Source organism: Rhinoderma darwinii, chromosome 10 (assembly GCF_050947455.1).
Source record: "Rhinoderma darwinii isolate aRhiDar2 chromosome 10, aRhiDar2.hap1, whole genome shotgun sequence".
NCBI lineage: Eukaryota > Metazoa > Chordata > Amphibia > Anura > Rhinodermatidae > Rhinoderma > Rhinoderma darwinii.
In genome coordinates this window covers 88,524,180-88,596,268 of record NC_134696.1, presented here as the reverse complement: position 1 = coordinate 88,596,268, position 72,089 = coordinate 88,524,180, and the positions used below count along the sequence as shown (strand labels likewise).

Here is a 72,089-nt window from a genome sequence, read left to right as displayed (position 1 = left end):
TTCACGTCAGTCTTCTCTGTGGAGTTTTGCTGCTGCTCATGGAGCTGCAGTCATGTGACCAGCAGGTCTCTAATCAGTAGTAAGAACTTCAGAGATAAGATCATGTGACCTTATGCCTTAGGCTGGGTTCACACAGAGTTTTTTGTAGGTGGAAAATCTGCCTCAAAATTCAGTTTGGAATTTTGAGGCAGATTTTGCTCTGCCTGCACGCCGATTTTAGCGGTGTTTTTCGCCTGCGGCCATTGAGCGCCCAGGGCAAAAAACGCAGCAAAATACGCTTTCTCTAGTTAGAGGCGTAAACGCCCGAAGATAGGGCATGCCGCTTCTTTTTGCCACGAGACACTTTTTCCGCATCCACCTCACCTTGAAATCAATGGGAGGCATTTTCAGCTGTATTTTGACGCGTTTTCCGACGCGTTTTCCGCATCATAAGACTTGTCAAGGAACTCTGTGTGATCTCCCCCTAAAGGTCCTTTTGCAGGACATACACAATGCAGTTTCGTCGCGGTTTTTGCCGCGATTCGCGGCAAAATCGCGGAAAAAAACGTGACAAAACTACATTGTACTTTGGGCGGCCATGGGCCCCCCGGGAGCCTCGGGCCGCGGGCGGCCGCCCAAAACGCCCTATGATGATCCGCCATTGCTCATCCGAGCGTGCTCAGACCCCCACCGATCAATACTTGTGACATGCCACTATGGCATGTCAAAAGTTTTTAAAAGTTTTGTTGCCCTATAAAATAAAAACAAACATCTTTTTAAAAACCAAATCATCCAAAGATATTTGTAGAATCCGTGCTCGGTAATTTCAGAATGCAGGGGCTCTATAGAGAGCGAGAACACTTTTACACTTGTCATGCAGAACCGTGTGCACGGGTCCTGAATGGCATCACCCGGAGGAATCACAATTGTTCAGTACAATGGACCCATAGGCACTCCATGCACCTTTGTTCTAGGAGGGAATATCTGATGGAACATGGCATGATTTTTTTTGCCTTGGATTGGGTGGCCGATATGGGTGCTGTAGTATGGCTGTGTGCAAGTGACCTTACCAGAAATTGGACATAATAGTCTAAGCAAAAAAACATTCAAAGCTTTGACAGGGTGCTGAGAATGTTTTGTCTGATTTCCAGTAACATAAATCTCTGGGCAGTGCCAAAGGGGTTTTCATTCTGGAAATTAGTTGTGACCCGAGATCACAGACTTTACTAATTGGATCTTCTCATTGTCTCACAATTAGGCTGGGTTCACACGACCTATTTTCAGACGTAAACAAGGCGTATTATGCCTCGTTTTACGTCTGAAAATACGGCTACAATACATCGGCAAACATCTGCCCATTCAAATTTGAATGGGTTTGCCGACGTACTGTGCCGACGACCTGTCATTTACGCGTCGTCGCTTGACAGCTGTCAAACGACGACGCGTAAATTGACTGCCTCGGCAAAGAAGTGCAGGACACTTCTTTGCAACTTAATTTGAGCCGTTCTTCATTGAAGTCAATGAAGAGCAGCTCAAGATTACGGGCGTCAAACACGCCTCGCATAATGCGAGGAGGAGCTTTTACGTCTGAAACGAGGCAGCTGTTTTCTCCTGAAAACAGTCTGTCTTTTCAGACGTAAAAGACAGCTCTCGTGTGCACATACCCTTACCGGTGAAGTGAGGGATTTTTTGAAGAGTCATGACTCAAATAAGTAGAGTCGCTTCTCCCATCAAGAAATCTACCCATTACTCAAAGCAGACACTGAAACAGAGTTGGATTTTAATGGCCACAGCAGCCGTTTATTATCTTAATAACAAGGAATTTTAAATACCATAACTTTCTGAATCCCCAAAAAGGAATTCTTCATAACATTAAATAACCAACTGCGACCCTATCAGGGTCATAACATTATTTAACAACCAGAATGACAGGGGCAAGTTCTTGAAGCCACCGATATTTTATTTACTGGTCATCTGCCCACCAATACCTTACCGTAACCTGGCTCGGGGGCACCAATTACCTTTTGCAGATGACCACCATATATAACACAGCCTTCAAAAGGGGTAACACCCTAAGAAGCCGACTAATTGGGGGTGCACCCCCCCCCACCACTTTTTACGACCTACTTCAAGGACAACCCCCCCCCCCCGCAGCTGCAATGACAAAATATCCTGGCCACTGAAGACATACATCATCAGCGTAAAAACTTCTGGCCGGGAGAAAAAACCACCAGCAGCAACCTTTTCTGCAATACACTAATCCACTCCAGGGCGGGTGGGCAGAAACATGTTCTTGCTTCTGTGTCCTGGTGAAGAGAGGGAAGATGACCACAAGGAAACAGGTACAACCCCCTAAAACTCCTCCCCTAATCCCAATAACCCTCCTACCATCCCTATCCTTAAATTCCCATAGGCCAACCAACTCACTATCCCTCCCATCTATTTTAAGTCATGGAGGCCTCCCCTTATTTCTTTTTTCGTCTGCAGTACGGCCTCTTCTTGTATGAGTGGTTTATGGCTAGCGCTATCGAGGAGGCCATACCTTGCTCTTACATAGGAATCCTCTGTTGTCAGTGCCTGTTTTTTTTTCCAGCTATTGTGACATCACAAGTAGGTTCATGTCAGGTAAGCTATAGTGACATCACAACTGTGCTTTTGTCAGGCAGTCTGCAGCAACATCAGAAGTGAGTTTCAGTCAGGTAATCTGATCTGACATCACAAGTGTACATCTGTCAGATAATTTGATATGACATCACAAGTGTTTTTCCATCAGGTTAACTGCTGTGACATCACAACTAGTGTAAGTAAGGTAAGCTCAATGGCATGTACCATCAAATTAGCAGTTGGAAATCCAGAAACCCATATATAGTTCTTGCACAGGTGCCATCTTTTGTTGGGGTCCACCTCTGATCTGACAAGAAAGTTAGGTGACCTATCGTATAATCAGAATACTCCATGAAAAATTGGTATTTGTCCTGTCACAGGAATGCTAAGCATGGATACTAATTGTAGTAAACCCTTGGTTTTGAGTTCAAGTATGAGGTATATACATAAAGGGTATATACACATTTGCAACCAATTTTTTATTGCTCTAATGCTTCTAAAATAAATTATTGGGCAACTTTGAAAATGATCTTATTACCATTTGGTGTCTAAAACTCCTGTGCAAACCTACTGTATGTCTCCATGGTTACAGACTACAAACAAACCCTGCGTAGTCTGATCCTGAAATCATGCATGACTCCATTCCATCAGCCCCCTCCTCTACTGTCTGTAGTCTAGAAGGAAGAGAGGTAAAGGGAAAATGATAACATATGCCAAAACATAATGAGTCCCCCCTCCACTGAGCGCTCCCACAAATGTTCTAATTTTTATTAAGTTAATGTCCACCGCAATTTCATTACAGATCTCTATAGAGGTTGGAGCACTGGTTTTCAGACATAGGGTGGTCTCTGCACCAGAATCTCTGACCTGTACAGCTTGCAACAACAGTTCAGACCTGTTATGCTTTTGACACTATTCTAAGTAGAAAAATGGCAAACGTTTTTCAGTCAAAGCTCGCTGTGACTGTGATGTCTTGTCCACTTTTTCTGACACAATTTATATGTTGAAAAAAGTGGCGCTGGGGCTTTATAAACATGACATTTTGCCCAAACACCATATTTGGGCATGATAAAACTCTGACTGCCTGAAGCCACCACTAGGGGGAGCTCACCCTAGTGGCAGCTGCAGGAAAAGCTATGACTGTGTCGGGAAGCAGGAGAATCAGTTCTCGGTCTCAAGACTGGCCCCACAGCGTGGCCACTGACTGTTTACGCCAAACGGTAGGATATTTTTAATCAAATGTATTTGCAAATACACAGAATTTTTTATTTTAGATGCTTTGGAGCAATAATTAAAAACAAAAATGGTTGCAAACGTTTACATACCCCTTTATCCCCTTCCCTTCGCAGCCATTTTAGGTTTTTTAATTTTTGCTTTTTCCTCCCCACTTTCTAAAATTCATAACTTTTTTATTTCTCCATTGATATAGCAGTATGAGGGCTTGTTATCTGCACCATATAATGTAGTCGACTATGCTATTGATTCCGTCAAAACGAAACCATTGGTACCGGATCCGTCACCATTGAAATCAATGGTGATGCAAACGGAAACCTATGTTTTCCGTTTGTGTCTGTCAGGGCTCCGTTCAGACAGAAAGCTCAGACGGAAAGTCGGAACGAAGCCTTACACGGACCAATTTTCGGGCAAACGGGACTTCATAGATAGTCCCTGATCATTGACCTGTGTAATCAGGGAAACGATTAGCCAATGATTGAGCAAACGCTCGTTCATTGGTTGATTGTGTCGTTTATGCAGCCGAAAATATTATAGTTTTCGGCAGCACATCTCTGTGTAAATAGGGAGACGTGCTACTGACATGATAGAAATGTATGAGGACGAGTGATCGTAGTAACCCCTTGTCCCCATATATTACTCCTTGTGAAAGAAGCAAACGGGCGCCGATCAACGAGCTGTCTCGTTGATCGGCGCTCTTTGTTATGGCCAAAATGGGCTAGTATAAAATAACCCTTAGTTCTTCCCATTCTTCTGCAGGTCAGGTAATCCAATAAACATGAAATTGTTTTCCGTTTTTTTAACGTAATTGCCCTTTAAATGTTTGCAGTAATTTTATCAGCAATTACATATGCACAATCCTCCCCTTCTAGAGTCTTAATATCTTCTCAGTGAGGACTACATATTGCTAAACTGTTTCAGTCTATGGTCATTAACTCGCTTTGTTTTTGCAGACCTTTCACTCGCCAACCACAAATAATTCATCAATGCAAGTGGTGCACAAATCCATGCAAGCCGCGGCTCATCTGAACAGAACCGGAGGCGCTTCTGCTGCTTGATAGATCTCTCTAATAGGACAGCGAGATCTGCTACCTGCAGTCTGAATGACAGGAAGGAAATTGATGCATTATTAAATTTGCATTAGTCGCATCTCCCTGACACAGACACGGCTTCAGTTTGCACTGCGGGAGATGTGTAGCTGTTAAACTACCGGATGTAGAAAAATAATGGATTTTATTTTTAGATTCGGTTTACTTAATGATTCAGAACCGAAATCTAATGGTTGCGTTCCTATAATATAAGGAACCGGTGCCTAAGGTTCTTTTGTGATGACCATTGAAAACGTATACGGTGAAAAAGTCCTTTAAATCGTCATTAAGGGGTCCTGCTGAGTGCTGGATTATTAAATATTGCTTATTAGATGGTCATAGATAAGTAAGATGCAAGGGCAGAAAGCCTTGAGGAACCCCCACCAAGAAAAAATTATTTACGCTATACGGTCAGTTTATAGGCGTTCATTGTACGGCTGTAACCTCCGACCTCTTATGGTTCTACTGAAGCAAATGTACTGTAGATCATGGTTGTGTTCTAAATTTAGTTCAGAAAAATTGCAGTCATTATTCTAAAATGCGATGAAACAATTTTCTGCTGGTAACAAGAACTGTTCTGTAAGGACAGGGGTGAACCTAGCCCCTCTGCTGTCTGAGGCGAGCTATAAAAAGACGCCCCCCCCCCAATCTATCCGAGTTTTCTCATTATTAGCTTTAAACAACAAACACACAATATATACATTATTCTAAATAGGAAAACATTTATTGTTTATTTGTTAAAGTGCTGTTTGAGGTATAGAAACCCGGCGTGGACGGCATGATGCAGTGACGTCATCGTGCCGGGCAGTTGATGTCATCAGCGTGCTCCCGATCTCTTGTAGGCCTCAGGCCTAAACCAGGCTGTGGCCTACAAGAGCAAACGGAGGAGCAGGGGTTTCTATTGTGGCAAATGTAAGTTTTTTTAAATTTTATACTGCTAACTTTTTTTTTGGTAGGTTCCGCTGGACCGTTTGGACTACGTCGTAGATTCATTGGACTACTTCAATGATCTACTTTAAAAAAAAAAAATTGTGAAAGAGGGTTGCATGGGGGAGTTTTGATTTCAATAAAAAAAAATTCTTATGTCTGTTTTTTGTTAATACTTTATTATGGCCTTAGTAATGGCTGCTGTCTGATTGACAGCGTTCAATGACTAAGGCTGGGGCTTAGCATTAGCCAGTAAAAAGGCTATCACTAACCCCTATTATTACCCAGATTTCCACTACCGCCAGGGATACAGGGAAGAGTCGAGTACGATTCAGTACCTAAACATCTGAAACGACGGTTAGGTAGTGGAGCAGCCACAGGCTGGTATTATCAGGCTGGGAAGGGCCAAAAAACATGACCCTTCCCACCCTGGTGATGCTAGGCTGCAGCTGCTTTATTGTATCTGGCTAGTTATGAAAAATAGGGGGAACCCCACGTAATTTTTAAAAAATAAAGTGAAAAAAAAATTACGTGAGATCCCCTCCATTTTTCATAACCAGCCAGATACAATAAAGCAGCAGCAGCCTAGCATCACCAGGGTGGGAAGGGCCATGGTTTTTGGCCCTTCCTAGCCTGATAGTACCAGCCTGCGGCCACCCCGATACCCTTCACTTCAGATGGTCGGGTACTGGATCGTACCCAGCTCTTCCCGGTACTCCTGGTGGTGGTGGGTAGCGGGGTAATAATAGGGGGTTAGTGCAAGCCTTTTTTCTGGCTAACACTAAGCCCCTTCTTAGTAATGGACGCTCTCAATCAGACAACTGCCATTACTAAGGTGGTAATGAAGTATTACGTTGAAAAACGTTTTATTGAAATAACAGACAAGGGTACACAGAAGCTAAGGGAAATGGGGCAGTTGCCCACGGCAACACCGTGAGCAACAAGAGTAGTGAACGAGCCGAGTCAAACCAGGAGTGTACGAGGTACCAAATGCAGAGCAGGAGCGTAGTCAGTAAAGCTTGGGTCTATATGAAGCAGGGGTTAATAGTAATAGCTGGAATAGCAGAGCCAGGACACAAGAGAGAATCACAGGCAAAGACAAGAAGCAAATGAAGGTATAAATAGACCGAGGGTGGGAGCTAGAACCGTCTGGCCAGGCTGTGATAGGTTCTCCCACTCCTCAGCCTACCAGCCTGAGTGGTAGCAGATCGAGTCACTCTATCAGACCTAGGAGCAGATGCAGACTGAGTAACCACGGGCGTCGATACAGAAGCTGTGTCTGGCAGATCCTTGACAGTACCCCCCCTTTTATGAGGGGCCACTGGACCCTTACTAGGTGGACCTGGCTTATTGGGGAACCGAAGATGGAACCTCCTGAGCAATACCCCAGCGTGAACATCACGGGCGGGTACCCAAGTCCTCTCCTCAGGCCCGTATCCTCTCCAATGGACCAGGTACTGGAGGGAGCCTCGGACCATCCTGCTGTCCACAATCTTGGCCACCTCGAATTCTACCCCTTCAGGGGTGAGAACAGGGACCGGAGGTTTCCTCGAGGTAACCAAGGACCGGGAGCAGCATTTCAGGAGGGAGGCATGAAACACGTCGTGTATTTGAAAAGACGGGGGTAACTCCAGCCGGAAGGAGACAGGGTTAAGGACCTCAATGACCTTGTACGGCCCTATATACCGGGGAGCAAATTTTTGGGACGGAACTTTAAGGCGCAAATTTTTTGAAGACAACCACACCAGATCCCCGACCACAAACAAGGGGTTAGTAGAACGTCTTCTATCTGCCTGAGTCTTTTGTATGCTCTGGGACGCCTCTATGTTCTTCTGGCCCAGACTGTGCACAGTTTCCGATGAACGACATCTACCTCGGGGGCCTACCAGCCTGAGTGGTAGCAGATCGAGTCACTCTATCAGACCTAGGAGCAGATGCAGACTGATTAACCACGGGCGTCGACACAGAAGCTGTGTCTGGCAGATCCTTTACAGTATGATTGTATTATGTGGGCACTATAGGGTACACCATAAGGATGGGGGCATATGGAAGATAAAGCAAATGGGCACCATCCGACCTAAAACCATCCCAGGGATTGTACATGGGATTAATGTAATCTCTCTCTATTTACTTTGGGGGCTCTTACATCTTTTTATCTATTCTCATTGACGTTAAACCATAACATTTCCTACTTGAATGAGGTTATTCACAGGTAATAAGATTATGGGAGTGATGTGTTAATAATGGAGCTTGATAGAACTTAGGTAAACTTCGGAGAAAGTTATGTTATGACACAATCCTCAGTGAAATACAAAATTAATAAAAAATCTGACTCAGTGCCTGTGATACAGACATTTCGGCAATGGGTTTAAAAGCCGATTATTCTGCACAGTAAAGCTGTTCACATTCGGAAACATGAGAAGAAGGATTGTTTTATGGTGACCTTAAGAATTAATGGCAAGGAAAAGAACACAAGACTCAATGTACCGTCAGGACATAAAATGCTATTTTTAAAATACTAAGAGGACACAGTGAAGCGTTCTCAGCTCCGTGATCGCCTCTGAAGGTTTCCTGCGGCTGGTTGTGTGCTGTTATGCAAATAGAAGTCAAATAAAACCCATTTATTCATGATACCACCTCTACTGCCGGCATCAGCATTACACTTATGCCAGTACGTGATACTGCTGCGGGACAACTCACTCGATTCTGGATATCCTATGACTGTAATATTATAGGAAGGCTGAAGTCAACTGCAATATGTCCACCATTCATCTAGAGGTGAATGCCGACACTAGGACCCCCCGCTGATAACTTTGGGACAGTGTCATCAATGAAGATGGTTGCTCACCTGTGGTCTTTCTCATGTGAGGTCATTTTCAAGTAAGGTCATTCTCAAGTGAGGTCATTCTCAAGTGAGGTCATTCTCATGTGAGGTCATTCTCAAGTCAGGGCATTTTCATGTGAGGTCATTCTCAAATCAGGGCATTCTCATGTGAGGTTATTCTCATATGAGGTCATTCTCACGTAAGGTCATTCTCATTTGTTGACTTTCTCTATTGAAATAATAAGGAGTTAGGCAATATGCACATGGCAAACTGAGTCTCTACTGTTACTGGTTCTTTATCTGGATTTGAAGCATTGCATGAGTTCTTACTGAACTCTCCCTGTATTCTTAGGCCCCATGCACACGGGAGAGCCTTATAGCAGCAAACGGAGACCGCATGGCTCCCTAGTACAAAGCAATATGGCCTTCGTGTGCTTCCTTATCATGGTCCATCAGGTGTCGTATGTATGTAGCTGTTCTCCACTAGAAGCATACGGCATGTGATGAGGCTAGCCACAATTTTTCTCTGTTGGATTTGTACAGAGGCATACAGATGTACAGTAATGGCCCATACACTTGTAGGGTTCTCTATACAACTCAGAGATTGTACGGAGCTGTAATAGTGCCGTGTCCATGAGCACAAACTCATAGATTTTTACATACATTATATGCTTTTGCATGTATTTTTCACGTTTTCTTATTCTCCTCAAAAACTCAATTGGGAAAAGCCACAAAAGCTTGCCACACACAGAGAATGCTGCAAGTTCAAAAGACAAAGCATACTGTAAAGCTGGATAAATATTGCACTACTGCAGCAAATGTTTGTGTTACTTTCTGTGTTCCAGAGCAAAAAATATACGTATCATTTAAGAGTTATGGCTTTTCCACACTAGGTGGCGCTGATCTCAAGGTAACCCATAATGAATTCAACGTAGTCTATTTGCATTTCTAGTACAGTGTGTAGTCATATGAATGAGGATCCAGACTGTGAAATGGTTTACGAGAAGCAACAAAATGTTTTTCCATTAAAAATGTACATAAATCTGAATATCTATAGGTCATATTTACATACTTACTAACTTTCCAATTTGCGAAAAAAGGACGTTAAGCAGTGCACAAAATTATCCAGGCAAGTAGGATTCTTATAATATTACAGGAATAAGACCCAATTTCCCTCCATACATCTATTTTTCTAGTAGCTAGTGGCAATCTGTTAAATCTTAAAGGCTATGTAAACCTTTGAAAGTAATTTTTTTATTATTTTTTATAAAAATGTCAGTCAGTGGGTTTGGTGAAACTTTCAAATTAGTTTTGATTAAAAATTATTTGTACTTTTCGAGATACAGCTGCTTTGTATTCTATATACAGAGCAGCTGTATCTTTCGCTAAGACCTGAATCCGGACCTGATGGGTTCAGTGTCAGCGGGTCCTGCATGTCTCTGACACACAAGATCCACCTCTAATCTATCACACAAGTTATGAACTTAGATGTGATCACTAACAGCTCGATCCTGCGTGTCAGAGACATGCAGGACCCGCTGACACTGAACCCGTCAGTTCCGGGGACCTGACGGGAACAGGATTTAGCTAACGATACAGCTGCTCTGTATGCAGGATTCAGAGCAGCTGTATCTCAAAAAGTAAAAATAATTTCTAAATAGAAACTAATTATAAAGTTGCGCCAAACATACTGACATTTATATATATATATATATATATATATATATATATATATATATATATATATAACAAAAGACACTTTCAAGGGTGTACATAGCCTTTAAGGGGTTAAGTGCAGGGGTAGATTAAGATGGCCCTGGGCATTAAAGTTCATGGGTCATTTGTCACCATAACCATGATGATATCATTGGTTTGGGTTAACAAATTGGTGAGACTCATGTGTCCCCATAGTTTGGCTAGCGAGGCCTCATAAGAAAACTTGAAAGAAGTCCTTCTATATAGCATTTCATCATTAGGTACAGCATACTTACAAGCATTTGAATCCCATATGTGAAACATTTTAAGCCCGTACCCGTTCCACTCAAGAATGCCCCATAATGACACAAAAATTCCCCTTTTAATGCAAATTAGCCTGAATCCCGCCCCTTTTAAATTGGGGTTCCCAGTACCATCCCATAAAAATCCCATACAGTGATACATGATGTTATTAGCCCCAGACATTATAGTTACTGTATATAATGATAGGGGTAGGGAAACGGACAAGTGAGCCCTAATCTACCCGCCACTCTGTCCCTGCCTCCTTGCAACTACCCGCCCTAGGCGACGGGGTACAACTGGGTGATGGTCCCTACGCTCAGTAAGTGCACAAGACAAACATACAAGGGAATATAAAGCAAAGGGAAAGGGGCAGTTGCCCACGGCAACACCGTGAGCAACAGAGTGGTGAACGAGCCAAGTCAAACCAGGAGAGCACGAGGTACCAAACGCAGAGCAGGAGAGTAGTCAGTAAGCCAGGGTCAGAATGGAGCAGGATCAAATTGTTAGGAGCTGTAGCTGGGCCAGGAGACCACACGGAAAGAATCACAAGCAAAGGAGGAACAGGAAAGGCAGGTATAAATAGACAGAGGGCGGGAGCTAGCTCCGTCTGGCCAGGCTGTGATAGGCTCTCCCACTCCTAAGCCTGCCAGCCTGAGTGGTGGAAGCTGGAGTCAGTCTCAGAGACATAGACTCAGGTGAAGACTGATTACCTATGGAAGTTAACCCCGAAGCTGTGCCTGGCAGATCCTTTACACTGTATGTCTCTTCTGTGAAAAAACACTTTTTTTCTGTTTTGTGCATTTTTATTTTTAATGTGGTGTAATATTGATCGATTCTTTTTTTATGTTTTTCTACAGTATACAAAATGAAATTCAGTGATGTGTTGGCAGAAGAACCTTACGGCTCCATGTTTGTCATCTGTGGATGCGAAGATGAAACTTAGATGATTACTTTTCTTTATGGACCTGGTGCTAGCACAGAAATAGTCCATAATATTTGATTAAACAGGAAAGCCAATATGTTCTGCTGCCAACCTACAGTCATAAGTCTTCTGAAATGCCGCTCTTATCAGGGAGAGATTATAAAGTTTACCCTGCCTCTTTCTAATGGGGTAGTAATATGCAGTCCTGGTAAACATTTCAATCCTACATGTGTATTTAATAAGGTGCAGCTGCTGGCACTCGGCCCCGCATCTCCTGCCAAGGTTATTTTAAGCAAAATGAGTCTCTTATTTTCGGGAATATCTGTGCTATGAACCAGGATTTATTCTCACATTTATTAATACTAAAACCGGCTCCTAGTTCAATAAATCAGTTCTAAGTGAAACGTCCCCATTTACATTAATGTATTTTCTTAAAATATATAAATCCAATAAGGAAAAGTTCAGTGAATTTATGTATACAGCGCTAGAGCCATTAGCTCTACGAGGCCACGAGACTATATACATCAATATATATCTGGAAAATTCATTTAAATGGGTTGTCTGGTTTATTAAAACCCATTTCCAAATACCCTATAAGGGAAACCTGAGTTAATTAGAGGAGGTCCCCCATATGAGCTACAAAGGAGTGCGGTTTCAAAGAGCCTCACACATTCTGGAGGACCCAGCACGTCCATTCATTACACAAACAGCGCATTTCACTGGGAACTGTGTAATACTTAATTTCCCCTGTGGGGGCGCTGCAGGGAAATTGAACACTTGCTACTGGCTTTCTTATAGATTACAGATGATTGCTAAGGATCAAGCATCCTTCATATTGTGTGTTGTATGTTTTGGCTCATTATTCTGAATATGAAACCAATGTTATTCTATGGACGTGTTCCCACATCTAATATTGTGTATAGTCATTTTTCCACACGCACAACAAATTTTTCAGAAGCCATATAAACATTGTATTTCCCGCATGAACTGTGTTACTAGGAGGGAGTTCTGTGTTTTATGTAGAAACCATATGGCACAGTGCTGAACATGATACGGTAGACAATAATGTTTGCATATTACACATCATACCGGAGACAAAAAATGTATACGCCAGGTGGAAGAGGCCTTAATATTTCCTTTTTTAAAATTTTATTTCATGTCGTTTTCTCTATTCTTATACAAAACCCCTTTCAAAATTCTGCTGGTTGCCATTGGAAACAGACAGCAGTCTGTCTGTGTCCTGCTGTCAGACGTGACATAAAAGTTAAGCTCTAACTGTGTAACTATTATCTGAGCACAAGGCTCAGATAATAGAATTCGTAATTTGGAATTCAGCTTTAGACATGTACAAACATATTCCGCAGTGCTTTTTAATCAGGATTATGAAACTGGTGTCTTCATATGTGGCAGAGGGGCTTTTGGGCCCCTTTAGGCTCCAGGGCCAAGTAGGACTGCTGCCATCTGTATTCAAAGTCACAGGAGGTTTCATTTTAGAGACCTAAAGCAGAGGCAATTACCCAACGGAACTCCACCACCTAGATGCCTTCAGCATTATCACCTTGCCCACACCACACATGTCCAGCCGCAAAATCGCCTACTCTTGAAGCCCACAATAAGGCAAATGGAGCAATGGAACAGAATGAAATACTGTAAGACATCAATTACTTATGGTGACTATCCATCATTCTGTTTATTCAAACTAAACAGGTCCAAAATTCTGTGCTCATTCATTTCTTTATATATCTTTATATCAGTCAGGGCTCCATTTTTTTGATACTGAGCTCCAAATCCCCAGCATAGCCATACAGTTAAATGATTATATTTGTATCTGGCCTCCGCCACTAGAAGGAGCTCACTGAATATGAGTTTACACATTGAACTCAATGTAAACTCTTACATTTACTGCATACTTGGGATTGGGAATTTAGGAATTGGACAACCTCTTATTTGTAGAGAAATAAGAAAAGAATCAGCAGTATGGTGACCCGGTAGACCCCTTCTGCTCAGGTTACCCGTACTCCAATGCAATGGGTACCCAACTGCTACAATTACAATAGTCTAATTCTGGTAGTACCGTTTATGGTTGATGGTTGTGCAAATCCTTAGGCTGGGTTCACACGACCTATTTTCAGGGTAAACGAGGCGTATTATGCCTCGATTTACACCTGAAAATATGGCTACAATACGTCGGCAAACATTTGCCCATTCATTTGAATGGGTTTGCCGACGTACTGTGCCAACGACCAGTAATTTACGCGTCGTCGTTTGACAGCTGTCAAACGACGACGCGTAAAATGACTGCCTCGGCAAAGAAGTGCAGGACACTTCTTTGCAACGTAATTTGAGCCGTTTTTCATTGAAGTCAATGAAGAACAGCTCAAGATTACGGGCGTCAAAGACACCTCGCATAATGCGAGGAGGAGCTTTTACGTCTGAAACGACGCAGCTGTTTTCTCCTGAAAACAGTCTGTAATTTCAGACGTAAAATCCAGTTCTCGTGTGCACATACCCTAAAGAGTATTCCTATAGTTTCCGCTCACACAATTATTTGTAATTGACTTGCCCTTATTTGCAGACTAACTGGCCTTTATTATAGTTGCTTTGAACCAATCGTTGATGCATTAGGTGCTAACAGTGGAATACCTAGAAAAGTGGGGGTCCTCATTGCAAAGAACAAAATAGTAACCCCATTATGGCGCTTTTCAATGACCTTTGGGCCAATTTGCTCATCTCGTGTTTGCTATCTATGCAGTTCCTCTGGAGAGGGGAGTCCTGCACATGTTCTTGCCACCCAGTAGCGAATAATATGGGCCGAACAAGGGCTGGGCTTATTCTTTCCATGGGCTAGATAGCAACCATATGGTCTGCTTTTATTGTATGGACGCCTTTATGCAGAATATTTAGGTAATTTTAATGTCGCCCATTGTTAAATAGTAACTGGTCTAATGGTGATTTTACACGGGCAGATATTTGCCCATATTTAACCACTTTTAACAAGCACCAATTGATAATACAGCTCGTCAATCGGTGCTCGTTTGCTCCATTTAAACAGAGCCATGAGCAAGATCGGGAAAATTTTGCTACGATTGTTCGTACCCAGGCATTTGGATCTGCTGACTGTCCACAGGGACATGCGCTGCAGACTAGCGACCATTTTTAGGGCCGCATAAAAGATCCGATCAGCCGACGAACAAGCGCTTTCCCGTTCATCGGCTGATCGCTGACTGAAATGATCAGGAACGAGCGTTCTTACGATCGTGTAAAAGAGATTCTGCTATTTTCAGGAATCCTGGAGGCCGGCACCGCACCGGTTTATTCTCCAGAGGAGAGACACATGACAGCTGGTAACTGCGTCCACTGAAACACAATCTACTCCTGGAGCATGACTAATCATGGAGTTTAACAGGGAGTTGTTCACAAGCCTTTGAGGTTTTCAGATAACACTCTCATTGTCTCAGGAAAGGTGAATGGCATGAGATGGAATGTCGCCTCCGCCCCTCCGGGCAGAGCACAGGTTACCCCTGGGCCAATCAGCGTCCTGTTTCTGGGCCTTCCAATGATTGTCACTGGCTGGCAGTGTCTCACATATACAGTATCTGAGCTTCAGTAAAACCCCATTCATTAACTTCATTCACATGATAGTCTGATTCACTGGATAGAACAAAGCTAAACAGTTACCCGGTGCCAAAACTTTCAGTAAGACGGAAGTAAAATATAAAAGAGAGAGAGCTGGATACAAGAACAATGCGGCACAACATTATACGGTGTACTGTGCCAATGTTACTTACAGGGCGAAACCTGGACAGTTCAATTGATCTTGTGATTGAAATGAATACCAGAAATCCCTCTCTATCTTAACTTAAAGCGGAAATCCAATAAATATGATCTTCTGATATGTCATGGATATATGTGAGGAGGTGAAGTCTGTGATTTCGGACTAACACTGATTCCCAAAATGAAAGGCTCTATACAGAAATAAAACCCCTTTGGCACTGCTCAGAAATTAGTTTCTACTGGAAATCAGACACAACCTTCTAAGGCCTGATTCACGTCAAGTTTTAGCCCTAAGTTTAGCATGTATGTTGGGACAGCTCCCGAGGTACATGCTAAACGTGTCCATATTAGCCCGATGGAGACCAAAAGACTGTCTCGGTATACCTTTATTCTTAAGGCGGGAATAGCATAGTAGACTATGCTATTTTATCCTGAAGTATCCTGTAAAAAAAAAAACGTTGCGAAAAGTGCGGTGTGCTTTTTGAACATTGAATCTTATGGGTGGCATCTGTCTCAGGTATACATCAGAAAGCTCCCGACATCACTGTTCATATGCAGACAGAGATGTCAGGTGCTACCCATTGCTGGAGTCCCCGAGCAGAACATTGAAAGCGTTATGGCCGTGGACTTTGACTCCGGTGAAGCTCCTGACATCTCTGTCCATATATGAACAGTGATGCCAGGGGTTCTCTCGGGGCGGAATCCCTGGTCTGTGCATTGCCGATGCTCTGGCATGGCAAAGCTCCTAGCATCACTGTATATATATGGACCAGCATCCCTGGCCAGAGCCCATCCGACACTCTGGCCGGGGATTCCGGTATCGTAGCTCCTGACATAGCTGTCCATATATGGACAGTGATGTCAGGGGCTTCTCCAGGGCCAGAGCATTGCCAACGCTATGGCTGGAGACAGGATCGGCACTAGGTTTATGTGGGCCCTTGTGCGACAGAGCCTTACTGGGCCCCTTTGTAAAAGTTAGGCCCCAGTTTGTGCCCCCATATAGAAGCTAGGCCCCCAGTTTGTGCCCCCATATAAAAGTTAGGTACCCAGTTTGTTCCCCGCATATAAAAGTTAGGCCCCCAGTTTGTGCCCCATATAAAAGTTAGACCCCCAGTTTGTGCCCCATATAAAAGTTAGACCCCCAGTTTGTGCCCCCATATCAAAGTTAGGCCCCCTTTGCACCAATAAAAAACAAAAAAAACAACAACTCACCTCATCAGTTCCCACGACGAGCTGATGGGTCCTGTCACTGTCTTCATTCTGGTACCCGGCGCAGTGACATAATCACGTCACGATGACATGATTACGTCATCTGTGCCGGAATGCTAGTATTGCGTATGTGAGCGGCGGGGCAGAGGGTCTGCTCTGCATTAGTAAGTTAAGCTTATCGATGCAGTTTGGTGGCTTGGCCCTCCGGAGGATCCTCCGGTGGGGAAAATCTGCGGCTGTGCCCTGCTGCTATATTAAGTGTAAGCAGCTGGGCGGCAAAAGCAGCCAGCGGCTGAGTAGGTCCCTACAAGAGCCGTGGGCCCCGGCACTTACTCAAGTTTGCCGGGTGCTGACGCCGTCATTGAAAAGTTCTTCACATCACTGTCTACATATTTACAATGACATCAAGGGCTTCCCCAGGACTGGAGTACTTGTGACGCTCTGGCCAGGAACTCCAGCATTGTAGCTCCTGACATCACTGTCCATATATAGAAAGTGACATCAGGAGCTTCCCTGGGCAGCTAACTTCAGGTAGCGCTCTGCCTGGGGAAGGGGGGTTTGGGCGACGTATCTCACTGCAAAACTATATGCAGTGGGTTATGTTTCAGCCTTCTGTCAGAGGTATACGTCAGGTATCCGACAGAAGGCTATAATGTGATGTGAATAAGGCCCTAATGAAGATCCATTCTAACTAATGTGCTCTGAGAATGTAGTGTCAGATTTCCAGTTAGCGCTTATGCACATATCTGTATTAGGGTATGTTCATACGGCTTATCTTCGGCCGTAAACGGCCAAAAATCGTCTGAAAAATCGGAAGCCGTTTTCCCATTGTAATCAATGGGCAGATATTTGCAGGTGTTCTGCTTCCGATGTTCCGACGGGCCGTTTTTTTACGCGCCGATTTTGAAAAAAGCAGTTTTCTGAGCCATTTTTCATAGATTCTATTGAGAAACAGCTCCAAAAACGGCCGGGAAAAAACGCAGCGAAAATCGAGTTGCTAAAAAAACGTCTAAATGCAGCTTCGTATTTTCAGACGTTTTTGGCTGGGTTCACACGACCTATATTCAGGCGTAATGGAGGCGTTTTACGCCTCGAATTACGTCTGAAAACACGGCTCCAATACGTCGGCAAACATCTGGCCATTCATTTCAATGGGTTTGCCGATGTACTGTGCTGACGACCTGTAATTTTACGCGTCGCTGTCAAAAGACGGCGCGTAAAATAACAGCCTCATCAAAAAAGTGCAGGACACTTCTTGGTACGTAATTGGAGCCGTTTTTCATTGAATCCAATGAAGAACAGCTCCAAATTACGTCCGTAATGGACGCCCCGCAAAACGTGAGTACGAGCAATTACGTCTGAAATTCAGGAGCTGTTTTCTCCTGAAAACAGCTCCGTAATTTCAGACGTAAATGCAGTTATCGTGTGCACTTACCCTTTGAGTTTGCGTGTGAACATATCCTTATGGTCCTGTATTGTACGGAGCCATACTTGGGCTTCCATGGTGGTCTGTTAGCCCTCTACAGTACCTCCGTATGCCTCCAAATTCATGCAGAGGCTTGCAAATCTTTTTTTTGGTGAGATTCTGACAGATACTGTATAGATCTGACAGAGAAAATGTTGCGGCATGTTCCATTGGATGCTATAAGTACAGAGAAACTCTCCCCTATAAACAATGGGACTATATCGCCATACACATGGATTACAACGGAGGCAGCACAGCTGCGTCCTAAAGATTAAAGTTGGTGGAAGCGCCAGGACAGTGATTTTGCGATGACGTTTTCTGCCAGTACAGGGGAAGTGCATGGTTTCAATGTGCTTCACCTGCAATAGCCACATGGCTAAAAACCACATAAAAAATTGGAGCATCTCGCAGTAAAACCCATGCGTTTTTTTTAAATGCGGTTTTCAACGCAATTAAGAAGCACTTCAAAACTGAAATTAAAACGCCTTATGGAAACCTTAACATACTTGATCCTCTTTTTCAACCAGAAGATAAGCACTGCCAGATGTATCTTGCTTATCTGCTTACCCTCCCCCTCCATATAGCAAGAAACATACAAGCTCCACCACTGAATTTCTTCTAGTTAGCAGTGCATGCAGCATAAGGGTGCAGTCACACATAGTGTTAAATTAAAAACCAAAAAATCCGCAACAGCTATTCCGCAGAAAATTCTGCAGCAGAATTAATTTTGTAACGAATTTGCTGCAAATTTGTGTTGCCTATTTCTATGTCTATGATGAACTTCTGCATCCAAAATCGGAAACACATAAAAAAACATTGTGTAAAGAGTTTACGCAGCGACAAAATTCCCCACGAAAATGTAAACCATGTACTGTATGTGTTTTAGATTTTGTTTTACCAATAGGAATACATGGTGTCAATTTACGCGGTGAGTTTTTCCAATACGGAAAATTACGCCACAAGCGACTGCACCCTAATGGAGCTCCAACCCTAGAAATAAATATTAGTAAAAACTACATAATCCTCCCATTTTAAAACATTTATTTTGTTGCAGGTACACTTTAAATATTTTCAAACTACCATGTTGGGAGTCTGTGAAGAGCTGGAGAGTATGGACTGGTGGAGGCCCGTGGGTAATTGCCACTTTTGCCCCTGATAAATTCCAGCTCTTCCTGTGCGGCACATCTCAGCAAAAGAAAAGATCTCCAGTTATGACTATTTATGTGGAGATATCCCGCAGGGCGCTGTTTTAAGACCCTATGTACTTGCTATAAAAATAAATAAATGAGGGTGTGTTCACATCAGCGTTAGGTTCCGTTAAGGGGTTTCGTCAGGGGAACCCATCAACGGAAAGGCAAATGGAAACCATAGCTTGACCACGGGATTACAGAGCTCATCCATTATTAACTTCCTTCTACCTTTTTTTTTTCCCAACATCCTCCCTCTTTACCACCTCAACCTATCTAACCCCGTGGCCCCACCTCATTCCTTACCACTTACCCTTCCCAGTAAACACACAAGACAGTGGGCTAGATAAATTCGGCCACATCAGCCATTTTATTAACATATTTACATGATCAAAAAACAGAGCTTTTTTAAATAACAACATCACGGGGAAAGGGAAGTCCTTGGAGCTACAAAATTTGGGCGCCGAACTGCCCACCTGTATTGCTACTTACCCCCAGCCGTTTCCCTACAGGCTCAGGGGCACCTTTCTAATCCGCAGTTGGCTTGCCAAGGATGAAAACCACTCCCCGGGACATCACCCAGCAGGAGCCCTAAATACGCCCAGACCCATGAGCAATTGTGTACTTGTTAGGGACCATACCTATGATGAATCCCCTACTTCAATTTACCACCAACTCCAAGGATCCCCAATCTGCCACCGCGCCACCGTAACTCCACCTTTACAGGTCACAAACAGTCGTCCCCTGTAAAAGAAAAGACACCAGCAATACCAAGAATTCGTGAAACAATAACATAAACACATAACATTAGGGAGGGAGGGCGGGACAAGGGCTAACTGTTTTCACTAGAATGGCGCAAAGCCTTTCCTCCCCACCCTATATACCCCCCTTAACCTCACCCCCTCAAGGCCACCCCCCTTCCCTACTCCCGCTCTTCTCCTGATCTATTGACCCCTTCCTCACCTGCAACCCTGGTCATGTCGGCCTTCCCCAATTATTTCATGCTGTGTCCGGCCCTTTCTTTCCGTTATCATTACCATTGATTTCAATGTTAACGCTTCTGTTGCTAATGGTTCTCGTTTGCCTCTGTTCCGTAAGGTTTCCATTTTTTTTTTTTACGGAATCAATAGCGCAGTCGACTGCGCTGTTGTTTCCGCCAAAATAAACGGAAATGGAGACAAACAGAAACCATGAGCAATGGAAGCGTTACCATTAAAATCAATGGTAATGCAAATGGAAGCTACGGTTTCCGTTTACCCTTCTGTTGATGGGTTCCTCCGACGGAAAGGTCTGACAGAACACATCAATGGAAACCGAGCGCTGATGTGAACAGGCCCTTACTGCTTTTCTTTTTTCTACTTTTTACTCCTACACAGCCATAGATTAAGGGGGTTTTACACCTGGCGATTACAGACAAGCATTGCCGATACCTGCCCTGTGTAAACAGGGCAGCAATCAGCAGATGAATGAGCAAATACTCAATCTGCTGGTCATTTCGTTATAAAAAAAGTTCAATATTATCGTAGATGGCAGCAGATCCCCCTGTGTAAAGAGGGAGACGCGCTGCCGACATGATAATAATGTATGAGGATTAGCGATCGGAGTCCCCGTCCATAGCTCCTTGTAACAGGAGCAAACGAGCGCCGATCAACGAGCTGTCTCGTTGATCGGTGCTCGCCGCACCGGCCAAAAACGGCCAGTGTAATAGGGCTTTAGACACTGGAGTGATTTCAGTACAAGGCCCCTTTCATACGACAGTATTTTGGTCAGTATTTGTAAGCCAAAACCAGGAGTGGAACATAAACAGATAAAAGTTTCATGGAAGGAATTGCACCTCTTTCCGTATTTTGGACCCACTCCTAGTTATAACTTACAAATACTGCTGCAAAATACTGACTAAAATACATGTGAAAGTGGCCTAAAACGAAGTCCTTATGCATACGTCAATGCTGAGTGCACTGTAGCATGGTACGCATTATGGTCCCATAGGACACTGTATGGTGCCCCCGTTAGACACCGTTTTCTCTCCTAGAAGCGATGCTTTCGGCAAAGAATATCTCTGTAATTCAGTATGCAATGGAGAATACCAAAACGTCTGTGTGCCTCCTCTTGGACACAGAAGTTTGGTATGTGACCACAGATTTTTATGGGTTCTGCAATAAGGATCCCTTTTTTATGGACATCTGCATAAGGGTTAACAGTAAAAGCCAGAAAGAGAAGAGTGAGGAAGAGAGAGGGGACTGTACATTTATTTACTTATGAAGTCAGGGTGACTCTGTGACAGAATCTCAGCTCCATAGCTGTTAAAAATGACTTTCTGAACCGTATTACAAGAGGAAGAAGAGGTGAGGAGAATAACAAGAAAATACAGCACACACTGGTAGAACATGTATAGTCTGACTGCTAAATTTAGGTTCCTGAATAAAGATGTGCATGAATCCCTGATGCGTGCGAGTCCCCGATGTGCGTGAGCAGGGCCGGCTCCAGGATTATCTGGGCCTTGGGCGACACAGACTTAGTGGGCCCCTTTGAGGGGGAACTCACTGCGGCAGTAAAATGCCCAAAATCGTCACTTTGTGCCCCCATATAGACGTTAGGCCCCCAGTTTGTACCCCCATAAATTTAGTGCCCTCTGTAGATAGTGCCACACAGCCCCCCTACCAGGTAGGGCCACACAGCCCCCTCCTCCAGGTAGTGCCACACAGCTCCTGACATCACTGTCTATATATGGACAGTGTTGTCAGGGGCAACACCAGATCCATAGTCCCGGGCAGAACACTACTAGCACTCTGCCTGGGAGTGGCGTAGCTAAAGGCTCATGGACCCTGGTGCAAGAATTCAGCTTAGGCCCCCCTACCCCCCAACCACCAGACCCCTGCGCACATCTATGCCCAGCTGCCTTGCCCGACAGACCTCATGAATGCCCCCACAGTATAATGACCCCCCCATAGCTGCCCCCACAGTATAATGACCCACCATAGCTGCCCCCCACACAGTATAATGCCCCCATAGTTTACCACCACAGTATAATGCTCCCCATAGCTGCCCCCCACACGGTATAATGCTCCCCATAGCTGCCCCACACACAGTATAATGCTCCCCATAGCTGCCCCACACACAGTATAATGCTCCCCATAGCTGCCCCCACACAGTATAATGCTCCCCATAGCTGCCCCCACACAGTATAATGCGCCCATAGCTGCCCCCCCCACAGTATAATGCCCCCATAGCTGCCCCCACACAGTATAATTCTCCCCTTGGCTGCCCCCACACAGTATAATGCCCCCATAGATGCCCGCACACAGTATAATGCCCTCCATAGCTGACCACCACAGTATAATGCCCCCCACAGCTGCTCCCACAGTATAAATCCACCACACAGTATAATGCCCCCCATAGCTGCACCATACAGTATAATGTCCCCCATAGTTGCACCAAACAGTATAAAGCCCCCCATAGCTGCACCATACAGTATAATGCCCCCATAACTGCCCCATACAGTATAATGCGCCCCATAGCTGTCCCATACAGTATAACACCCCCATACAGTATAATGCCCTCCATAACTGCCACATACAGTATAATGCCCCCACAGCTGTCCCATACAGTATAATGCCCCCCACAGCAGCTACAATAGGACCCCCCTCCCATACCCAGTATAATGCCCCCATATGTACCTAATAGAAAAATAATAACATAATTACTTACCTACCCCATTCCCACGACGTGTGGAGGATCCTTCTCCTCCTCTGCACTGTGCTGTGAGTGACTCGTCGCAGACAGGCGCGATGTAGTGACGTCACTACATCGCGCCTGCCTGTGCCGAGCGGCTCACGGCACACAGGCTCATTTGGAGGCTGGACCAGCGCGGTCGGGCTGGGACACTGCTTTGGTCCTGGCATCGCTGTCCATATTAACTGTCCATTTATGGACAGCGATGTCAGGGGCTTTCCCAGAGATGGAGTCCCTGAGCAGAGCTGCTAGAGCTCTGCCTGGGACTCCTCCCCTTCTTACATCACTGTCCATACAGTGAAGGAAATAAGTATTTGATCCCTTGCTGATTTTGTAAGTTTGCCCACTGTCAAAGTCATGAACAGTCTAGAATTTTTAGGCTAGGTTAATTTTACCAGTGAGAGATAGATTATATTTAAAAAAAAAAAACTGAAAATCACATAGTCAAAATTATATATATTTATTTGCATTGTGCACAGAGAAACAAGTATTTGATCCCCTACCAACCATTAAGAGTTCAGCCTCCTCCAGACCAGTTACACGCTCCAAATCAACTTGGTGCCTGCATTAAAGAGGCTCTGTCACCAGATTTTGCAGCCCCTATCTGCTATTGCAGCAGATAGGCGCTGCAATGTAGATTACAGTAACGTTTTTATTTTTAAAAAACGAGCATTTTTGGCCAAGTTATGACCATTTTTGTAGTTATGCAAATGAGGCTTGCAAAAGTCCAAGTGGGTGTGTTTAAAAGTAAAAGTCCAAGTGGGCGTGTATTATGTGCGTACATCGGGGCATTTTTAATACTTTTACTAGCTGGGCGCTCTGACGAGAAGTATCATCCACTTCTCTTCAGAACGCCCAGCTTCTGGCAGTGCAGATCTGTGACGTCACTCACAGGTCCTGCATCGTGTCGGCCACATCGGCACCAGAGGCTTCAGTTGATTCTGCAGCAGCATCGGCGTTAGCAGGTAAGTCGATGTAGCTACTTACCTGCAAACGCCGATGCTGCTGCAGAATCATCTGTAGCCTCTGGTGCCGATGTGTCCCCGCTCGTCTGACACGATTCAGGACCTGTGAGTGACGACACAGCGTGATCTCTCGAGAACACGCTGTGTCTGCACTGCCAGAAGCTGGGCGTTCTGAAGAGAAGTGGATGATACTTCTCGTCAGAGCGCCCAGCTAGTAAAAGTATTAAAAACGCCCCGATGTACGCACATAATACACGCCCACTTGGACTTTTACTTTTAAACACACCCACTTGGACTTTTGCAAGCCTCGTTTTTTAAAAATAAAAACGTTACTGTAATCTACATTGCAGCGCCGATCTGCTGCAATAGCAGATAGGGGCTGCAAAATCTGGTGACAGAGCCTCTTTAAAGACAGCTGTCTTACATGGTCACCTGTATAAAAGACTCCTTTCCACAGACTCAATTAATCAGTCTGACTCTAACCTCTACAACATGGGCAAGACCAAAGAGCTTTCTAAGGATGTCAGGGACAAGATCATAGACCTGCACAAGGCTGGAATGGGCTACAAAACCATAAGTAAGACGCTGGGTGAGAAGGAGACAACTGTTGGTGCAATAGTAAGAAAATGGAAGACATACAAAATGACTGTCAATCGACATCGATCTGGGGCTCCATGCAAAATCTCACCTCGTGGGGTATCCTTGATCCTGAGGAAGGTGAGAGCTCAGCCGAAAACTACACGGGGGGAACTTGTTAATGATCTCAAGGCAGCTGGGACCACAGTCACCAAGAAAACCATTGGTAACACATTACGCTGTAATGGATTAAAATCCTGCAGTGCCCGCAAGGTTCCCCTGCTCAAGAAGGCACATGTACAGGCCCGTCTGAAGTTTGCAAATGAACATCTGGGTGATTCTGAGAGTGATTGGGAGAAGGTGCTGTGGTCAGATGAGACTAAAATTGAGCTCTTTGGCATTAACTCAACTCGCCGTGTTTGGAGGAAGAGAAATGCTGCCTATGACCCAAAGAACACCGTCCCCACTGTCAAGCATGGAGGTGGAAACATTATGTTTTGGGGGTGTTTCTCTGCTAAGGGCACAGGACTACTTCACCGCATCAATGGGAGAATGGATGGAGCCATGTACCATCAAATCCTGAGTGACAACCTCCTTCCCTCCACCAGGACATTAAAAACGGCTCGTGACTCGGTCTTCCAGCACGACAATTACCCGAAACATACAGCCAAGGCAACAAAGGAGTGGCTCAAAAAGAAGCACATTAAGGTCATGGAGGGAGCTGAAGATCCGAGTTGCCAAGCGACAGCCTCGAAATCTTAATGATTTACAGATGATCTGCAAAGAGGAGTGGGCCAAAATTCCATCTAACATGTGTGCAAACCTCATCATCAACTACAAAAAACGTCTGACTGCTGTGCTTGCCAACAAGGGTTTTGCCACCAAGTATTACATTTTGTTTGGCAAAGGGATCAAATACTTATTTCTCTGTGCACAATGCAAATAAATATATATAATTTTGACTATGTGATTTTCTGTTTTTTTGTTTTTTTTTATATAATTTATCTCTCACTGGTAAAATTAATCTAGCCTAAAAATTCTAGACTGTTTATGTCTTTGACAGTGGGCAAACTTACAAAATCAGCAAGGGATCAAATACTTATTTCCTTCACTGTATATGGACAGTGATGACTTAACGACGGCAGCGTCAGTACCCGGCGGCCGAGTGGTCCCCCCCAAGTGGAGTGGGCCCCGGCACTTGCCTGGGTTCGCCGGGTCCTGACGCCGGCCCTGTACATGAGCCCCCGATGTGCGTGAGTCCCCGATGTGTGTGAGTGCCCTATGTACTAACACTTACAGGCTCAGCAGGAAGTTCTCACTAGAAGCTATTTGAACATGTTGGCAACCATGCCTACACCAACCTGTCCAACCGGTGAGCTGGAACTTCAAGTAGACTTTTCCAGGAACAAAAATTCCAATACCAAATTTAAAAATTCCCCCTGAACCTTAAATTCACACTGTACATTCTGCGAAACATGTTCGTAAACTGTAGGATGGGTGCCCCCAGGATAATGACTCAGGGAACAACAAACAGAAGTTGGCACAGTCCTCACAAGTACAGGGAAAGTATAGGGAGTTTTTATAATCTGGGTGTCTAGGTCCCAATTTTTTTTCTAACGATGCTGATTGCATTCACGTGTAAATCACTTTTTCTGGAGTTGCTCTTTAAATCCTGTATATAAATCCACTTTTAATTCTACCCAAGTTTTGGAGAGTAAAGCAATCCTCCTTTTTTCTTAGAAATACAACTTTTGGGGTTCCAGAACATAAAAGAACAATATTTAAGGGATCAACTCTGAGACTTCCTATCACTGACCTACAAAAAAAAAAGAAAAGCATTTTCGGCGATAAAGCAATTTCTTAGCTTGTAATACTCTTCAAACACCATTTTCCAGTTTACAAACAGAATTAATATTGCACTGATCATAAATTACAGCCTGTATTATAGTCTAGAGCTGCATTTATAATGCCTAATACTTCAGAGCTTCAAGCATAAATGTTTCTCCCAGCATTCCTTGCTGTCTCAGGGTCTACAATTTGTGTTCTTAAAGTATAGTCTCTACACCAGCCACTGTTCAGTGATCTGATGTAGGGAAAACTGTTACACTGCATTATAGAAATTAAATAGGGGTGTGTCTGTCAACAAGCTTGTTGACTGTTTCTAATGATAACTAGAAGAATTTTGAATGTAACCTTGGGATGTAATTATGGATCCGTATAAAATAAATAATGCAATATATTTACAAAGTTACTAAACTTTTCATGTACATTATATCTATATATAAACTGAAATATGGTCATAAAAGATGAATATACGATATATAAAAAATTACCTGAAAAGATCATATTCTACATTTGTAAATGGGGGTTCAGCCCCCACCACCCCTACCCTGCCTGAGTGAAAACAAAACCACATGTTGTGGGTACCACTGGAAAATTTGAAGTAGTTGGACGCACGCATACGCACTCTTAACACATAATAACTCATACAAGCCTCAGTAGATACACACATGTATAGTGGGACATAGTTGGGCCTGCAACTAGTACTGCAAGAGGTGCGGAACTAGTACTTAAAAGATGGTGGACCGCATGCAGGTTGACGAACGGCATATGACACATGACATTATCACATAATGTCCCAGGACAGGGCGGGGGGGGGGGCTAAGTTTAGCCGCACCATTTTCTTTAAAAATTTATATTAGTTTTAAGAAGCACCTGTGGGTTATGCGACATGCAGAGGAGAATATTTAAAGGAGATATCCAGGAATAGAAAATATGGTCACTTTATCCAATAAACAATGCCACACCTGTCCACAGGTTGTGTGTGGTATTGCAGCTCAACCCTATTCACTTCAATGAAGCTGAGCTGCACTACCAGACACAACCCTTTGACAGGTGTGGCGCTGTTTTTGGAAGAAAACCATTTTTTTTCTAATTTTGGGCAACTCTTGGACTTCACACAAGAGGATGACTCAGGAATAAATGCTATTTAAGAAATTATAAAGGCATGATGCATACTTCCTTGAGAAATGATAGGCTACTTTAATATGGCCCAACACATAAAATGGCTGCCTCGGTCATATGCGTAGCTGACCGACACAGTTTAAGTTGGTGTTTAAATGTAATTTGGATTACATAGTTTTCTCTTTACGACTGTGTTAAGATATAAAATAGGATTGTAAAAATTTTAATAATCGTTTCCCTTTAAGCCGGGGAGATTATTGTCTGTATGTGCTGTGCCCGATGTATATGACTAGGGAAACACTGAGCTTCTTTCCACAGTAATCCTGTTTCCAGGCATGCCATTCTCTAAACCCTGCTGCTATGTGCAACACAATGTCACCACTTTTTTTTTTACAAATGTTGATGATGAAAGAGACCAGTGAAAGTAATCGCTTCTACTATAATTCTTAGGCTGTGTTCACATCAGCGTTAGTTTCCGCTGAGGGGCTTCTGTCGGAGGTTTCCATCAGGTTAAACCCTCAGCGGAAAGTCAAACGGAAACCTAAGCTTCCGATTCCCTCACCATTGATATCAATGGTGACGGAAACCTAGCTAATGGTTTTACTGTTGTGACAAGGTTCCGTCGACTGCGCTATTGGTTCCGTCAAGAACAACGGAACCCTGTCACAACGGTGACAGACAGAAACCATTCGCTAGGTTTCCGTCACCATTTATATCAATGGTGAGGGAAACGGAAGCTTAGGTTTCCGTTTGCTTTCCACTGAGGGGTTAACCCGACGGAAACCTCAGACGGAACCCCTCAAGGGAACACAGACGGTGATGTGAACAGGCCCTTATCGACATAAACGTTATATTAGAAAGCACTGTAATAGCATTTTCTAAGGGCACACAACCGAGTGCCACTCGGACCGCTTTTCACGGAATCCGAGTGGCGCCCCATAATTTTCTCGGACCCATTCACTTTAGTAGGTAAAAATGGACCCGACTCTCTGATCCATGGAAAGATAGAATATGTCTTATCTTTCCACAGATCACGGACATGAGTCCGGCGGTACACACAGTTGTGGGCAAGAGAGTTTTCCACTGTTTTAGGTTTAGGCAGGACTGGTATTACATTGGTTTAGTCCCCGACACTCTACTTGAATAGACTGTGCTGCAGGTCCCTGCACTAAACCAGCGCTGATGCTCCTTCATTGTCAGGACCATGGGGTCCCGGCAGTCAGACCCTCACCGATCAGAAAGTGATGGCATATTCTAGAGATAAGCCATCATTTTCTGTGATAAGAATAACCCTTTAATCCTTGGCGACATGTCACATACATGTATGTGCAGCCGCCAAGGGGAAGTATGGAGCACGCTCACGGCTGAGCACGCTACAGCCGACAACCCACTGCAACGGGCAGAATCAAATATCAATTTGATTCCGCCTGTTTAACCATTTAGATGCCACAGTCAATAGCATCTAAGCCGTTAGAATAAGGGGGGTGGCCCCTACTGACTACCCATCGGCCCTCCGTTACACGATTGTGGGGTGACAATCGTTGCCATGGCATACTGGGTGCCCAATTTGTACTCCTTTAGCCTGTGAAAATCACAATATAGTGTAATACTTTAGTATTGAGGTATATCGTGCAAGCGAAACCAACAATCGCTGGTTCAAGTCCCCTAGGGGGACATATAAAAAAAAAAATACCGTTAAATTAAGGTTTTTTTTAATGTACAAAAAAAATATTAAAAGGTTTTTTTAAAAAGGAAACAAAAAACCTTTTCCCATTTTTTCCCTAAAGTAATGTTAAAAAAAAAAAAAAATTAACATAACTGGTATCGCCGCATCAGTAAAATTCCGAACTATTCTAATGCAACATTCTTCAACCCGCACGGTGAACGCCATAAATATTTTTTAGTCACCTTAGCGCCCCAAAAATTGGATTAAAAAGTTATCAAAAAGTCGCATGTACTCCATAATGGTACCAATAACAACTACAGCTCGCCCCGCAAAAAATAAGCCCTCATACTTCTCAATCAATGAAAAAAATAAAAAAGCTATGGCTCTCAGAAAGTGGCGACACAAAACAAATTTTTTTTTAAGAATTAGTTTATTCTTTATAATATTGGTTAAAACATACAAAAAGATAAAAGAAATTAGTATCTCCGTAATCATATCGACCCGTAGAATAAAGTTACCATGATGTTTTTACCGCACAATGAACGGCGTAAATACGAAACAGAAAAAACTAAGGTGGAATTGCTGTTTTTTACCCATTTCACCCCACAAATAATTTTTTCTCAGTTTCTGGTACATTAAAGACAAAAACTACGACTTGTTCCGCACTAAACAAGCCCTCATAGAGCGATGTCAACGAAAAAGTAAAAAAGTTATGGCTTTGGAAGGTGGGAAGAAAAAACAAAAATGAAAATCCAAAAATTGGCTTCGTCTCCAAAAGTAGAGACCTATATCAGATTGAATTTCCAGTGATACCTGGTATTTTCCATTTTGCAATGCCATTCTTGGACAGGAAAATGACAGAAATCCATCCACATTGATATGTAGCTCAGATACACATTTGGGTTTCGTGTATGTATTGTGTGATTCGGGTACGGTTGATTAACTATATGGCTACCCTAGATATGGTAAAGAATTGTCATTAGAATATCCCTAAGATTTCAATGTTATCCCTCGACTATGGACATCACAGCTGTAAATAATTCCATGTTCTCCGGGTCTCCGGGTCTCCGAAGACAGAGCATTAACCTCTTCTGAACCTCGTCATCTCCGTTCTCAGTGGCCAGTCATAGGTGGAGCATTGGTAAATATTAAACTTCTTGTGGTGGCACAACCCTGTTTCTCCAAAAAGTCTCCAGGGCATTAAACGTGTTGTCGGCTAAAACATGAAATGAGTTTCCAAGTAGGTGGTAATTTATTAAATGTCACTGGAAATTAAGATGTTCCTTCAAATAACAAACTGTTCATCTCCTTGATGTGGGATTATGTGGGAAGCCTGGGAACCAATCTATTATTTTTAGAGGGTTAACCATAGAAGGAAGTTAAGATGCTCTCTAATAAAATAAGAGGACGTAACACCACACCCAACAAGTGCTCCTCACAAAGACAGGTTGATATATTTTTAAGGAACTTTTTCAGACAACTGAAGTAATAAAAATAACTTAGTGGACCGATTTCAACAGTGACCACATGCGTGCGCCCATGTCTCCACTGATATGGACACTAGGACCCCCTTGTAATCAGCATTAGTGGGGCTCTCCTCTGCCACCTGCCCCAAACCCTTCAATGAGTTAAATTATTATTTTTTAATTAAATAACGTTTTTCGTAATATAGAAAAAAATATTTACGAAAAAAAAATTACCTTTTCCCATTTTCCCCTACAGTAATGTAAACATTGAAAAAAAATGAACATGATTGGCATCGCCCTTTCATCAAAAGTCTGAACTATGGAACTATAACGTTATTTATCCCACATGGTGAATGCCGTAAAAATTTAAAAATTTAAAAAGAAAACACCCGAATTGCCGTTTTTTGGTGGTAGTAAAAACTACAGCTCATCCTGCAAAAACAAGCCCTGACATCGCTTCATCGACGGAAAAATCTAAAAGTTATGGCTCTCAGAATATAGCAACACAAAACAAATTTATTTTGAACAAATTGTTTTTATTTTTTTAAAGTAGTAAACATATAAATTTGGTATTACCATATTCGTATTGACCAGCAGAATAAAGTTAACATGTCTTTTATACCGCACGGTGAACGCATACCTGGTGATCCTTAAAGGAACAGTGGTTCTCTCTTCAGTGTTCTTTGAATTCCTGTGCCCCCTCAGACCCCGCAATTGGCATATCGCAGGCTATCGGTTTTGCCTGGATGTGAAGGCCCTTTAGCGAGCAAACAGGCATTAATAAAACGCTAGTTGCCGATAATTGCCCTGTGTAAACAGAGCAGCGATCAGCAGATGAAGGAGCAAACGATCGTTCATCTGCTGATCGTATAGTTTTAAATAAATTAAATATTATTATCGTTATGTAAACAGGGAGACGCACTGCCGACATGATAATAATGTATGGGAAGGAGCGATCGGAGTAACGACCGCTCGTCCCCATACTAGCTTCTAGTGACAGGAGCAAATGAGCGCCGATCAACGAGATGTCTCGTTGATCGGCGCTCGTTGCACCGGCCAAAATTGGCCGGTGTAATAGAACTTAATTTGAAGCGTGTAATTCGGACTACAGTCCACATTTACATGATATGTTCCCTTTAAAAAAAATCGGTGATCGCAACAATATTACCAGAGATGATTGTATCATTTTACAAGAACTCCAATAAACTTTTGGAGTCGCATGATTATAAATCTATCTACTCAAAGTAATCCTGACGCACAAAGTCATTACAAAGAATCTAAACCCATTAGACGCCATTAGTCCGTTTCTATATCACTGCTATCCCCGCCACTTAGAGTTGATTGAACATTGACCTATTTCACTATCTTGTGCGAGTCAATAGGACGTAATAGAGTTAATCCACTCTGTATTTTTTCTGCAGTGTGTTTAGCCGCCTTCCAACGAGGAGGAGCCAGCTACATCTCACAGTCAGTGAATAACTACAGTCATCCTATTAGGCTGGGCAGTGTTCCTTGCAGCTGCATTTGTGTGAGTGACTAGGAAGAACTTACAGCGTCTACCTATGGAGCATTCGGTCCCACCCAGAAGCCTGGGGCATGAATGAGGAGGAGAGATCCATCCTACAAGCACAAAGCTGTCTCCCTCTGCAAACAGTTCCTTAGTTTGCACTGCTCTAATCACCTACAGAAGAGCTGGATATTACATTCCCTGCAGTTCCGAGTTGGCACGTTGCTCCTGCCCCCATGATATTGTCATTGGAAGACTTCATAGTCCATCTACTGCTACCACCCTGTTAATAGGCGAAGAAGGTTCATTTCTACGAAAGTCTGCACCAATCAACTGTCATGCCCTAAAGAAGTTCCTCATTGAGGAAGAAGTCCTCTCGAAAAGAGTCTTCCAGTTCTTTAGTAGATAAAATCATAAATAGCTAAAGTATGGCTGAGAAATATATCCTTTTGAAGGCCTAAAACTGGTCCAAAGAATCCTGAAGTTCACCAGAGTTTGGAAGAACGTCAAGAAGGACCTCTCAAAATTAGTGGCTAATGAATCAGTCCATCATGGCATCTCCTGTAGCTATTAAGGAAGGAGACCTGGAAAAGAGGAGCGACAGCTTCCTCCAACTATGGAAGAAGCGAAGATGTGTCCTGACTGCTGATGGTTTACATTTGTACACAGACTCTCGAAAGAAAGGCAAGGCCAAAATTCTACGATTCGATTCTTTGGCCAAGTTAGAATGCGTGGAACGAAAAGGGGAACGTGTATACTTTACCTTGGTCACCATGGAAGGACAGGAGATAGACTTTCGCTGCCGGGAACGTAGCCGATGGAACGCAGAAATCACACTGGCCTTGGTGGGCTTCCAAAATACAAGAGCCGTGGAAGAACTAAGAGCACGCAAAGAACATCAGGCCCGGGATTCCGGGGACCGATTAAGAAGCTGGGGACCATGATTGTTCCATATGTGGTAAGAGATCCGGAAAAATTATTTTGAACTTTCTCTGTGACTTTATGCTAAAGATCGCTACATAAAAGAAAATATTCTAAGGAACTAGGTTTGTTGTGTTGATTACTGTAGAACTTTTTGACTGCCAATAGTACTAGATTTAGGACTGTAAGCAAAAAGTAACTACATTCTTCTTGTGCCCGATTTGGTCCAGATCATTGAGACCATTAAACCAAATATGGTTTACTTAGGGAAGGACCTTACACTGGATCCAGGGGATTCGCTCATCTGCTTCTGGTCATTAATGACCTACATGCACCTATTTGAAAGAGTATTGGCACGTGCCAACACGCGATGTGAGTGTGGTCATCGTGAACTTTCACTTTACCTGATTGTTGTCATTAAAATATATAATTGTAGCAATGTAATGCAAATGTAATTCATTCTTTGTATTGTATCAACTCAACATTGAAAATGATGATGTGACTCGACTTGGTAAGCTGAGATATAGGGAGCTGTTTGGCATAGACCTCACTTTAAAGAGCTTATGGTCGCAAATATTAGTTCTGCAAGGTTAATATGGCTTTTTTGACCCCACATAGCCACTATTTTTACTATTACTCATTAGATAAATTTTACCGGTGACCACCAGTGGCCAATAGCTCTTAAGTGTGAGGATCTTACCATAGAGCTCCCCATATCTCAGCTACCTGGATTGTTATTTCAGGAATTGTCCGGTTTAAGCTAATAAATGTTATTTTTTTGTATAATTAAAAGTTATACAATTTTCCAATATAGTCTTAGTATTTATTCCTCAGGGTTTTCAAGATCTCTGCTTGTTGTTATTAAGTAGAAACATTCATTGTGTACTTCCAGTGGATACAATTTTGTCGATGGTCATGTGATGGACACACAGGTATATGGCTAGTTACATGGTCATGTGATGGACAGACAGGTGCACAGCTCGTTACTGGGTCATGTGATGGACACACAGGTGCACGGCTCGTTACTGGGTCATGTGATAGACACACAGATGCACGGCTCGTTACAGGGTCATGTGATGGACACAGGTGCTGGGGTTGTTAGAAGACAGAGCTCTGATACACATACAGTAACGAGTCATGTACCTGTGTGTCCATCACATGACCATAGACAGAATTTTATCCACTGGAAGGAAGTAAATAATGAATCTTCCTACTGAATAACAACAAGCAGAGATATTGAGATTTGTGAGGAATTAATACAGAAAGTACCTTAGAAAATTGTTTAACTTTTAATTATACAAAAAAATAATAATGGACAATTCCTTTAAGTGCCACAAGTGGAGTTACCTGTAATCATGTTGTAAGTTCTAGGTTTTAAGTACAGTTAGGCTAGATTCACACGAGCGTTGCGCATCTCGGACGTGAAAAACTGCAGTTTTTCACGTCCGAAGGGCATCCGTGCTGTATGCTGCGGGTTGCGTTATCACGCATCCCCCATAGACTAGAGTCTATGGAGGAATGCGTGAAGCGTGAAAAAATAGGACATGTTATAGGACCCTTCACACTGTCCACTGAAAAAATGGCCGTGTGAAAGACCCCATTGCATTACATAGGTCCGTGTGACGGCCGTTGTTTTAACGGCCGTCACACAGATGCATAACTCGTTCATGTGAATAAGGCCTTAGGCTTTAATATAATGGATCGTATGGTATCAGTGGTTTTTAATATGCCATCACTATGACCAGAAGGTCAACAACAAAAATAACAACAACAAAAGCAACCACGAAAATTTGCATTACATTTTTAAGTTTGTATTTTTGGAGGCTTGTTATGGACCCTTTGGTTAATTCACACAGTCCAAAGACCTGTTGATTGGGCTACTCTCTTCCATTTGGACTAGCCCAAGTGTATGCAGAAATTAGATTGTAAACTCTTCTGCCCCAAAGACTAATCAGCAAAAAATACATAAAAAAAAAAGTTGTACCATCGATGCGACGTTACCATGTCAGACATAATAAAACGAAAGTCGAGTTATGTGAGAGTACAAGGTTATTATGTTGAAGTACCTGCAATTGAGTTCTTAGCTTGAGAAACCCAGTAATATGTTTTAATCCCTCGTGCGTTTTATCCCTGTCAGAGGGTTTAGCAATGTAAGGCTTTGTTGTGTGGGATTAATATGCTCAGTCAGCTGAAGGCCAGCATCTTCCTTTCATTGCCTTTGAATCATTTTCCACCTCACATGCGATGTCCCAATTACAGTAGAAGCTTCAGAGATTAATTTTACATAATTGATTGGGAACAGAAAGTCAGGCCAAACCGGATCATACGACTACACCAGCGTTCCAGTGTGTTTCTCATCATAAGGCTTGAAAACCTGCAACGCGTTTCATCTCCTTTGTTGTTTTTTTTCTTTTTTCAAGGTTTTTCTCAAATTCTGTCAACCTTGGTTGCCAAGGTGACTAAAACGAGTGGCTTCTGGGTATTGTTTCATGCTATAATGCCATTCTCTACAAGCAAAGTCTTAAGGCACTTAGTCATTGATTTCAAATTAACTGTGTTTTCGAATTTGTTATTTTTAGTTTTTGGCATTTAACAACTTTTACTCTACTATATAGCTAGAAACATGGCTGCTTTCTTCCAGAAACAACGGCACTCTTGTCCATGGGCTGTTGCGGCATTACAACTGAGCTCCATTTTATTTGAATATGGCTGAACTGTAATACCGCATACAGTTCATGGACAAGAGGGGCGCTGTTTATGGAAGAAAGCAGAGTCACAAAATGAGTCTGATCCAATGCGGCTGTAATATGAAGGGTGGCAGCAGTTGAAGATGGCAACAATATCGATTGCTGAAATTTAGATTTACAGATCTAATTCGTAGTCTAAGGCCTCATGCCCACTTCAGTTTTTTTCATCAGGGTGCTTTCCATTTTTTCAACGGATAGCACCCTGACACATTCATTTCAATTTGGCCATGCACACTTCCGTTGTTTTAACGGAACCGTGCGGCCGTTCCATCAAAAGTAGTGCAGGTCCTACTCCTGCCCATTTTTGACGGAACAGCCTCGGCCTCTGCATTGAATTTGGTCCGTCAAACAACAGACTGCACAAGGAAGCCATCCGTGTGTGGCCCGTGTTTGACGGAACCGTCATTAACGGCAATACAACGGCCGATGGAAGTGTGCATGAGGTATTTTCACACGGCTTATTTTCGGACGTTTTTCGGCCGTAAACTTCCCGAAAAATGGCTGAAAAATCAGAAGCAGAACCCCTACAAACATCTGCCCATTGATTTCAATGGGAAATACGGCATTCTGTTCCGACAGGGCATTTTTTTAAGCCTCATTTTTTGGAGCCGTTTTTCATTGACACTAAAGAAAAACAGATCCAAAAACATCCGTAAAAAATGGCGCAAAAAACGCTAGTTTGCTTAAAAAACGGCTGAAAATCAGGGGCTGCTTTCCCTTGAAAACAGCTCTGTATTTTCAGCCATTTTTTATTAAGCGTGTGAACATACCCTAAGTAGAATTTTATCGTTTATATATCGTACCACAACCATATATATGACGCTGTGTGAACAGTTGATTGGTAAAAGTTGGAAAATGTGGACAAATTTAACTACTTGAAGTAACAAGGGATGAAATTTCAAAATGACAGGTCACATCTAACCATGAACCACCCGAGTATTCTGCAGGTCTCTACATTTTTTTAATCTAAAATATTCATATCATAGTTTTTTTTTTGGATCTCATACACACCAGGCCTCATGTATCATAGAAAAAGTGTCCATGTTGTCCATAGTAAGACCTCATCGGCATTAGAGGCTCCATTAGGGATCTGCATCGCAGATCCAGCCGAAAATACCAGAAACAATAGCGCAAACAAACCACGGACACCCCGACGGAAACCTATTAAAGTCAATGGGTCCTGTCGGCTGCCGGTGGTGTCCGCCGTACAACGAAACTGAAGCTTCTGGTATTTTCGTTGTTCTGCTCCTCTGACGGTGCAGAACAACGGAATCACGGATGCAGGTGTGAACCCAGCCTAACTTTGTGGTCATGGAGCACTATCTGGCCTGTAAGTCCCCCGCGTGATCAGTCCTAGTGCCGTTTGGAACCCAATATAATATGTACCAACCTTCAGATTACTGATGGACCGATATTTACATATCTAAACTGGTCCGATCGTATGTTATTCAAGTGGCCCGAATGATTTTAGAATGCCTGCAGTGGCACAAATGGATTTTTTTTTAAATCAGAATATTGGTTATAGTCTACATACAGACCTGAGAGTAGTCTAATCCCACAGTCATGTTATAGGAACTGTATACAAAAAAACGGTATATTTATAATCTAGACTATTTACAAAGTTGCTAAATTTTTTATTTTACCAATAACCAAAGGTTGAGATAGCCTTTCATGGTATATCGGATGAGCATACTCTGAGGATTGAGGCACTCATTCAAAAGTAACGTGTTGCCCGTTCTTGGTATGGGCCTCATATAGGCCTCATGAACCCCGGTATCTCACAGTAATGTGATGTTTTTATTTTATGCCTACAAGTTTTCTTGCAGGGTTGTAGACTTGATGCCGGAATGCCATGTTTTTTTGTTACCTAAATAGCAATAAAATTACAATACTGTATCTTTAACATGGACTATGAAACGTGCCCAGTGGAAGTAATTGCCCATTTTATGCCAAAGGCCACAAAAACACAGCTAATTGATGCAAGCACCTTGACTGACTTAAATACTTGATCTTTAAAATCAATTTGTAGATACACTATAATGCTTTTAATTTGTACGTCATGGGGTTTTTATTGTGCGGCGCTGTAAACCTGCAGTCTGAGTAAAAGGTTTATTATTCCTTAATGGAGAATCGCTTCTGCGGGGACGTCTTAATTTCTGAGTAAAATACTTAGAAGTGAACCATTAAGATTAGGGTGAGAAGTGCTGTAAAGCGGGAAGAAAGCCTTTCACTAATTATAAAATACAGTAATAGCCGTCATAAAATACGGGCGCTGTGTTCTCACATCAATTCTGAAAAATAGCTATGACTCACAATATCTCATACTCCTTCTTTGTCAATTTTGGCAAATTATACATCCATCCATACCACGGGTATAATTGCACAGATACACCCAGATACATACAACCATACAGTCAATTGTATCTAACTGCTTCAGACCTCATCAGTGGAGAACCTTTAGGCCCCATGCACACGACCGTAAAAAAAACTCTGTCATTGAGGACCGCAATACAGTCCGCAATTACGGACCCACCCTGTTCTATTGGCCGTGGACACCTTTATGTAAAGCTACGGATAGGTGTCCGTGCCGTAGAACCGTGCCGTGAATTATGAAGCATGTCCTACTTTTCGGTTTTTACGGGCCGTGCTCCCATACTTTGTATGGGAGCACGTCACGAAAATGCAGCCCGTGGCCGTCGGTGGCCGGCTGTGCCCGCAATTGCGGACCGTGATTATAGGCGCGGCCGTGTGCATGAGGCCTTAGAGGGTCAATACAGAGCAACCATTGTGAGCAGGGGAAGAGTGGGCACCCCATAGCATTCAATAAAAACAGAACCCCCGCCTGATGCAGGTTCATGCTACCTCCATACCTCCCTTTCCTTTGATCGAAGGGACCAGCATTTCCTTCATATTTCCTCCTATTTTGCAGGTATCGTTGCAATACCTGCGGAGAGTCCTTTCGTTTAATGTTTTCTGTGGGATTTTAACATTGATGGCTTATTCTTAGGATGGGCTATCAATGTTTGATCAGGGCGGGTCAAAACTCCAGGACCTACTCGGATCAGAAAAAGGATGGGGCCGCGGTCTAGTTATGCAGCCGATCCCACATATAGGCACAGCAGGTGGTCCGTACAAGCGGCTATTAGACCCCCACTGATCAAACATTAATGGCCTATCACAAGGAGCGCCGCAACCCCTTCATTCTGCTGATCAGTGGAGTCCCCACTCCCGGAGGTCAGACTCTCACCAATCAAACATTCATGATTTACCCTACAGGTAGACCAACAATGTTAAAGTCTCGAAAATCCTCTTAACACCCATAAGGAAGTTAAAGAAAGAAAAATATGGCCACTACTCTCCAACACCAGAACGTAGGATAAGTATTTCTTTATATTTTTATGAGAAAGATGTGGATCCTAAAAAAAAAAACAACAAAAAAACTTTTTTAGCTGGCCATAGATTAAATAATTTTATTTCAGATTTAAAGTTCTTCACCAAAATGACTTTTTTGTTTATAAAACTCTTAACTAATATCGCAGTATGAGACTACAACTTGCCATCTTGGCATTTCTGAACCCTTAGCTCAATGTCATTTTACACTTGAGTTGAAGACCAAAGTAAACTGAGACGGACTGGTTGCTAGGAATGTTTTGGCTTACAACACCAGTGTATCCATAGCAACCAGTCTGTCTTAAATGGCTCAGCTGTCCAGCGTAAAGCTAGACTGAACTGGCACTGGACTGACAAAAGCGAAGAGGAACATCAGCTCGGCAGCAGTGAAGCCATGCCAATCTCCATCTCAGACTGCACTATTGTCCAGATTTGTCTAATAGTAATTAAGGTAGAAAATCTCTTCTGAATATAATTGTGGGCATCAATATATTAAACATAAATTGTATGTGAATAGTACAATTATTTCCTGTTAAATCATCCTTTAGCTACCCAATTCACCTGAATAGTCCCAATAAATGTGACATGTAAAGTTTCTAGATAAGTCGAAAGAGGAACAATGCCTTCCCGGGATTAATGACGGGGCAATACTCTATCTCCATAGCAACAGAATGCTCCCTGCACCTTTCAGGGACACAGATGGTGAGTGAGAGTCGTCTCTGGTCTTCATCTTCTCCTCCCCCGCATAACACCTGCTTCTAAAACACAATGTATTCACTTTATGACGGTGCCATAAATGTGCACTAAATCACCAGCTGTTCCGCCATAAAGACACAGCCCAAGATATGCTTTATGGTTTATGTCAGCATAGTTGGGCCGCAAGTGTAAGGGTATGTTCACACGGTTAACAAAATACGGCTGAAAATACGGAGCTGTTTTCAAGGGAAAACCGCTCCTGATTTTCAGCCGTTTTTTAATCAAACTCGCGTTTTTCACGGCTGTTTTTGGAGCTGTTTTTCTATAGAGTCAATGAAAAACGGCTCCAAAAACGACTCAAGAAGTGACATGTACTTCTTTTTACGAGGCGATTTTTATGCGTAGTTTTTTCAAACAGCCGCGTAAAAAACGCCCCGTCGGAAGGAAACGCCGTTTTTCCCATTGAAATCAATGGGCAGATGTTTGGAAGCGTTCAGCTTCCGTTTTTTCAGGCGTTTTTCGAGGCGTTTACGCCCTGAAAAACGCCTGAAAACACTGCGTGTGAACATACCCTTACTGCTCAGCATTTGTGGAATCTCCCAATCAGATACAGCGTCAGTTGAATGGAACTGTGTTGAAATCCTAGCGCATCCATAGGTTGGGAATGGCGCTGTTTGGTAAAGAAAAAAAAAATTGTCCAAGGGGAAAAACCTTTGCGACCGCACATTTAAATAATGCAGCATGTGTATGGGAAATGCATGATCAATTTTAAACAACTATAAACTATGGTTTTATTAAATAAGCTATAGCTCCATGGCTGCCCGACATTACTGCAACTCGCCTGACCTCAATGTTTCCCTATATAAAAAAGTTGCACTACAATCTGAAAACGAACAACTTTTCAAGTTGCCTGCGACTTTTTTCCTCATGGGGAAACATTGCCGGTAACGAAACATTCAACAAACTTCTGACATGTCATAGTGACATGTCAGAAGTTTTGATTGGTGGGGTCCGAGCACTGAGACCCTCACCAATCCCTAAAACGAAATGGCTGAAGTGCTCATTTGAGCGCTGAGCTGCTTCGTTTCTGTTCAGCTTTTTCCGGAAATCGATGTAGAGGTGTACGGGCTCATAGACTTTAAATTAAGTCCGTACACCGCTACATCTTATTTCCGGAAAAAGCCGAACAGAAACGAAGCAGCTCAGCGCTCACACGAGTGCTTCTGCTGCTTTGTTTTAGCAATTGCTGGGGGTCTCACTGCTCGGACCCCCACCAATCAAAACTTCTCACACGTCACTATGACATGTCAGAAGTTTGTTGAACGTTTAGTTACCCTTTAAGTCGAGAGAACAGGCGTGCAATGCCGTAATTTAACAATGTCTTGCAGGTGCCACCAAAGCTCCACCTTTGACCATTTCATGCCATTAGAGTTTGTTCACACGTTGCGGTCATATCATGATATGACTTAGGCCTCATGCCCACTTCAGTTTTTTTCTTCAGGGTGCTATCCGTTTCCTTAACGTATAGCACCCTGACACATTCATTTCAATGGGGCCATGCACACTTCCGTTGTTTTAACGGAACAGTGCGGCCTTTCCGTCCAAAATAGGACAGGTCCTACTCCTGTCCACTTTTGACAGAACAGTCTCGGCCTTTTCATTCATTTGGTCCGTGAAACAACAAACTGCACACGGAAGCCATCCCTGTGCGGTCCGTGTTTCACGGATCCGTCATTAGCAGCCGTACAACGGCCAACGGATGTGTGCATGAGGCCTTAGACAGGGCGATAATCATTACGATACGTGTACAAGGGCCTTAATCAATATGGATTCAATGTTTATTGTGGGAAAATATCTGCAAAATACTAATGTCTGTCTCAGGTGGAGCATAGCAACCTGCCTTGGAATTGACATGGATACAGAAGCATCTACTCAGGAATGTTGCTTAGTCAGCAGTTGCAGATTTCCTCGCTAGTTAAGAAGAGGCTTTTGGCCCAAAGGCAGGACAAGCCTGGACATGCTGCGCTCCGGTGCCAGCACACCCAGAACAGATGCAATTATTGTGCTTAAATGTTTCCAACACATTTACTCTTTTCGTCCATTGTTGAGGGAATATAATCCCGTGTACAGTTGACTGGTGACAGCCACTTAATAGCTGCGGGATGTGTTTTCCAAGTGGTAAAGCCACAATGTAGCATTTCCAGCATCACTCGATAATGAATCCCATGTAGTGGGTGAAAGGCAACTGAGGTAAACAAATAATATGATAATGAATCAGGGATAAAATATTAATTAATTAGGATGGCAATTAATTATTAGGGTCAATTTTTCTGTGGTATTTTCCATAGAAGCAGTTTTAGGATTTTGTTCTGCAATATGGTGCCCAAAACGGAACAGGGTGCTGTATATCAGAAATATAGCATGTGCGGTCATGCGGACTTATTACCCAATTGAGATAAATGGCGACAGAGGTGTAACTATTAAAGGTGCAGAGGTAGCAGTAGAACCCGGGTTCTGGTGTAGGCCCAAATGCTCATCTGCCACATACGGAGGTAGGTAATAGATTTTGTCCCAGGAGCTTCAGGTTACACATTCGCATGCCACCATATTCGGGATCCATGTAAGTTTTTTGCTTGATTTCTCTAAAGAGGACCAGCCCAAAAGGAATGAGATTTGGGGAGTGAAGAAGGTGACGTGCCAATGAGCGGCTACTAGAAAATGTAATCCCAGAGTACTTTGACAAATATCAAGGTCATAGTGTATATGTTGTTATCTTTAGTATGCACAATTATTTTTCACTATTTTTAATCCAAAACGATAAAGATTTTTTAATACGTCATTATTAAGGCATGATAGGTTCCAGATTACTAAATGTTCTGGATTATCAAATGGTCACAGAAGTCTGCAGTTCCCTGATATACTAACTACATGATATTCCCCACAACAATTAAACTTGTTAGGTCAAGCACAAGCAATTCTTCTAGAAGTTGCCAAATATGTTGCGTTTGGACCTTGAAATTGGAGAACCCAACCAGACAACCACTGGTCATATATCCCATTAGGGCATATGGAACGTCAGAGGGGGCTCCCTGCTCGATAACAGCGGAGACCCGCTGCAAAGAGTAGCACCCGCTTACCCTGGACTACTTGGTGCGATTATGTATCATATCTATGTGGTACACCTATGTGCGCCATTTTCTAATAATACGCACCAATGCTATAAAAGTGTCTGCCCTAATGATGATGACATAATTCGTCTACAAATTACACCCCTGTATTCTTACTGGCTGATAAATGACACCCACTGTGTTGTATCTGGGTAATGGTAGGTATTAGACTTGCAATATGGGCACCATGGGATTAATGATCCATGAGCCTTGATGTTGGCAGCTTGTTTAGAGATCCGAGATTTCACATTGTTAACAGTAATCCAGATGTAATACGTTCCGAGCAAGCCTCAATAAAAAAAAATTCTGCCTAGACAAGACGGGTATAAGTTACAGATGCATTCAATGGGCTCTGGAGTGTTTATATATAAACCCAAGATAATAGCTCTGGCTCCGATCAAACAAAGTGAGGAAGAGCAGATACTGAGTGAAGCCAGGACGCTGAATTACAAACCCACATCTCAGATGTCGTCAAGTATCACAGCTGTAATTACTGACTGTTTAAGGGAAATCCACTGGTTAAAAAGTATTAAAGGGATTGTCTGGTTTGGAAAAATCATTTTCAATTACCCAGAGTAGAAAATGGCTACGAAGAGCAGCACTCACTCTGGAGGATCCGGCCTGTTCATGCATTACACAGACCGTCCATTGATTTCAATGGGAACTGTGTAATGCTTCATTTCCCCTGTGGTGGCGCTGGAGGAAAATGAAATGGTCACTAACTTTTAACAAATTTTGCATAAATCAATAGTACAAGCGAATATATAAAACTTTGTCAAGTATGTTTCTAGAGAAAATTGCATCTTGCTCTACCTATCAGGCTCATTTCACCCCTTCTCCTCCGAACTGTTCACTCACTCTGAATTTAGTACTTTATCCGCCTCCTCAGCGCACGGAAGGAACAGCTGCCCATAGAAGTCTATGGAGAGAGAGGGGGGGAAGCAGCAGAGTAAGAGAGAGAAACAGAGGTGCTGCAGTATATATATACATATATATATATATATATATATATACAAATAAATAAAATAGATAGAGATAGGATAGCAGGATGTGCTCTGCTCTGTGTGCAGTGTATAGAAGACATGATGGCAGTTAGGCTCCACCCACTAACTCAGGGACAACTGATTGCTGGGTGTCCCTGCAGCAGGACACCCTGTGATTGCTCGGGGACCTTATTCAAACAGAAAGGGATTGTCTAAGGTGGAGAACCCCTTCCTGACATTTGACGTACATGTACATCACACTCGGAAGGGGGAAAGTATGGAGCGGGCTCAGGAGCTAAGCCCGCTCCATAAGCAATGGGTGTCATCTGTATATTACTAAACTAAAATTGGAAATAAAAGGAGACACGGCGCCACATAGTGCAAAGTAAAAGCAGGATAGGGCAGAGGAGCAAACTTGTTTACGAAAACGCTCACCTGGCCCAAGAACACAAAGGTAGTGGTAGTAATGAAACTGCTGCTGCCAAGTCCAAATCACAACAAATGGGGTTTGTTGTCCCGAAAATATTTGTAAAAAAATATAAAAATAGGACCATCGGCGCTGCACGATGAGACAGAAGATTAAACGACTTGGATGACCATCATGGCAATATTTAATGAAGGGCTACGCGTTTCGACACCGAACTGGTGTCTTTATCAGGCCAGTACAGACTGTACAGAAATATCATACATTTATATACATACTGGGAAGCAAACAAGAACCGCCAAAAACACAGCAGGTCAAAGATCAAAGGTCAGATACATTACAAATTAAACACATGACAAAAGGGACAATAATGATAGCTAAAAATATGGTGTGATAACACCACATCAGACATAGGGTACATATGTTAATAAATGATCACTAGAACATTAAAAACATTGGTCCTTTCGGCCAATGTTTTTAATGTTCTAGTGATCATTTATTAACATATGTACCCTATGTCTGATGTGGTGTTATCACACCATATTTTTAGCTATCATTATTGTCCCTTTTGTCATGTGTTTAATTTGTAATGTATCTGACCTTTGATCTTTGACCTGCTGTGTTTTTGGCGGTTCTTGTTTGCTTCCCAGTATGTATATAAATGTATGATATTTCTGTACAGTCTGTACTGGCCTGATGAAGACACCAGTTCGGTGTCGAAACGCGTAGCCCTTCATTAAATATTGCCATGATGGTCATCCAAGTCGTTTAATCTTCTGTCTCATCGTGCAGCGCCGATGGTCCTATTTTTATATTTTTTTACAAATATCTGTATATTACAGCTGACATCCTGTTCTAACTGAGTTATCTCTGATCCAAGCCGTTTAACCACTTAGATGCTGTGGTCAATAGCGACCATGACATCTAAGCCGTTAGACAGAGGGAGCCCCCTCTGTCATCCCATCATCCCCCACCTCTGCAACACAATCGCGGGGTGCTGATGGGTGGTCATGGCAACCAGGGCCTAATGAAGGACCCTATGTCTGTCATGATAGTACTCCTAATAGGATAATTCTAAAAGCACAATACAGTGAGATACATAAGTATTGCAGTGTATTGTACAAGCGATTTAAAACTATTGCATGTTCAATTCCCCTAGTAAGACTAAAAAAAGTTCCCATTTTTTACGTTACATTATGTAACGCAGGGGAACAAAGGCGGTCAATTGGCGGTAGTATCCAGAGCCATACGTACTAATGTGGTTCCAAGGGTAGCAATCACAACTGGGCCCCAAAATCTTAACAGCTATAGTTTCCCCAGCCATATAATAAAACAGATAATGGAGCAGTAGGGTAATGATATCTTCTAAATGCGCAGTAATGTAACCATGCTACATATAGCTAGCTCACCATGCAACAGAATATATTTTATAATGTATAAAGATTTTATATAATATGTCTTCTGTAAGAGTGAAGTCGTTGGCGGTTATGTGGACGGCCTAAGTATAACTTTTGCACCAGTGTCGGGACATACAGTGAAGGAAATAAGTATTTCATCCCTTGCTGATTTTGTAAGTTTGCCCACTGTCAAAGACATGAACAGTCTAGAATTTTTAGGCTAGGTTAATTTTACCAGTGAGAGATAGATTATATTTTAAAAAAAAACAGAAAATCACATTGTCAAAATTATATATATTTATTTGCATTGTGCACAGAGAAATAAGTATTTGATCCCTTTGGCAAACAAGACTTAATACTTGGTGGCAAAACCCTGGTTGGCAAGCACAGCAGTCAGACATTTTTTGTAGTTGATGATGAGGTTTGCAATCATGTTAGATGGAATTTTGGCCCACTCCTCTTTGCAGATCATCTGTAAATCATTAAGATTTCGAGGCTGTCACTTGGCAACTCGGATCTTCAGCTCCCTCCTTAAGTTTTCGATGGGATTAAGGTCTGGAGACTGGCTATGCCACTCCATGACCTTAATGTGCTTCTTTTTGAGCCACTCCTTTGTTGCCTTGGCTGTATGTTTCGGGTCATTGTCGTGCTGGAAGACCCAGCCACGAGCCATGTTTAATGTCCTGGTGGAGGGAAGGAGGTTGTCACTCAGGATGTGACGGTACATGGCTCCATCCATTCTCCCATTGATGCGGTGAAGTAGTCCTGTGCCCTTAGCAGAGAAACACCCCCAAAACATAATGTTTCCACCTCCATGCTTGACAGTGGAGACGGTGTTCTTTGGGTCATAGGCAGCATTTCTCTTCCTACAAACACGGCGAGTTGAGTTAATGCCAAAGAGCTCAATTTTAGTCTCATCTGACCACAGCACCTTCTCCCAATCACTCTCAGAATCATCCAGATGTTCATTTGCAAACTTCAGACGGGCCTGTACATGTGCCTTCTTGAGCAGGGGGACCTTGCGGGCACTGCAGGATTTGAATCTATTACGGCATAATGTGTTACCAATGGTTTTCTTGGTGACTGTGGTCCCAGCTGCCTTGAGATCATTAACAAGTTCCCCCCGTGTAGTTTTCGGCTGAGCTCTCATCTTCCTCAGGATCAAGGATACCCCACGAGGTGAGATTTTGCATGGAGCCCCAGATCGATGTCGATTGACAGTCATTTTGTATGTCTTCCATTTTCTTACTATTGCACCAACAGTTGTCTCCTTCTCACCCAGCGTCTTACTTATGGTTTTGTAGCCCATTCCAGCCTTGTGCAGGTCTATGATCTTGTCCCTGACATCCTTAGAAAGCTCTTTGGTCTTGCCCATGTTGTAGAGGTTAGAGTCAGACTGATTAATTGAGTCTGTGGACAGGAGTCTTTTATACAGGTGACCATGTAAGAGCTGTCTTTAATGCAGGCACCAAGTTGATTTGGAGCGTGTAACTGGTCTGGAGGAGGCTGAACTCTTAATGGTTGGTAGGGGATCAAATACTTATTTCTCTGTGCACAATGCAAATAAATATATAGAATTTTGACTATGTGATTTTCAGTTTTTTTTTTTATATATAATCTATCTCTCACTGGTAAAATTAACCTAGCCTAAAAATTCTAGACTGTTCATGACTTTGACAGTGTGCAAACTTACAAAATCAGCAAGGGATCAAATACTTATTTCCTTCACTGTATGAGCTAGTACCAAATCAAATCAGAATTGTACATCCAAATTAGAATCGCTATCTTAATTTGAAATAAGTGTTGGAGCTCCGATAATGGTGAAAAATAGGGAAACAAAATGAAAAATGTGGTGTTGGAGCAAGCAGGAGACCCTCCCTCTACATATGCCCTGATAGGTCACATCGGAAGTAACTCTAGGCAAGGGCTACACAGCGACTTTGAGCGTGACACAGGTTACATGGCCAAATATCACTGAAAACGACCACATTCACTTTGATTATCTGTGTCGCAGCCAAAAGTCACCGTGTAGACCTAGCCTTAAGCGAACATCTTTAAGCTTAGCTTTTATTATGCCGAAGGTGAACCTACACCTACCTTCATTTAACATCATTTTTTTTTTTAATTAATTTAACTTATTTTTTAAATTCCATAGAGGGATTTTTCATTTGTATTATTTTTTTTAAACTGTAATGTACTGGCATATATCTATAGCCTAGCCTAAGGCCCCTTAGTGACCGCCGTGAAAAGGCGTAGTGGTAGTCACTAAGGGGTTAACTTCTTGGAAACAGACTTTTTTTTTCTTTTTTTTTTTACAGCGTTCATTGTGTGGGTTAAATAACGTTATATTAGAATAGTTCAGAATTTTACAGACGCAGTGATAACAATTATGTTAATTATTATATATTTTTTTAACATTAGCCCTTTCCCGCTGTGGCCACTTTTGACCTTCCTGACAGAGCTTTGTTTTTCAAATCTGACATGTGTCAATTTATGTGGTAATAACTTTGGAATGCTTTTACCTATCGAAGCGATTCTGAGATTGTTTTCTCGTGACACATTGGACTATATGTTATTGTTAAAATTTGGTCGATATATTCAGTATTTAATTGTGAAAAACACCAAAATGAAACGAAAAATTTCAAAAATTAGCATTTTTCTAAATTTAAATGTATCTTCTTGTAAGACACATAGTAATACCACACAAAATAGTAACTAGTTAACATTTCCCATATGTCTACTTTAGATTGACATTGTTTTTTGAACATCATTTTATTTTTCTAGGACGTTACAAGGCTTAAAACTTTAGCAGGCATTTCTCAAGTTTCACGAAAGTTTCGAAAGACTATTTTTTCAGAAACCAGTTCAGTTGTGAAGTAGCTTTGATGGGTCCATACTTTGCCTACCCCCACAAATCACCCCTCAAAGTTTTCAAAATACCATTTAAAAAGTGTCTTAAAGAGGCTCTGTCACCAGATTTTGCAACCCCTATCTGCTATTGCAGCAGATCGGCGCTGCAATGTAGATTACAGTAACGTTTTTATTTTAAAAAAACTAGCATTTTTGGCCAAGTTATGACCATTTTCGTATTTATGCAAATGAGGCTTGCAAAAGTCCAAGTGGGTGTGTTTAAAAGTAAAAGTCCAAGTGGGCGTGTATTAGGTGCGTACATCAGGGCGTTTTTAATACTTTTACTAGCTGGGCGCTCTGATGAGAAGTATCATCCACTTCTCTTCAGAACGCCCAGCTTCTGACAGTGCAGACACAGCCGTGTTCTCGAGAGATCACTCTGTGACGTCACTCACAGGTCCTGCATCGTGTCAGACGAGCGAGGACACCGGCACCAGAGGCTACAGATGATTCTGCAGCAGCATCGGCGTTAGCAGGTAAGTCGATGTAGCTACTTACCTGCAAACGCTGATGCTGCTGCAGAATCAACTGTAGCCTCTGGTGCCGGTGTCCTCGCTCGTCTGACACGATGCAGGACCTGTGAGTGACGTCACAGCGTGATCTCTCGAGAACACGGCTGTGTCTGCACTGCCAGAAGCTGGGCGTTCTGAAGAGAAGTGGATGATACTTCTCTTCAGAGCGCCCAGCTAGTAAAAGTATTAAAAACGCCCCGATGTACGCACATAATACACGCCCACTTGGACTTTTACTTTTAAACACACCCACTTGGACTTTTGCAAGCCTCATTTGCATAACTACAAAAATGGTCATAACTTGGCCAAAAATGCTCGTTTTTGAAAAATAAAAACGTTACTGTAATCTACATTGCAGCGCCTATCTGCTGCAATAGCAGATAGGGGTTGCAAAATCTGGTGACAGAGCCTCTTTAACCCTTTAGGCGTTTTATAGGAATTCAATTTTGACCCCACAGGTGTTTCATATATTTTATTAGAACTAGGCTGTGAAAATGAAAAATTAATTACGTAGAAAACTTAATTACGTTAATTACGTAATAAAACTTAGAATTTTTTCATTTCCACAAGGATTAAGGGGAAAAAAAAGGACCCCTACATTTGTAAAACAATTTCTCCACACAGCAGGGCTCAGAAGGGGAGGAGTGCCATTTGACTTTTGGAGCTCAAATTTAGCTGGAATGGATTGCAGAGGCCATGTGTGATTTGCAAAGCCCCTGAGGGGCCAAAACCCTGGAAACCCCTCACCAGTGACCCCATTTCGGAAACTACACTCCTCAAGGAAATTATCTAGGCATATGGTGAGCATTTTGATGCCACAGGTTTTTTGCAGAAATTATTGGAAATAGGCAGTGAAAATGAAAATCTACATTTTTTTTCCAATAAAATGTAGGTTTAATTAATATTTTTTAATTTCCACAAGAACTAAAGGAGAAAAATCACCCTAACATTTGTAAAACAATTTCACCCGAGTACGGCAATACCTCATATGCGGTCACAAATGGCTGTTTGGACACACAGCAGGGCTCAGAAGGGGAGGAGTGCCATTTGACTTTTGGAGCTCAAATTTAGCTGGAATGGATTGCAGAGGCCATGTGTGATTTGCAAAGCCCCTGAGGGGCCAAAACCCTGGAAACCCCTCACCAGTGACCCCATTTCGGAAACTACACTCCTCAAGGAAATTATCTAGGCATATGGTGAGCATTTTGATCCCACAGGTTTTTTGCAGAAATTATTGGAAATAGGCAGTGAAAATGAAAATCTACATTTTTTTCCAATAAAATGTAGGTTTAATTAATATTTTTTAATTTCCACAAGAACTAAAGGAGAAAAATCACCCTAACATTTGTAAAACAATTTCACCCGAGTACGGCAATACCTCATATGCGGTCATAAACTGCTGTTTGGACACATGGTAGGGCTCAGAAGGGAAGGAGCGCCATTTAGCTTTTGGAATGGTTTCTGGGAACAACGTCGCATTTGCTGAGCCTCTGTAGTACTAGCACAGTAGAAAGTCACTCCATTTGGGAAACTGCACCCATTCAGGAATCATCTAGGGGTATAGTGAGAATTTTAACCCCAAATGTTTTTTTGTTTTTTTTCTGAATTAATTATAATTAAGCCGTGAAAATGAAAAATTTTATTTTTTCCCAATAAGATGTAGTTTTAGATCAGCATTTTATTAATTTTTTTACAAGGAATAACGAAAAAATTTTTGTAAAGCAATGTCTCCCGAGTGGTTATAAACGGCTGTTTGGACATATGGGAGGGTTCAGAAGAAAAGGAGTGGAATTTGACTTTTGGAGCGTAGATTTTGCTGGAATGGTTTGCAATTTGTAACATACAGCTGACACCTGGCGATGATGGTGCGGGCTCAGCTTCTGAGCCCACGCTATTACCACGACGTAATAGTGCTGCGCTTTGTGGGAACCCCTTACTGTCAATGCCGTATATATACGGCGGATGTCGGGAAGGTGTTAATTTAAGGGTAAAATAAAAAAAGGGATGTTTTTTGAAGAACTTATAATATTATCTTTATTACCTTATTATCTATTTTTGTACATTAAAAAAACTTTATTTAACTGTTTTGTACATTAATTCCTTTAGGGGACTTGAACCAGCGATCGTTGGATGACTTGCACAATATATTGTAACTTAAGTATTGCAGTATATTGTGTTTTTTTGTCAAATTCTATTGGGCTAGATACGAGCAGAAAGATGGCAGACCTGGGGCCTTCATCAGCATCCCACTGTAGCATCTGAGGGGGGAGAGTGATGGGCTTGCGGAGGGACCGCCCCCTCTTTCCATTAGCTTAGATGCTGCAGTCACTATTAGCCGCAGCATCTAAGTGGTTAAATGGGCAGGATCGGTGTTATCTACCAGTGAAGAATAGGTTATAACATACAGCCAACACCCGCTAAGTATGGAGCACGTTTAGCCCGTGAGCCCGCTCCATGCTTCTTGTTTGCGTGTGTCACGTACATGTACATGACAGCAAAGGGGTTATATATAAAGAGCACTGCGGAAGATTTACAAAGCAAGACGCGGACGCAATCTGGCTCAAATTGGCCCAAAAAAACTAGCGTACATGGCGTGCACCAAATTTATTATGTGTTTGAGAATTTTTTTTTACACCTTACTGGACAGTTTGGAAAAGTGTCTACAAAAAGAGGAGTGGCTAAGAGGAGTCATAAAATGCGTCAGGTTTTTTTAATGGCACAAAATATTGGTGTAACGTACGCTAACCATCATGTGACATAAGGAAAAGTGTCTAACATGTTTAGCAAGATGCGCCAAATGTATCATACAGCATGTGCCACTGTGATTTGGCGCATTTTCTGCCTGTCTGGTCTAATTTTATCCCGTGTAGCTTTAAGACAATATTAATAAATTTCCCCCATTTTATCCTTGTACACTAGTATTCACCATAACACCGAGGTGAAATATACTATATAAACAACAGAATATTATATGCAGGATAAGGGTTGATTTAAACTGAAGCTGGATATTTTATTAACATTGGCTATATAGTCAGCAGAATGCAAGATCTGACATCATTGTAAAATATTTAATCATATGTTGTTCACCTAATCAGTTTGGTATTCACTATGTGAAAAAAAAATCTCCTGTTGTCAACTGGAAACCATCAACAAGTTGGGTAGCTGTTGCTAATGGATTTTATTTTTACGTGTATATATCAGGGGTCTCAAGCAGTTGTGAAACTATAACTCCCAGCATGCCCTGATAGCCTTCAGCTGTCAAGGCATGCTGGAAAGCTGTAGGTTGGAGACTACGGCTGTATATTATTCTGATCAGTTTAGCCCAAAATCATGAACAGACAAAAAATGTTATAGACAGATTTAGAAAACCAAGTTACAATCCTAATTACAGGGTCAACTCCATCTACATTTCTACTGAAAGGGTATGTACACTTTTGCAACCCCTTTTTATTTCTCCATTGCATCTAAAATAAAATAAAAATGACGGAACTTTGCACATAGTTATAATTAAATATATCTGAGTTGTCTCTACAGCTCCTATTCAGACCTATGTGTCTCCATGGTAACAGACTACAAACAAACAATGTGTGTAGTCTGATCCAGCAGTTATGTTTTAGGCTAGGTTCACATGTTTGGGGATTAGGTTTGGCAGGGCAGTATGTCCCAGATACTTGTAACTGTATGCCATACATCACAAATTAACATTTCTTTTATTGTCTTTTGTAGGTTCCTGCCTTCTGATGGTATACAGACCAAAGGACTATTTGTCTTCTGGCTTTTCCCTTTGTTTTTGGGATGGTCCTTAGGAAGAGGTCAGCCAACATGAGACTAAAGCTACGGCTGACCCCACTGGCTGACAACAGAATGTCTCGCATTTTAGCTCTCGACACTTACTATACAGATGAATCCTTGAAGACAATTTGAAGATCCAGAACTCTCTCTAAGAAACCTTCAGCATTTTCTTTTACTATGTGGGAAATTAATTATAAGCAACATACACTTACAGCCATCACGGCCAGACGAGGCAGGTTTACTTGTCGTTGCTTTCTTTTTCATTCCATTGCCGTTTTTGAGGAAAGTGGGATCCTTAATAGTAACAATTACAGAGCTGGTGGAGGTGCAATATGGGAACTCTGACAACCTACTTATTCCACTGCAGAATTGGTGGAGGTGCATTATGGGTGCTCCAACACCCTAATAACTTTCCTGCAGAGTTGGTGGAGGTGCGTTATGGGAACTCCGACAACCTACTTTACTGTGGCAGTTTTTTGCCTTTTTATGGCCTCTTAAGATGTTGAGCGAAATATAGCTATTTTTGTGAATTTCAAATACAATATTCAAAATACAAATGAAAATGTTTTTGTTTTTTTTGCCCATACACACTTGCTCAGCCAACAGTTATTCCGCATACATTCAGTGCACAGTTTGCCATATGTATGCACGACTGGAGCCGGAGTTCCAGGGTGAATATCTCTGTGGCAGATGTGAGCATGTTGGTCACCTGGAAGCTCGCATTAGAGATCTGGAGGAGCAGAATGCAACACTGAGGAGGATAGACAATCTTGAGCGGAGCTTGCTGCTCACGGAGCATGCAGTTAGTGGACAACGCTCATCTAATGTGTATGGGCACATTTAGACCAGTAGCATGCAGTAATTTATCTCTACTCGAAAGTACTGGCCCAGTCCTGTGGCGATCTTATGACATTTTCAGTACCGATTTTTCTGTCCAGTGTTGTTACAGAGTCGTGTGGATCCAAATCACCACTCACATCAATGTACACACATAACAGCCACTATTCAAGCCAGTTAGGATATAGACAGTGTCGTAACTATAGGGGTCGCAGCGGTCGCAATTGCGACCGGGCCCCTGAAGCCCCAGCACCACATCAAAAGTTACTATAGTAGCTGGGGCCTATGTAATAAACTACACGTTGTGACAGGGTTCCGTAGTTTTTGACGCAACCAATAGTGCAGTCGACGGTTTCAGTTTGCCATTCCGTTGAGGGGTTACCCGACGGAAACCTGCGACGGAAGGGCAGCGGTGATGTGAACAGGCCCTTACTAATGTGTTTTTTTGTGTGTTTGTGTTTTTTTTTACAGGTTCGGCCATTGGGCTACGTCGGATTCGAGGACTACTTCGATGACGACTTTTTTTAATATCAATAAAATGGTTAATGAGGGTTGTGTGTTTTTTTTTTATTTCAATAAACCTGTTTTTTCTATGTCTGTATTTTTTTGAAACTTTATTACTACCCCCTTATTAATAGCTGCTGGCTTATTGACAGCATCCATTACTAAGGCGGGGCTTAGTGTTAGCCGGTGCAGAGGCTAACACTAACCCCTATTATTACTCCGGTACCCACCGCCACCAGGGGTGACGGGGAAGAGCCGGGTACGATCCAGTACCCGACCATATGTAGCGATGACGTACCCCATGTCATTTTAAATAAATAAATAAATAAATAAATAAATAAATAATTGGATAGAACGATGTGGGGTTTCCCCATTTTTATAACCAGCCAGATACGATACAACACAACAGCAGCAGCCTAGCATTACCAGGGTGGGAAGGGCCACTGTTTTTGGGCTTTCCCAGGCTAATAATACCAGCCTGCGGCCGCCCCAGTGCCTGTCCATCACTACAGATGGTCGGGTACTGGATCGTGCCCGGCTGTTCCCGGTACCCCTGGTGGCGGTGGGTACCAGGGTAATAATGGGGGTTAGTGTTTGCCTCTTCATGTCTAGCATTAAGCTCCGCCTTAGTAATGGACGTTGTCAATCAGCCAGCAGCTATTACTAAGGTGGTAATAATAAAGTTTAGAAAAATACAAAAACAGAAAAAATATTTTATTGAAATAAAAATCCCACACACAACCCTCATTAACCATTTTATTGAGAAACAAAATACTGTTATCGAAGTAGTCCTCAAATCCGAAGTAGTCCATCAACCGAACACACAAAAATAATTAGTAACACATAAAAAAGCAAAACAATTCTTACACTTACCTTTCCTGTGTCCAGCGCTGGTGCCGCAATGTCAGGGAGCTGGGCCCTATATCTAATCCTATCATGTGTGATACTGTCTGCTGAGCCACTGTATCTAATCCTATAACATGTGATACTCTTCTGCTGAGCCACTGTATCTAATCCTATCATGTGTGATAGTCTGCTGAGCTACTGTATCTAATCCCATCATGTGTGATACTATCTGCTCAGCCACTGTATCTAATCTTATCATGTGTGATACTGTCTGCTCAGCCACTGTATCTAATCCAATCCTGTGTGATACTGTCTGCTCAGCCACTGTATCTAATTCCATCATGTGTGATAGTGTCTGCTGGACCTTATATCTAATCCTATCATGTGATACTGTCTGCTGAGCCACTGTATCTAATCCTATAACATGTGATACTCTTCTGCTGAGCCACTGTATCTAATCCTATCATGTGTGATAGTCTGCTGAGCTACTGTATCTAATCCCATCATGTGTGATACTATCTGCTCAGCCACTGTATCTAATCTTATCATGTGTGATATTGTCTTCTCAGCCACTGTATCTAATCCAATCCTGTGTGATACTGTCTGCTCAGCCACTGTATCTAATCCCATCATGTGTGATAGTGTCTGCTGGACCTTATATCTAATCCTATCATGTGATACTGTCTGCTGAGCCACTGTATCTAATCCTATCATGTGTGATACTTACTGCTGGGCCTTATATCTAAACCTATCATGTGTAATACTGTATGCTAAGCCACTGTATCTAATCCTATCGAAAGCTGTAGGGTCGTAGTGCTATAGATATGCTGTCTCCTATATACACATACATGCACACACATATTTTTTGGGGGTATATGTATTGGGGCTATTTCCGCAGGCATTCTGGCCACTTTCCACAGCAGGAATTGACATGCTGCGGTACGAACATTACGCACCGCAGGTGAATTTCTGCTCGGAAAGTTTAGGCAGCGTGTGGATGAGATTTGTTAAATATCACCCACTTTGCTGCTACTGTATTCTGCTGCGTATTTTCCGTCCATAATTCCGGATGGAAAATACGCAGCAATTCCGCTACATGTGGATAAACCCTTAGGCTGGGTTCACACAACCTATTTTCAGGCGTAAACGAGGCGTATTATGCCTCGATTTACGCCTGAAAATAGGGCTACAATACGTCGGCAAACATCTGCCCATTCATTTGAATGGGTTTGCCGACGTAGGGTATGTTCACACACACTAATTAAGGACGTAATTCGGGCGTTTTTGCCCCGAATTACGTCCGAAAAATGCGCCTCGATAGCGTTGACAAACATCTGCCCATTGAAAGCAATGGGCTGACGTTTGTCTGTTCACACGAGGCGTATATTTACGTGCCGCTGTCAAATTACAACGCGTAAATAGACGCCCGCGTCAAAGAAGTGACCTGTCACTTCTTTGGCCGTAATTGGAGCCGTTATTCATTGACTTCAATGAAAAGCAGAGGCAATTACGTCCGTAATCGACGCGGCGTTCAAGCGCCTGCACATGCCGGTACGGCTGAAATTACGGGGATGTTTCCTCCTGAAAACATCCCCGTAATTTCAGCCGTTACAGACGCTGTCGTGTGAACATACCCGTACTGTGCCGACAACCTGTAATTTACGCGTCGTCGTTTGACAGCCTCGTCAAAGGAAGTGCAGGACACTTCTTGGGACATTTTTGGAGCCGTTTTCTCATAGACTATTGAAAACAGCTCCAAAAACGGCCGAAAAAACGGTGCGAAAACGCCGCAAAAACGTCGCGAAAAACGTGAGTATTTTCTGACGTTTTTGGCTCAGCGTGTGAACATACCCTTATACAGGCCCACACTGTACTTCTGTGTGCCTCTGATTTTAAACAGACACACATGGAGGTGTTCTATCTTTAATTCCATTGTATGTTGTGGTAATAAAGGGAATTCTCCCCTCAAATCATTGCTAGGGGAGAATATGGTTGCATTATTTGGCAGCACATGGAGCAGTGGCGGATTAAGTAGACCATGGGCCCTGGGCTGTTACCCAAACTTGGGCCCCCCTTCCTCACCGCCGCCCTGCCGCGCCGTAACTATTTTTGACACTACTTTTTTGGGCAAGCATTAACAGTGTTACGATTTCCCTTGTCACAGGGCTGTGTCCCTACATACTGAGAGTATCACACTCTGCAGGGACACAACCTCCTGACAAGGGGAATTGTCTATCAGTCCTGGACTGCAGAAAGACTTTTTGTGAAATACAAGGATTCCTATAATAAACATGTCAGGAGAGGTGACAGATTCTCTATAAATCTAGTGACTCACAGGTGACGACGTCTCAGATTCTAGTAGTTTTTTTCCTCTTTTCTTCTCCATCCGGTCCAGCGCTCATGACGACTTCTCCCGGCCATGACTCATTTCTGCAGAATTTGCCACTCAGACGTCTCCTCACTTTTCCAACATTTCCACACCTATAAACGAAAATAAAGTTATCATGGTGCCACATACTGTGCCCCTAAATATAATAGCACCAAACACTGCGTGCCTGAATATAATAATACCACACACTGTAAAACACCACATACACACAGCCCCCTGTACATAGTGCCACACACAGCCCCTGTAGATATTACACACCCCCATAGATATCGCCATACACAGCCCCCTCTATATATCACACATCCTCCCCGTAGAGAGCGTTACACACAGCCCCATATAGATAGTGCCATACAGTGCCCTGTAGAAAGCGCCACACAGCCCTCTCCCTCTTGTAAATAGCACCAAAAAGCCCCCCCTATAAAGAGCGCCACACACATACCACTGTGGATAGCACTACACAGCCCCCCCTTGTATATAGTGCCACACAGCGCTCCCCCTTGTATATAGTGCCACACAGCGCTCCCCTTGTATATAGTGCCACACAGCGCTCCCCCTTGTATATAGTGGCACACAGCGCTCCCCCTTGTATATAGTGGCACACAGCGCTCCCCCTTGTATATAGTGGCACACAGCGCTCCCCCTTGTATATAGTGGCACACAGCGCTCCCCCTTGTATATAGTGGCACACAGCGCTCCCCCTTGTATATAGTGCCACAAGGTTATGTACACATTTAAAAACTTTATATCATAATTTTATATATATATATATATATATATATATATATATATATTACCCAATTACCCTAATATAGACATGTAATATATTACAATTTACGGTAAACAATGATCATTACAAATAAAAGGTCTATTTTAGGGTAAAACTATGTTATTACCAAAAAAAATAGCTGAAACGTAAAAAAGCTTATTTGTTTACTATTATTTTCAAACTTTATGAATAAAAATTGTAAAATAGCAAAAAAGGTGTGTTTAAAAACGATAAAAAACGAAACCTGCATTGTCTACGGAAAAAACGTCGCAAAAATCACGTCTTTTTTATTTATTTTTTATAAAAATGTGTGTTTGGTGCAACTTTGTAATTACGTTTTATTAAAAAATATTTTAACTTTTTGAGATACAGCTGCTTTGTATCCTGTATCCGTCAGGTCAGCAGGACTGACGGGATCAGTGACACGCAGGATCCACCTCAAATCTATCACATCTAAGATTATAATTTAGCGCAGGGCCCGTTTCACTGATCCCGTCAGTCCTGCTGACCTGACGGATACAGGATACAAAGCAGCTGTATCTCAAAAAGTGAAAATATTTTTTAATAAAATGTAATTACAAAGTTGCACCAAACACACATTTTTATAAAAAATAAATAAAAACGACGTGATTTTTGCGACGTTTTTTCCGTAGACAATGCAGGTTTCTTTTTTTTTATCGTTTTTATACACACCTTTTTTGCTATTTTAGAATTTTTATTCATAAAGTTTGAAAATAATAGTAAAAAAATAAGCTTTTTTACGTTTCAGCTATTTTTTTTGGTAATAACATAGTTTTACCCTAAAATAGACCTTTTATTTGTAATCGTCATTGTTTACCGTAAATTTTAATATATTACATGTCTATATTAGGGTAATTGGGTCAGCGCTAGCGATACAACAATGATTGGCGGGGGGGGACGACGGTTTTTATTGGGGTGGGTATTTTATGTGTATTTATTATTTCATTTTTTTTTGCACTTTACTTTCCTATTTTTTTATTACTGTGGTCTGTTCCTCAAAAGGTCAAAAAAGACCTTTGGGGAACTTTATATTCAGCTGCCCGATCGCGTGGGCAGCAAGTTAAAACCCGAGCCGTAGAAAGTCTATGGCTCGGGTTTTAAGGATCCGTCCCTGACCGCTGGCCGTAAAAATACAGCCAGCGGTCGGGAACCAGTTGGGCAGGAGGATAAGCCTGCTGTACTGACCTCAGCGCCGGTGACCGACCGCCCGGCTCTTGTCTTGCAGATTCGGAGTAACAAAACAGCCGTCCGTCGCTGTTCTGTTACTCAATGGCGGCGGCCCGCACTTGTCAGGGAGGCGTGTCCTACCCCTTTCCCGGCCAATTCCCTGCTCCTCCCCTCCTCATCTTCGTTAGTTAGCAGCGCTAGCGCGCTGAATAGGTACCTTTGCAAGATGATGTGCGGTTCAGGCTGCCATGGGCCCCCTGGGAGCCTCGGGCCCCGGGCGGCCGCCCGAATCGCCCATATGATAATCCGCCACTGACATGGAGTACCTATGGGTCAGTAATCGACAGCGTGCACGGTCCCGGAAATGAAAGGCATGTGATTTCAACAGCGACGACCACATTCAGAAAAGTCAGATCAGTCCTGTGAATGTAGGGGTATGTGCACACACACTAATTACGTCCGTAAAGGACGGAACGTATTTCGGCCGCAAGTACCGGACCGAATACAGTGCAGGGAGCCGGGCTCCTAGCATCATAGTTATGTACGATGCTAGGAGTCCCTGCCTCGCTCCAGGACAACTGTCCCGTACTGAAAACATGATTACAGTACGGGACAGTTGTCCTGCAGCGAGGCAGGGACTCCTAGCATCGTACATAACTATGATGCTAGGAGCCCGGCTCCCTGCACTGTGTTCGGTCCGGGACTTGCGGCCGAAATACGTCCGTCAATTACGGACGTAATTAGTGTGTGTGCACATACCCTAAGAAAAAATAAAATACCTGTCACTTTCCTGGTCTTAATTTATAATCTCTGCATTAAGTAGGGAAAGCTGCCAAATTGCAGCCACGTGCATGACAGCTACTTTGCTGTGTCAGCGCTACAGATAATAGGCTGGCAATCGGACAAGATGGAACGCGAGTTATTACAGGTGCGACACAGAGCCGGGTATTTTTATTCCTGAGGCTCCCGCATTTAGGTTACAGAACCTGCAGATTGGTCACAGAGTACACATTGATTTATATGGTGATATAGGGGAAAGTCGCCTTTCCGCTATATTAAAAAATATATTTAGGGCTTTGTGCAGGAGCGATGTCGAGTGCCAAGAATGGGATTAGTTCCTGTCCTTGGCTGTAAATTTATGGTTTTGGCACTAAGCCATAATATGGCCATGTCCACAGAGACTAAAAGTACCCGCACACATAGAAACGTAGGTGGTTTTCCGCAGCGTTTCTATGAAAATCAGTAGCACCCGTGCTGAAAATTTTTGGCAGCATGGGGACAGGATTTTTTTAAAAATTCATCCACTTGCCTTTAACAGTGTTCTGCCCACAAAATCTGCTTCGTGTGCAGGGGGCCAAAGACATATGAAGCTACTTGTTGGCCACGTTTCACTTCTGTGCCATTAAAACGCAACCATCATCCGTAACTATGACTCACCATTATTCAACTTATTTATTAATGACATAGAGGATGGGATTAATAGCACTATGTCTATTTTTGCAGATGACACCAAGCTATGTAGTATTGTTCAGTCTATGGAAGAGGTTTGTGAATTGCAAGCTGATTTGGACACTGAGTGTTTGGGCGTCCACTTGGCAAATGACGTTTAATGTAGATAAATGTAAAGTTATGCATCTGGTACCAACAACCTGCATGCATCATATGTCCTAGGGGGCGCTACACTGGGGGAGTCACTTTATGAGAAGGATCTTGGTGTACTTGTAAATCATAAACTAAATAACAGCAAAATGTCAATCAGCTGCTTCAAAGGCCAGCAGGATATTGTCGTGTATTAAAAGAGGCATGGACTCGCGGGACAGGGATGTAATATTACCACTTTACAAAGCATTAGTGAGGCCTCATCTAGAATATGCAGTTCAGTTCTGGGCTCCAGTTCATAGAAAGGATGCCCTGGAGTTGGAAAAAATACAAAGAAGAGCAACGAAGCTAATAAGGGGCATGGAGAATCTAAGTTATGAGGAAAGATTAAAATAATTAAACATATTTGGCCTTGAAAAAAGACGACTAAGGGGGGACATGATTAACTTATATAAATATATGAATGGCAGATACAAAAAATATGGTAAAATTCTGTTCCATGTAAAACCCCCTCAAAAAACAAGGGGGCACTCCCTCCGTCTGGAGAAAAAAAGGTTCAACCTGCAGAGGCGACAAGCCTTCTTTACTGTGAGAACTGTGAATCTATGGAATAGCCGCCCGCAGGAGCCGTCACAGCAGGGTCAGGAGATGCTGCAAAAAAAGGCAAAGATCATTTCCTAGAATGAAAAAATATCAGTTCCTGTGTCAATGTCTAGAATTTTTTCCCTTCACTTTCCCATCCCTTGGTTGAACTTGATGCACATGTGTCTTTTTTCAACCGTACCAACTATGTAATTATGTAACTTGCATAGTCTTCTGGAAGTTGCAATAGACTAAAATTCACCTGCTGTCTCATAAGTGGATCAGGCTTTGGCCTTGTCCCTCCCCACTGCTTGTTTAAATTGGCTACAGGGTATAAATACAAACTAAATTGTGCCAAATTTATCAAAATAAGGAATGATAAACTTGACACTATCCACGTTGGACACTTTTCTTCCTTACACCACCTCATGGCGGATTTACATTTAAACCAATATTTGTGGCAAAATAAAAATGCACATCTTTAACAAATTTAGTGCATGTCTAAGGCCCCATGCACAAGGTCATGCCAGTAATAACGGCCCGTGATTGCGGGTACGGCCGGCCCGCCGCGGACAGCCATCCGCATTTTCAGCCCGTGCTTCAATACAAAGTATGGGAGCACGGTTCGTAAATAGCAAAAGATAGGACATGTCCTATCTTTTGCGGTGGCTTTCTACAGCCCGGACACCTTCCCGTAAATAAACGGGAAGTTGTCCATGGACAATTTAAGTGAATGGGTGCGCAATTACAGACGATTTTTACGGTCGTGTGCATGGGTCCTAACTCCTCTTAACCTCACCATTTATTTGATCAAGACTTTCAGAGCTGTCAAGAGCATGTCTAACATACATTTAATGCACACCATGTACTCCACTTTTTGGTGCATTTGGCCTGGTAAACCTCCTTCCATGTTTGTTATAAAGAAGCAATAAGTTTGAAGAACTCTTCAGACCCACAAAAATGGCAAACAAACTAGATTAGGCTGCATTCAAGTGCATAGCAAATGGAAATACACTAAACTTTCAAGCGACACTAAGGGAAGTGTAAAAAGCTAGACCTGACTATGTGCAGTTATGTTAGTTAATGCCACCAAGAAACTATGGCTTTTCAGTGAGAAAGGAACAATTTACTTTGCAGGTGTGATCTGGCATTAACTCGCCCTGCCACAGTTCCTGCTATGAGAAAGTGCAGCATCCCAGCTTAAATAGACTCTGTCACCACATTATAAGTGCCCTATCACCTACATAAGGAGATGGGCGCTGTAATGTAGGTGACAGTAATGCTTTTTATTTTTTTTTAAAACGGACTTTTTTTCACCACTTTATTAGCGATTTTAGATTTATGCTAATGAGTTGCTTAATGCCCAAGTGGGCATATTTTTACTTTAGACCAAGTGGGCGTTGTACAGGGGAGTATATGACGCTGACCAATCAGTGTCATGCACTCCTCTCCATTCATTTAGGCAGCGCATAGGGATCCTTTTAGATCACTATGTGCTGTCTTATACTAACACATTAACGATACTGAAGTGTTTAGACAGTGAATAGACATTCCACGGGATGTCTATTCACAATCTCTGCACTTCGTTACTCTGTCTGTGGTAGTTACAACAGAGGAAGCGTAATCTCGCGAGATTACGCTGTAGATGACAGGTTACAACGAGATTACGCTTCCTCTGCTGGAACTACAACAGACAGAGTAATGAAGTGCAGAGATTGTGAATAGACATCCCGTGGAATGTCTATTCACTGTCTAAACACTTCAGTATTGTTAATGTGTAAGTATAAGACAGCACATAAGGATCTAGCAGGATCCCTATGCACTGACTAAATGAATGGAGAGGAGTGCATGAGGCTGATTGGTCAGCGTCATACACTCCCCTGTACAACGCTCACTTGGTCTAAAGTAAAAACACGCCCACTTGGGCATTAGGCAACTCATTAGCATAAAGCTAAAATCGCTAATAAAGTGGTGAAAACAGATCGTTTTTCTAAATAAAAAGCACTGCTGTCGCCTACATTATAGCGCCGATCTACTTATCTAGGAGATAGGACACTTATAATGTGGTGACAGAGCCTCTTTAAAGGGGGTTGTCCGGTGTCCATCACATGACCATGGACAGAATTTTATCCACTGAAAGCAGGGGCGTAGCTAAAGGCTCATGAGCCCTGGTGCAAGAATTCAGCTTGGGCTGCCCTCCCCAAAACCACCAGACCCCCTGCACACGTCTGCCCAGCTGCCTTGCCCGACAGACCCCATGAATGTCCCCCCAGTATAATGCTGCTCCCCACACAGCATAACACCTCCTATAGTTGCACCCGTAGCTGCCCCATACAGTATAATGCCCTCCATAGCTGCCCCATACAGTATAATAGCTGTCCCATACCATATAATACCCCCTCAGCAGCTACCATATGAGTTCCACCCGCATACCCAGGTTCATGCCCCCATATGTATGTACCCAATAGAAAAATTAGATAATTACTTATCTATCCCCATTCCCACGATGGGTGGAGGATGCTTTTCCTCCTCTGCACTGTGCTGTGCTATGAGTGACTCAGCACAGAGAGGCGCGATGACATCACTACATTGCGCCTGCCTGCGCCGAGCAGCTTGCGGAACAGTGAATGCTGGAGCAAGGCTCCAGCATTGAACCCAACTGAATGTGCGTCCTGCAGACACAGATTCAGTTGGAAGCGGGACCAGCAGGACCAGGAGCCCGGTCACCATTGCAACCCCTATAGCTACACCACTGACTGAACGTAAACAATCAATGTTCCTACTGAATAACAAGCAGATCTTCAAAACTGGAATACAGAAATGATATTGCAAAATTGTATAGGGCCAGCCAGGGCACCCATCTGACCTGCTGGCCCTTCCCTATCCATAGGTTATGAGTCTTACTTGTGGAGTTAAAGGGGTTTTCAGAGTTCAAAAAAATAAAGCCATTACTCAAATCAATCCCTGAAATTCCAGCGTGACCACTCCAGTCCTCCCCGACACAGTCTTAGGCCTCATGCACACAACTAGCGTTTTTTTTTTTTTCTTTACTTACAAATACAGATCCATAGATATCTGCATATTTGGCACGTTGTAAGGCCTAAGTCACGTCTGTGTTATGCGTGTTAAAACAACGGATGTCACACGGACCTATACAATTCAATGGGGCCATTCAGACACTTTCACGCAACATGTGTCTGCTGTGTGAAACTCACTGCACGTCCTATTCTTAGGAGTTTTTTTGTGCATCACGTACCCATTGAAGTCAATGGAAGCGTGAAAATCATGGACAGTACCCGGACATCAGTGTGCTGTCTGTTTTTCATGCACCAGTTAGTGAAGAAATTAGGAAAAAATAAAGCCTCCACTTGACATACGCATGTAAAAACTGAAACGCGCACCATACACAGATGTCATGGAACTGCAACGCGGGAAAAACTGCATTTTTTACATGTGCAAAATGGACACGAACGTGTAAATAAGGCCTAAGGCAAATACAGCCCATAGTGCATCTGTATTTAAGGATCTGCAAAAAAGTTAGATGTGGTCACCAACCCCTCAAAAAGGTCACCTGATCGTCTGGCACCATTTTCTTGGGGGAAAGCTTCTGCATTTAGAGACCACTACACATCCGTAGACGTAAGCAACTCTGCACATGCCCGAAGACTACGGTAAAGTCCTTGCAGCGTTTGCAGACTGGTTTTATAATTTGCGGATCGTTTCTACGGCCCAGACTCATCTGTAAATAAACAGAAAGGGGGTTTGTGGCCTATAGAAATGAACGGGTACGGAGATCGCCAGTAATTACAGATACACTATGATCATGTGCATGGGGCCTGACCTGGCTGCAGCCATGTTGTTGTGTTGTATGGTCACTGGCCTCCGTGGGTATACAGCACAGGATTGGCTGCAGTGATCACATGGGCACGGCCTCACTGCAGCCATGTCAACAAATCTCATCAGGAAGGACAGGAGTAGAGGTGCAGGACCGCAAGGGATCTGAGAATTTTTTTTTTTTTAATGCATCCCTCCTACCTTGGCCAATCTTTTAAATAATTTCAAACACATCTTGTGCCCAGGGGGTCCCTAAAAAGCTTGCCCATACTACAGTGTGCCATGGTTCCTTTTGGCAAAATGAGCACTAAGCTTATTGAAACCCCTAATGCCATCTTCTGCTGTGTAAACACCCCTTCTGTTATCAGCACAGTGCCAACCTAGCTCTGATCAGCCAAGTCATGTCTAACAGTCTAGTTGCTAGGGATACACTGCCTGACAACCCTAGTTTAGACTGGAAGTAGCATCTTCTAGATGTCTATTTAGTAAGAACTGCAGCACGGAGTCCAAAGCCGTTAACCAGGGATGAGAACCACCAGTCCTCCAATCAGCTGCGCCAGTAGAGTGCTTGGCCAACTGCACATCCTTTGCACAAACAGTCGTCCCCCGTCCCCCCCCCAAACTCTGGCTCAGGGGTCCGACATTGGCACTTTGGTTGCTATGGAATACTTTGGTATTGTAAATACTTAAGGAATAGTCCGCAAAACCAAAGCCGCAGAGAATCCAAACCCACTGGTCTTCCAGCAACTTGTGTTGTGGTTGCAGGTTCTAGTCTAAATTAGGAATCCGAGTGACAATATGGTTCCCAGTCACCGAAGTGTCAAGTCTGACTAGTCATTGAAGTTATGAGGAAGAACTCCTAATGGTATATTGCTTTTTAGGGCTCTTGGATGAGCTCATCTCATGACTAACGTCTAATAAACAATGGCTTTAAAAGTGACGAAGCGGGCCTACAGACCTTATACAATAGTTAAAGGCTCAGACAACTAAAGTATGTTGACGCCAAGTAGAAGGGCATTTTAAGAATACCACAAAAACATGTTTTCCATACTTAACTCTTCACACCCTAGACCCTGATGGAAGCCATTAATAACCCAGATTTTAACCAAAAAAGCAAGTCTGTCTAAGAAGCTGCAGGGTTCCCGTGTGTTGAGTAGTCAGTGGTGGAGTCACCTTAACTGAATGACCATGACTGACATTTCACCCATGTAAAATACATCAGTTGAATCCCCACTGATCATGAACGACAGGGTTGTGATCCTGATACATTGACTTTCACAGCGTCTACCTTTCCAGCAACACAAACGGGAGTTCTAGGTAGTGCCAAGTGATGTAGATAGCCTTTAAATTTAAAAAAAAAAAAAGACTCCTTTCAGGCTATGTAAACCTTTGAAATGCCATTTTTTTTTTATTTTTTTTTAAGATACAGCTGCTCTGTATTCTCTATACAGAGCAGCTGTATTGTTCGCAGCTCACTGAATCAGTCAGTCCCACAGACCTGGTGGGTTTAGTGTCAGCAGGTCCTGCGTGTAACATGCAGGATCCACCTTTGAGCCATCACATCTAAGTTAGGATCTTAACTCATAGTTTACAGGTGGATCTTGTATGTCGGAGACACGCTGCCAAGTCCATGGGACTGACGGATTCAGTGAACAACTAACAAGACAGCTGCTCTGTATAGAGAATACAGAGCTGCTGTATCTAAAAAGAGTAAAGCAAAAATTTAAAAAAAAAAAAAAAAAAAAAAAAAAAGTTAGCTTTAACCTTTGTTCACACCAGGAAAATGTCATGCCATATAAGAGAATAAATCTGCCATTGTAAGATGGTATACTGTGTTTTTGTATCTTACAGGATGCCCTTTAAAAACCCCCACACAGACAACTTATTGTTTATTCCTCTTTTTATTAAGGCAATAAGAAAAAAAAAAAAAAAGTGGTAAAAAATTGATCACATAATTGAAAGAATACCAGTCTGAGAAATCTGGCCACCATGGGCACAGAAAAAAAAACAACCCCAATTTAAAAGATTAAAAATTTCCCCCATTAGGCAGGGATCCAGTCAGCCTCCTAATGGATGGGACGTTACAATACATGAAGCTTCGTCTGCTGATTTGGATTCTGACGGGAGTCCTTAGTGTTCAGACCAGTGGTCAGATGAAGCCACTTGTTACTTCTTAATATTTCCTGTACTTTATATGGAAGTCACCGGTGTTCAGTCGTGGGCGAGGAAGATCACCAAATGGTTGCGTGGTGTCATGAGCCAGAGCTCTCATACTAGCAGCAATTCGGTCCAGGTCTGGTGAAGGAAACTGCAGATAGAGGATTTGATTTAGTACACAATAAAAAAGGAATTCTATTTTATACATCAGAAAATAGGTAGATCGAGTCTGGGCCATTGCAGCAACCTAAGGCCCTGGGTGACCAATCGAAATCTGCACAGCCTTGTTTTCTGCTGTGGTCATTGAATCACCTGCAGGCTACTTCCTGTAAAGGCTGTTACCAATCATCTTTGCGAATTCTAGCCCATTGCAGAGAGGGGCACATTGCCTGTGACATGCATGCTGCAGCATAGTATGCAGTCAGCAGCCTTTCCTGGGCCTTAAACTGCATCGGTCTTCAGAATTCTGTGCAAGACATCATGAAAACAGATTTCTGCCCTAAATATGGCAGACAGAAGCTGGATGATTCTCTACTAAAGTGGAGTTTGAGGGAGCATATACATTAACACTGAAGCAAGTGCCGAGACCCCCACATCCTCACCTTGCCACCTTCCTCATCCGATGACTTATTGGCCTGTCTCTTCTCCTTAAAGCCCCACACAGGCACAGTGACTGGGAGCGACTTTGCGTACTGCTGGAGGCTGCGCTGGGGCACAAGATGCCCAGGAGCATCATCAGTCAGGCTGCCATCTGTAAGAGGATACAAGTTTGTTGGATCATGTGAGGGGGAAAAAAACCCCCCAAAAAAACTGCACTTTAATTCAGATCCCATATAGATTGACGACCATGTATTATCTAATAATGTCGAGTCCCTCAGAGCCACCATTTCTCGCAGAATCTCTGCTCTGGCTAGCATGGACGGGCACCCCCTCTGATGCTCACACAAGCATAGACAATCCCTCTAAGGGCTTGTTCACATGTAGCAGAATTGCTGTGTATTTTCCATCCAGAGCTGCAGACTGAAAAGCCAAGGCAGCAAAGTGGGTGAGGTTTGTGACAAATCTCATTCACATGCTGCGTATTTGTCCGCAAGTCAATTCCGGTTACGGAAAGTGGACTGAATTGCGGCGTTTCAGAGGAGATGTCACCATCTCCCAACAGTGAGAAAACCACTGCAAAATCTGCACCATTTTCTGCAGCAATTCAGTTACGTGTGGACAAGCCCTTACTTTACAGCCTTGTGCCAAAGCCAGATCCCTTCAGAAGAGATCATTTATTTTTGAAGGTGTAAAGAGTAGGTTAATTCTGAAGGTCTAGGAGTAAGATCATACCGAACTCACCATCTGTACTTTCTTCTTGATCAGATTCAAAGAAAGGTTCACAGTCTTGGCTATTTGAATCTTCATCCATCACAAACAGTCCTAGGAAGGGGGAGAAATGGGAAAAAAAAAAAAAAAAAAAAAAAAAAAAAAAAAATCCATTATGAACTTACTGCATTGTAATAGACTGACCGATCCAACAGCACCACCTAGAGGACAACTGATGGCCAAGCACAAGAGTTACACATTCATAGGTTTGTCAGGAGGAAGAGGTTCTTTGTTCTGGTGCCTGGGAAGAATAGTAACCAGTAATATCACGAGGACTGCATAATCCTGTAGTGTTGCATGGGTATAAGCGCTCACTAAATGAAATGTAGCCATGATCAGTGGTAATTTTGATTTACATTGCACCAAGGATATTGGGCGACAGGTAAGGCCAAATGCACCCGATGTGCATTGCTCACGGATTTGCCGTGCATATTTTCCAGTACCAGCAAAGTAAGACATTAAGTCATCTCATCTACATGGATAGGTTGCTGCATGTAAAATGACCCTCAGTGCAGGGTTCCTGCCTGTGAATTGTATATGACTAGTTTATGTAATCAAAAGCCACATCAAAACCACTCCATTGGGGATTTTATCACAGAGTTACTTGCAGTAAAACTGGATTTTCTGCACCAAAATTACACAACGTGCGCATGTAGCTTTAAGAGTGACAACGGTCATTCTGTCGATTTGAAGCCTATACAAACTGCAAGAGATCTGGATTCTATGTTTCGCTTAACAGAATTCCAAATGCTAAAATGAGCATAAACTTCATTTCATATGCCTGATAGGTGGCGCTATTTTATAAAATAAAAAAAAGTGCAATAAGGGTGTACAATGAGCAGATCTTAACGTTCTTAGGTTTGCAGTTAATATACAGTCTGCATTGCATCAGACAATGGAACGAAGTACGAAAGCGATGACCGCACAGCTCCACCCTATGTACATAAAACAAATGTCACTAACTGAAAGCCTCATGTACTATATGCACGTTTCAGCTGGTGAAGAGCAGGGCTAAACTTCCCTTATTGGAGCTTTGATATTACAGTCTACGCTTCCTAAAAGCAAATCATAGTATAATCCACATAGACAAAAGACTGGGTGCTTGTCAAAAGACAGACCTATGGGAATGGGATATGAACCCTTACCAGGTCTAAAGTGAAATAGAACCCAATATGATCTACAGGGAGTTAAGGGTTTCTCCACCTCAACTGACGGGGCCTGTTCACATCAGTGTTGGCTTTCCGTTCCGTCGGAGGTTTCCGTCGGGTAAACCCCGCAACGGAAAGTCAAACTGAAACCACAGCTTCCGTTACCATTGATATCACTGGTGACGGAAACATTGCTAATGGTTTCCGTTAGTCACCATTCCGGCAGGTTTCTTTTCTGACGGAATCAATAGCGCAGTCGACTGCATTAGTGATTTAGTCGTTAATGGAATCAATGGTGACGGAAATGGAAGCGGTGGTTTGTTTGACTTTCAGTTGCGGGGGTTCACCCGATGGAAACCTCCGACAGAACCCTGGATTGGAAAGCCAACGCTGATGTGAACAGGCCCTAATGTGTATGGGGGCAACCTGTTTTTCCCTTTACAATGAAGGGGGTTCTAGGCTAGTAAAACGTCTGCACCCATGCCACCTTGTGAAGGAGCCACATGGTCCCAATCTGACAAAGAGCAGAGTCCTGAGTCTTTGGAATAACACCCATTCTATATATATATATATATATATATATATATATATATATACACACACACATCCATCTCTCTCAAAAGGTTATGCCACCATTCACATGCCAGTCCCTGTATAGGCATAGTCTATAGCATCCTTGCAGTTGTGCCCAGATTGGTTGACATGTCCATAGTAAATACCCTGATGTATTACGTGAACCACCACATCATGGAGTACACCAAGTATACAGGATCAAACAGAAGGGATAGAGGTAACAAAGTATGAGCAGCGCTCATGTCCCTTTGAGTGGTGGATCACAGTATTACAGCCTTCTCCCAGACAAGTGGAAAGTATGGAAGGCCCCATGCACAATTGTATTTTTCATCCGTAATTACAGACCCATTAATTTTTATGGGCTATGGACACCTTTTTTTTTTTTTTTTTACAGATAGGCATCCTGTGCTGTAGAAATTATAGGACCTGTCCTTTTTTTTTTGACTAATTATGGCACAGAATCTCCATAGAAGTGTATGGGCGCTTTTGTAATTACGGACGGCTATGGATACACAGCTGTAGCAGACCAACTACGGAATCCTAGAATAAGCAATGGCGTTTGTACACGAGAACACTATTTCTGACTTGTATCCTCCACAGTCTTGGTCTCAAATAGTTCTGAGCTAGTGGGCAGAGCACAACTGTGTGCGGTGTATAGATAACATGGCAAAGGAAAATCCTGCTCCGCTATCATATATAGAAACTACAGAAAATTATACAGAAGTATTAATCAGTGTAGCTGCAAATCCAGCACTGGAGTGAGCCATGACTTACTAGAAACAGCAGTAGCACCCTCCGTGAGCAGATTGTACTGTTAAATCCATCTTATGAGACTTAGAGCGACAGTCAAAGTAAGGACCCACATCCTTTATAGCGGTGTGATTTTGTGGGCAAATAGATTTGCCTGCAACAATGCATTACCATTAACTAACACGACAGCTGCGTCAATGCTGCCCTTTGCGGGGGAGGAGAGCCTGATAAGTGAAGGACATTTTTCTCTAAAAAGATTAAGTTATATCTGCTCGTACTATTAATGTATGCAAAGTTTGCTCAAAATTTAGTAACCGTTTAAAGGGAAAAGGTCAGCAGTGCTGTACCCATAAACCAGCTGACAGTGGTATATCCAGGACACTGAGCAGCACAACCAGACCGGTTGTGTCGGTCATGTAAGTTGCGTGACTGGGGACTTTAATATGTAAATGTGTCAGAGTAGCAATCACAAGTGCCAGAGAGGAAGTCCCTTGTTCAGCAATCCAGGCTCTTCACCGACAGC

General features: G+C 42.7%; 2 protein-coding genes across 3 annotated transcripts in view; one reads left to right on the top strand and one right to left on the bottom strand.

Annotated features, from left to right (window-relative positions):
• The first annotated feature begins 32,064 nt into the window (after window positions 1-32,064).
• Window positions 32,065-53,562, top strand: LOC142661545 (pleckstrin homology-like domain family A member 2). The gene is made up of 2 exons (XM_075838960.1): window positions 32,065-33,044; window positions 52,960-53,562. Exon 1 carries the CDS (start codon window positions 32,623-32,625, stop codon window positions 33,028-33,030), a length of 408 nt encoding a protein of 135 aa, XP_075695075.1. The 5' UTR covers window positions 32,065-32,622; the 3' UTR covers window positions 33,031-33,044; window positions 52,960-53,562.
• Window positions 53,563-67,471: 13,909 nt separating this feature from the next.
• Window positions 67,472-72,089, bottom strand: part of AKT1S1 (AKT1 substrate 1) — a 10,334-nt gene continuing 5,716 nt past the window's right edge. For both annotated transcript variants that reach the window (XM_075840204.1, XM_075840205.1), the window contains exons 3-5: window positions 69,069-69,149; window positions 68,330-68,478; window positions 67,472-67,878 (exon numbers count right to left, since the gene is read on the bottom strand). In XM_075840204.1, coding sequence (XP_075696319.1) covers window positions 67,744-67,878; window positions 68,330-68,478; window positions 69,069-69,149 — 365 coding nt within the window. In that variant the 3' untranslated portion in view covers window positions 67,472-67,743. The remainder of the gene's footprint in view (window positions 67,879-68,329; window positions 68,479-69,068; window positions 69,150-72,089) is intronic.

Excerpts from the sequence above, each read along its gene's own strand:
- LOC142661545 (XM_075838960.1), top strand. The coding sequence starts at position 32,623 with ATGAATCAGTCCATCATGGCATCTCCTGTAGCTATTAAGGAAGGAGAC.